The sequence below is a fragment of the Dermacentor variabilis genome, chromosome 2 (assembly GCF_050947875.1).
Source record: "Dermacentor variabilis isolate Ectoservices chromosome 2, ASM5094787v1, whole genome shotgun sequence".
Taxonomy (NCBI): Eukaryota; Metazoa; Arthropoda; class Arachnida; order Ixodida; family Ixodidae; genus Dermacentor; species Dermacentor variabilis.
Window position 1 is genome coordinate 202,309,236 of NC_134569.1, and position 72,089 is coordinate 202,381,324.

A 72,089-nucleotide genomic window follows, 5' to 3' on the forward strand; every position below is an offset into this window, starting at 1 on the left:
TCCCTCACCAGAGCAGGATTGGCCACCCTGGTGCAGTACTTGGCCACAACCTCCTATATGAACACGACAATCAAACCCCGGCCCTCAGTCCCCAGCAGCTGCGAAGCAACTGACCACGGCGGCGGTCAGACCTGCGACGCTGCAGAGGGTGCTAAGAATCCCTGGCTCCGGACAGGCCGCCATTGGAATATCAACCTGGCAACGTTTAACGCGAGAACGTTATCTAGTGAGGCGAGTCTAGCAGTGCTATTGGAGGAATTAGAGGGCAGTAAATGGGATATAATAGGGCTCAGTTAAGTTAGGAGGCCAAAAGAAGCATATACAGTGCTAAAAAGTGGGCACGTCCTGTGCTACCGGGGCTTAGCGGAGAGACGAGAACTAGGAGTCGGATTCCTGATTAATAAGAACATAGCTGGTAACATACAGGAATTCTATAGCATTAACGAGAGGGTGGCAGGTCTTGTGGTAAAACTTAATAAGAGGTACAAAATGAAGGTTGTACAGGTCTACGCCCCTACATCCACTCATGATGACCAGGAAGCCGAATAGCTTCTGTGAAGACGCGGAATCGGCGATGGGTAGAGTGAAAACTAAATACACTATACTAATGGGCGACTTTAATGCCAAGGTAGGCAAGAAGCAGGCTGGAGACAAGGCAGTGGGGGAATATGGCATAGGCACTAGGAATAGCAGGGGAGAGTTATTAGTAGAGTTTGCGGAACAGAATAATATGCGGATAATGAATACCTTCTTCCGCAAGCGAGATAGCCGAAAGTGGACGTGGAGGAGCCCGAACGACGAGACTAGAAATGAAATAGACTTCATACTCTGCGCTAACCCAGGCATCATACAAGATGTGGACGTGCTCGGCAAGGTGCGCTGCAGTGACCATAGGATGGTAAGAGCTCGAATTAGCCTAGACCTGAGGAGGGAACGGAAGAAACTGGTACATAAGAAGCCGATCAATGAGTTAGCGGTAAGAGGGAAAATAGAGGAATTCCAGATCAAGCTACAGAACAGGTATTCGGCTTTGACTCAGGAAGAGGACCTTAGTGTTGAAGCAATGAACGACAATCTTGTGGGCATCATTAAGGAGTGTGCCATAGAAGTCGGTGGTAACTCCGTTAGACAGGATACCAGTAAGCTATCACAGGAGACGAGAGATCTGATCAAGAAACGCCAGTGTATGAAAGCCTCTAACCCTACAGCTAGAATAGAACTGGCAGAACTTTCGAAGTTAATCAACAAGCGTAAGACAGCTGACATAAGGAAGTATAATATGGATAGAATTGAACATGCTCTCAGGAACGGAAGAAGCCTAAAAGCAGTGAAGAAGAAACTAGGAATTGGCAAGAATCAAATGTATGCGTTAAGCGACAAAGCGGGCAATATCATTACTAATATCGATGAGATAGTTCAAGTGGCTGAGGACTTCTATAGAGATTTATACAGTACCAGTGGCACCCACGACGATAATGAAAGAGAGAATAGTCTAGAGGAATTCGAAATCCCACAGGTAACACCTGAAGAAGTAAAGAAAGCCTTGGGAGCTATGCAAAGGGGGAAGGCAGCTGGGGAGGATCAGGTAACAGCAGATTTGTTGAAGGATGGTGGGCAGATAGTTCTAGAGAAACTGGCCACCCTGTATACGAAATGCCTCATGACTTCGAGCGTACCGGAATCTTGGAAAAACGCTAACATAATCCTAATCCATAAGAAAGGGGACGCCAAAGACCTGAAAAATTATAGATTGATCAGTTTACTGTCCATTGCCTACAAAGTATTTACTAAGGTAATTGCAAATAGAATCAGGAACACCTTAGACTTCCGTCAACCAAAGGACCAGGCAGGATTCCGTAAAGGCTACTCAACAATAGACCATATTCACACTATCAATCAAGTGATAGAAAAATGTGCGGAATATAACCAACCTTTATATATAGCTTTCATTGATTACGAGAAAGCGTTTGATTCAGTCGAAACCTCAGCATTCATGGAGGCATTGCGGAATCAGGGTGTAGACGAGCCATATGTAAAAAAATTGAAAGACATCTATAGCGGCTCCATAGCCACCGTAGTCCTCCATAAAGAAAGCAACAAAATCCCAATAAAGAAAGGCGTCAGGCAGGGAGATACGATATCTCCGATGCTATTCACAGCGTGTTTACAGGAGGTATTCAGAGACCTGGATTGGGAAGAATTGGGGATAAGAGTTAATGGAGAATACCTTAGTAACTTGCGATTCCCTGATGATATTGCCTTGCTCAGTAACTCAGGGGACCAACTGCAATGCATGCTCACTGACCTAGAGAGGCAAAGCCGAAGGGTGGGTCTAAAAATTAATCTGCAGAAAACTAAAGTAATGTTTAACAGTCTCGGAAGGGAACAGCAGTTTTCAATAGGTAGTGAGGCATTGGAAGTGGTAAGGGAATACATCTACTTAGGACAGGTAGTGACTGCGGATCCGGATCATGAGACTGAAATAATCAGAAGAATAAGAATGGGATGGGGTGCGTTTGGCAGGCATTCTCAGATCATGAACAGCAGGTTGCCATTATCCCTCAAGAGAAAAGTGTATGATAGCTGTGTCTTACCAGTACTCAGCTACGGGGCAGAAACCTGGAGGCTTACGAAAAGGGTTCTACTCAAATTGAGGACGACGCAACGAGCTATGGAAAGAAGAATGATAGGTGTTACGTTAAGGGATAAGAAAAGAGCAGATTGGGTGAGGGAACAAACGCGAGTTAATGATATCTTAGTTGAAATCAAGAAAAAGAAATGGACATGGGCAGGACACGTAATGAGGAGGGAAGATAGCCGATGGTCATTAAGAGTTACGGAATGGATTCCAAGGGAAGGAAAGCGTAGCAGAGGGCGGCAGAAAGTTAGGTGGGCGGATGAAATTAAGAAGTTTGCAGGGACAACATGGCCACAATTAGCACATGACCGGGGTAGTTGGAGAAGTATAGGAGAGGCCTTTGCCCTGCAGTGGGCATAACCAGGCTGATGATGATGATGATGATGATGATGATGATGATGATGATGATGATGAGTATAACGGTGGTACCATATTGCCGCCAGGTGTAACGAGCCAGCGCTGAAAAACAAAGAAGTTGGGACTGGAACACGGGCTCAGCAAGAGACGGGCGCTGAAGTAGAAGAGGTAGAAGCTGAGGACGCCGGCTTAAATTATTGCACGCCATCTTGTTCAACCGCCTCCCTCGCCGACGCCGGGTACATCGTCTATTGTCTTTTCGTGACAAAACTGGTGGAGGTGCGGGGTACGGTTTATCCGATGCCACAAACCCCTCCTGGTAGCAGGAGTACCAGCCCTATCCTAATGGACACCCCTGTTCACCGGGCAAGCAGGAGAATCCGAGGATTGCCTCCGGAGCTTGATCATCTCTCCGCAGCAACATCGACGCCACCATACACGGGTATGGAAGGAACGTCGACGTCCCTACCGACCATTAGGCAAGGTACGGCCACAACGGCAACGCAGTATCTGCTGCAGAATCTTCGAGTGCCGAATGTGTTCCACGGAGATATCTTCGAGGATGTAGAAGACTGGTTGGTCCAGTTTGAGCGCGTTGCCGAGATAAATGAATGGAGCGACGTGGCGAAGTTAAGGAACGTCTACTTCAGCTTGGAGGACGGTGCCCGCACTTGGTACGAGAACCGAGAAGGGCTCATCAAATCGTGGCTTGATTTCCGTCGTGCCTTGCTGGATACCTACACCAATGCTGATCGCCGCGAACGAGCCCAACGGGCGCTCCAATCCCGCATTCATCTGCCGAACGAGAGCGTGACGTCGTACGTCGAGGATATAACGCGCCTCTTCCGTCGGGTGGACCCAACCATGTCAGAGGAAAAGAAGCTGCGCCATCTAATGCGGGGAGTTAAGGAACAGCTATTTGCTGGCCTTGTTCGAAGCCCGCCGAAGACCGTGGCTGAATTCTTAACTGAAGCCACCACGATGGAAAAGATGTTACACCAGCGCTCAACTTTCTATGACAGGCAATTGAACACAACTTCACCTTCGGACCAGCGCTCAGTTCCGTATGACAGGCACGCGAACGCTGCTTCACTGACGGACGCGATTGCCTTTGGAAACGTGGACGTTCTCCGAGATCTTATCCGCTCTGTGGTGCGTGACGAGCTTCAACCTGCCCGCCTCAGCCCGCGCTAGGTTCCATTTCTGCCCTTGTGAGGAACGAAGTGCAGCAAGCGATCCAGTGTCCCGTTCCTAACAACAATGCGCCGCCTGTGACAGCACAGTTGCAGCGGCCGTCGTATGCGGAAGTTTGAGGCGAGTCCCTGTCCAAGCTCCTACCCATTTCGACCCCTCCACGTCTTACGCCGCGTCATACGTCCCGCCGCTCCCATCTGTGCAACCAGTCCAACGTATGGAGGATCGTCGCCCACCCGCAAGGAAATCTGACGTCTGGCGTACCGCGGACAGAAGGCCTCTGTGCTACCATTGTGGAGAAGCCGGTCACATATACCGCGAGTGCCCATACCGCCGTCTCGGACTGCAAGGTTTTGCCGCAGATTCACCAAGGCCCAGATATGGTGAAAGGCCTAGGGCGATTGAAGAATACTTGACCCAGCAGAGTATGCCACTGTTCCCGCGGCGGCAGTCGCGCTCGCCTTCCCCCAGGCGTTCTTCCCCCGCTCCTAGAAGCCCTCCAATGGCAGCGCAGGGACGATCGCCAAGCCCTCGCCGGGGAAACTAAGAACAGCGACCTTCGGGGGCGAGGCCGCTGATAATCGCCCTTCCGAAGACCTCCCATCGACGCCAGCACGGTCTATTCAGCACGATTCAACGACGACAGCAGCCGAACTCAGCGACAGACTCTCGCTCGACATACCTGTTGTGCTCGACGGCCGCCACGTTAGTGCTTTATTGGACACGGGGGCTGACTACTCAATCTTGTGCGGAAAACTAGCGACGGAACTTAGAAAAGTTATCACGCCTTGGTCTGGAGCGCAAATTCGTACTGCTGGCGGGCATGTCGTCACACCGTTGGGCATGTGCACGGTCAGAGTTCAAATTCGTGGGTCCACGTTTCCTGCCAGCTGCCTGATACTCCGCGATTGTTCTCGGGACCTTATCTTGGGCGTCGACTTTCTGCGAGAGTATGGTGCCATTATAGACCTCCGGGAGCGCACAGTGACTTTTTCGACAGAAAGAGCAGCGAACAACCGCGATAATTGCCGACGTAACGCGCTTCGAGTTTACGCCGACAGTGTAACTGTACCACCACGCGCAAGTGTCATGGTAATGGTCGTATGCGACGATCTGCGTGACGGCGAAGCTGTTGCAGAGGGCAATTCCTCCCTTATGCTGACACACGGTGTATGTGCAGCCCGCAGTCTGATTATGCTTCGAGGTGGACTTTCGGCGCTCCTCGTGACGAATTTCAGCCAGGAACATCGGCACCTATTTCGTCGTACTACTATTGCTTTCGCTGAGCCCATAGCAGACGTTGCTGAATGCTGTGCGTCTGTGACGAAGGGGAACCCAGCTCAGACACTCAGCAATATCGACATCAATTCAGACCTTTCGGAGGAAAAGCAGAAAGCGCTGCGTGAGTTGCTCCTTCGGTTCAAGGAGTGCTTCGCATCTTCTTCTAAGGTACGCCAGACGTCCATCACGAGACACCGAATAATCACGTATGACGATGCTCGTCCCATACGACAACTGCCTTATCGCGTATCGGCGAAAGAGCGCAACGTGATTAATGCACAAGTGAAAGAAATGCTTGACGATGACGTCATACAACCATCCCAAAGCCCTTGGTCGTCGCCGGTGGTCCTCGTCAAAAAGAAAGACGGAACGCTTGTTCTGAGTTGACTATAGAAAGTTGAACAACGTCACAAAAAAAGACGTTTATCCGCTTCCGCGGATCGATGATACGTTAGATCGACTCCGGCGAACCAGGTATTTTTCATCCATAGATCTGAAGAGCGGATATTGGCAAATCGAAGTTAACGAACGAGATCGCGAAAAAACTGCCTTTGTTACCCAGGTGGACTGTACGAATTTAAAGTACTTCCATTTGGCCTGTGTTCTGCGCCGGCCACATTCCAGCGAATGATGGACACTGTTCTGATGGGTCTGAAGTGGCACTGCTGTTTAGTATACTTAGATGACGTCGTCGTGTTTGCGGCGACCTTCGAAGAACATCTGAAGCGTTTAGAGGCGATACTTGAGGCGCTCCGCTCCGCTAATCTCACACTAAAGCCAGAAAAGTGTCACTTCGGTTACGAAGAGCTGAAGTTCCTCGGGCATGTCGTGAACGCCGACGGCGTCCAGCCTGACCCAGACAAAACATCTGCTGTTGCTGCTTTTCCGACTCCCCGTGACAAGAAAGCAGTACGCCGCTTTCTCGGTCTGTGTGCGTACTATCGTCGCTTCATCGCCAATTTCTCGCGCATCGCTGAACCACTCATACGCCTAACGCGAGAAGACACACCCTTTGTTTGGGCGGATGAGCAGGACGCAGCTTTCACCGAGTTACGGCAACGCCTGCAGGAATCACCTGTCCTCGCTCACTTTGACGAGGACGCTGACACCGAGGTGCATACCGATGCCAGCAACATCGGTCTAGGCGCTGTACTCGTTCAACACCAGGAAGGCGTCGAGCGAGTCATCGCTTACGCCAGTCGCACCCTTTCACGCGCCGAGACCAACTACTCCATCTCCGAGAAAGAGTGTCTAGCGGTTGTGTGGGCCATCATGAAATTTCGGCCTTATCTCTACGGTCGCCCTTTCAAGGTGGTGACAGACCACCATTCCCTGTGTTGGTTAGCCAACTTGCGAGACCCGTCCGGGCGACTTGCTCGATGGAGTCTCCGTCTGCAGGAGTTAGATGTTACCATCGTCTACAAATCGGGCCGAAAACACGAAGATGCCGACACGTTGTCGCGCGATCCCATCAAAACTTGCGATAAGGACATGGACGAAGACGGCGCATTCCTTGGGGCCCTCACCGCATCAGTCTTGATCATACGGCAGCGCGAGGACGCCGAAATACGCCCTCTCATCGATCACCTAGAAGGCAAGAATGCTACAATCCCACGACATATTTCTCGCAGTCTCTTGACCTTCTGCCTCCGACAGGGCGTCCTCTACAAGAAAAACTCGAGTGCCACCGACAAAGAGTATCTATTGGTAATACCTGCCGCCCTTCGTGATGACATTCTCCTAGCCTGCCATGATGAGCCCACGTCTGGACACTTGGGATTTTCACGCACTCTTTCACGAGTACGCCAGACGTACTACTGGCCCAGACTTTCTACCACGGTGAAGCGTTACGTGCAAAGCTGCTGGGAGTGTCAACGCAGGAAGTCGCCGTCTTTGAAGCCCGGGGGGTTACTCCAACCCATCGCACCACCTCGCGCGCCGTTTGATCAAATCGGCATGGATCTTCTGGGACCCTTTCCCTTGTCAGCCAGCGGAAACAAGTGGATTATAGTCGCCACGGACTATCTAACACGCTACGCCGAGACGAAAGCTGTACAACGTGCCACGGCCTACGAAGTTGCCCAGTTCTTTATCGAACACATAGTCCTCAGACATGGTGCCCCCTCACATGTCATCACCGACAGAGGCACTGCCTTTACAGCCCAACTTATAGAGGACATATTCGAGCTGAGCTGCACGCAGCATCGCAAGGCGACTGCCTATCATCCGCAGACCAACGGACTGACGGAACGGCTAAACAAAACCATAGCTGACATGCTGTCTATGTATGTGGACGTCCAGCATAAAACATGGGATCAAGTCCTGCCGTACGTTACATTCGCGTACAACACCGCCATTCAGGAAACCACACGCTTCACACCGTTCCGTCTTGTCTACGGGCGCGAGGTCCAGACCACGCTAGACGCTATGCTCCCGCACAACACCGACGCATCACTTACTGCCGACGCCGAGCAACTTACTCAACACGCAGAGGAAGCTCGCCAACTCGCGCGCATACACATCGCGAAGCAACAGAGTACAGACGCACGACGCTAAAACCTTCGACATCGGCACGTCGAGTACCAGCCAGGTGACCAAGTCTGGGTGTGGACTCCAGTTCGTCGCCAGGGGTTGTCTGAGAAGCTCCTTAGTAGATACTTTGGGCCCTACAAAGTGATACGCCGCGTTAGTGAAGTGAACTATGAAGTCATTCCCGACGGTGCCGCGTCGCCTCGGCGACGACAGCACCGCTCAGAGATAGTGCATGTTCTTCGCCTCAAGCCGTATTTCGCGCGTTAAGGCGACGCCAATCCGATATCATACGAATTCCACACTTCCTCCTTCTAGTTTAGTAAGCATCGGGTCGATGCCTTTCTTTTGGCGGGAGAGTAATGCCGCCAGGTGTCACGAGCCAGCGCTGAAAAACAAAGAAGTTGGGACTGGAACACGCGCTCAGCAAGAGACGGGCGCTGAAGTAGAAGAGGTAGAAGCTGAGGACGCCGGCTTAAATTATTGCACGCCATCTTGTTCAACCGCCTCCCTCGCCGACGCCGGGTACATCGTCTATTGTCTTTTCGTGACAATATCGTGCTTTGGAAAGTCTACACAGGAAGTAAGGCTTGGTTATACTTCTGCTGCAATCATATTTTTTGTTGTGAAAAATTGCCGGCAGACCTTACTTGGTCTAGCTGATAGTGAGGCTTTGGGGCTGGTCCAGCGTAAAATAGGCGCCGTAGACAACATTTTCAAAGACGGGCTTCTCAAGAATTTCAGGCATGTCTTCGAAGATCTAGGTTGTTTGCAGCAGGCCTACAGCATGGTCCTGAAACCTGAAGCGGTGCCAGTCGTGCAACCAGCTCGACAAGTTCCTTTGGCGCTGGAAGGGCTTCTGAAGAAGGAACTTGAAAGAATGGTACGGGCTGGCATAATTGTTAAAGTGAACGAGCCTACCGACTGTGGCAGTTCGTTAGTTCTGGCAAAAAAGGAAGATGTCACGCTACGGCTCTGCACGGACCCCAGAGCTGTTAACGAGTACATAAAGCGGCAGCATTTCCCGCTTCCTAGGCGCAAGAATTTGGAAACCAGTTTCACTAATGACGCATACTTCAGCTGTCTTGACGCGAACTCCGGCTATAATCAGATACCGCTTGACGAGCGGACATCTAAAATCTGCACTTTCTCTTCACCGTTTGGGAGATATTGTTTTCTGCGTCTGCCCTTCGGCATTTCATCCGCACCGGAAGTATTTTGAAAAATCATGAGTCAAGTATTCGATGGCCTACCTGGTGTGCTAGTATACATTGACATTTTAGTTTGAAGTTCCAGCAAGAAAGAACACGATGAATGGCTGACAGAAGTACTTAAAGCTGCTGAGAATGCAAGATTGACTTTCAACGCGCAGAAGTGCAAGTTCGGTGTGAAACCAGTCATATTCCTTGGTGACGTCATAAGCCGAACGGGCATATCGCCTGACCCAAAGCTAATCGAAAGCTTGGCAAAAATGCCGACATCAACGTCCAAGAGTGACATCCAGTGGATGCTGGGAGTGCTTAACTATTTCAGCAAATTCGTGCCATGGTTGTCCGAGCAAACGACGCTTTTACCAGAGCTTATCACGTCCCGCGCAGAGTTCCAATGGACAGCAAACAACGCGCAAGAGTAGAAAATCTTCACGCAAGTTTTGACAGCCACACCCCAGCTAGAAGTCTTTGACCATCAACGACAAACAAAGATAACGTGCAACGCATCAAAGGAAGGTGTCGGTGCAGCATTATTGCAAGGCTACAATGGTTAATGGCAACCGGTAGCATATGCATCTCGTGTATTAACCCGAGCCGAGCAAAGGTATGCACAAATTGAAAAGGAGGCACTCGGAATTTTTGACTGTGGAAGGTTTCACGAGTCTGCGTACGGAAGAAAAGTTCGTATCGAAACAGACCACAAGCCGCTTGTAGCGATCGAGAGAAAGGAGATCGCCGACATGCCACCGCGAGTGCAAAGATTCTTTTTCCGGCTACTAAAATACAACTTTGTCTTGCAGTAAATTCTCGGAAAGCAACAGGTTATCGCTGACATGTTGTCACGCTCAACGGCTGACCAGGGCAAAGATCAAGTTGGCACCACTTTTGGTACCACGGACAATGTGGAGATCCATGCGGTGTAGTCCTTGGGCTACATGGTCACTTCCAAGACGCAGCGGTTACTGCAGCAAGGAACGTCTCGTGACGTATACCTACAGGCCGTGAGAAAGAGGTTAGCAAGCGGGCAGCCGGTGAAAGGGGAACTAAAGCCATTTGCGAAAGAACTGTCAGTCGTTAATGAAATTGTGCTGAAGGGCTCGAAAGTTGTAATACCGAAGAGTATGTGACAAAGCACCAAGAAAAGAATACATGCTGGCCATCTCGGGTTGCAAGAGAGGGCCTGAACTCTTGCATTTTGGCCCGACTTGAACGGCGAAATCACTGCTCTAGTAGATAGGTGCGCAACATGCAGAAAGTCCGCGTACAGGCGACCACATCAACCACTTCTAATGCGGCCAGTTCCAAAATGTGCTTGGTGTAGGGTCGGCGTAGATATCTTTTCTCATGCTGGAAATTCGTAGGTGGTTGCTTACGACGTCTTTTCAAGTTTCCCCGAGGTTGAGAAACTTGAAGACACAACTTCAGCAACTACCATCGCAGCCCTTAGCGCCATGTTCGCCCAGTACGGCGTACCTGTAGAAGCTTGCACGGATAACGGACCCCAGCTTACAAGCCATGAATTTGCCAGGTTTGCCAAAACATACGACTTCAACCATGTAACCTCCAGCCGCAGTCGAACGGCATGGCTTAGAAAGGTGTACAAATCGTAAAGCGCATCCTGAAAAAGACTCGAGAGCCGAGGAAGGATTTCTGGCTGGGTTTACTAGCCTATCGCTCAACACCACTGGAATATGGGCATTCTCCAGGTGAGCTTCTGCAAAGAAGGCTACTTCGTTCTAACCTTCCTGACTTCGGCAGGGTGTCCGGGACGCGTATTTTCATCTGCTAGCAGCTACAACGGGGCGTGGCACTATAGGCCAAAGCAGGTCACGTGACTTCCGTTGCTTTGAAAGAAGTCAGCTAAAAGCTAAGTGTACTGTGGCGTATGTATTGTTAAACAAGATTTCGTAAATCACAAAAATACTGTACGCGACGCCCATTGCTGAAATTAACGCCTGTTGGAAGCTACGACACTTACGGCACCGCAACCTCGCCCTGGCAAATGGCGACGCCCTAGGATGAGCACTGCTGATCGAGCTACCGAGCGTCGGTGGAGCGCCACAGCCTACAGAAAGCGAAATGTGAGTAAACTTTTACATCATTAGCTGTGCTGTCTCAATCGGTGCGCTTGACTGTGCTAATAGAAAGCGTGATGAGTGGGCTTGCTGGTATGTACTTATGTCGCGTTCGTAGCATTTGCTGTGTTGACGCCAGGTATGTACGCTTCAGCACGAGTTGGAATTGTTGGTCGCTGACGCGGTCGTGGTCGCTGCGAGCGCGTGAGGTCCAGGAAATGAAGATGCAGTGTTTATAATTACAAAAATAACTAGAGAGAGTCAATGTTTGCAGCTGCTTATTTAGATAGTCGCTCTCTCTTAACCGTGGGAAAGTGCAAGTAGAATGCTGGGCAAGTTTTGCACTTTTCTGTTCGTGCTTTTCGAGTGTGCAAAGAGGACAAAACGCGGGTAATGGGACACATGCATGCAACATTACGAACTATTTGAATGAACCTTAAACAAAACTTTTATGGTGACGCTTTCTGTTACCTCCTTTCTGCGTTATCCGCATCATGCTTATTGCAGCTTCGGCGGATAGTTTAAAAAGAAAACGAGAAACCCTCGGTTGCAGAGGCAAGAATCTTTATTTCCTGCATAAAGATACTCTGAATTAACGTCGATCATGCCATTCACAATAACAGTGACAAATTTAATTACTTCAGGTCACTTGTTACTCAGTCAGCTGCATTGGCTGTTTTAGAGTTCCAAGAAATATGAAATGATGTTAAAGACACAATTAAGCTTCTACGGAAAAGATTTGCTGACAGCCAGCTAAATGAGCAAGATAAGCTGTGAAGCCTGCTTGAATAGCAGGCTTTACTGCCAGTGTACCCTTTGGCTTATATGTATCGCCTGTGTGGGCACATCAAAAGGTTAAAAGCCATTGTTACAAGTCTCGCCACATACTGCTTGATGTTGTGCCGTGTTCAAATTCTGCAAACGAATGTAGTCCTTCGATTTCATGAAGCACATTATTCATCATGAGCAGGCAGCAAGGATTCTCAAAGGAATCAATGAGTCTGCCTCAACGAAATCTGGAATATCTTCTGATGTTCTTCAGCGCACAACTTTTGGTGCAGGTAGGCCCTCGGTGAGACCAAGGTGCATGTTGCTCAGAACAGTGCTAAGCCATTGACATTAAAAAAAGTGCCCCATTTCACAAAAAAACAGCTACCTTTAAAAGCTCAGTATAGGCAGATGCACCCTCTTCTTTTTGCGACTCTGCTGAACCTAGTACATCAAGCAAAACAATAAAAAGAAGACTGCTCAACAAAGCTGGGAGATGTTTGATCGCCTCAAGCAAGGGCCTCTGTCAAGAAAATAAAGAGACATGTGAAACGCAGTCTATGTTAAAACATTGATGGCATTAGTACTGCAGCAAATAAATGTTACAGCATGGTCAACCAAGGTTGATCTTGAAGGTGGTACAATGTCATACAGTTTCTATATAACGATAGCTGGTACAAGGAAAGTACAACGGAATTTGAGCCAATCCCAAAGACAGTGCCTCAAAGCACGAGCTCCCGAGAAACTACCGCATGACACACTCGCCACACATCTCAAAGGGCTAGTGGGCTTCGGCACATTAGGAGTCTCCGTCCAATCATAGCCTAGTGATTAGAGCATTTGGCTGCTGTGCTCAAAGGCAGAGGTTCGATTCCATTGTTGGTCAGGCATTTCTTCTTACTACAGAGGTCCAAGTTGAGTAGAGGCATTGCAACAAGGCTAGTGCATCTATGCAAACAGTAAAGTTAGCTAGATCTCCATGCACAATGTTTGAGGATGCAGATGCAAAATGCAAATCAATCACTGAATGCATTAATGTGGATGAGGTGCCCAAAGATGGAGCTTGCATTCCTGAGAAGAGTAGACACTGCAGCAACATTAGAGCATGATCTGTGCGAGAGCTCAACGAGGGTGTGCCAGTATAAGCACAGGCACTTCGTGTACAATATGACAAGGCAGCTGTCTACCGACACCATTCCCTATGTTTATGTCATGTGCCTCCAACAAACATCCTTGAAAGACAACCCGCGGATCTCGCACGCTCAGTTGATCGCAGCACATTCAATGATGCAAGGGTCAGACCTGTAGATGAGTGGAGCGGGAGAAACAGAAGAGCTCTGAAGCACAGACAGCATAGGTCTCATACAGCGAGCAACCCGAATAACAAACTATATAAGTGAAATGTAATCATGTAATCATTCAAGTAATACAGTTTTGTTATCATCTTAAACGAACCGACACTTGTTTTTCCAGCATGTAATCATTCAAGTAATGCAGTTTTGTCATCATTTTAAACGAACCAACACTTGTTTTCACTGTCAGCATGCGGCATCAAGAGAGTGCTCAATGAGCTGAAGCTGGATATAGGAGTTATACAACGAAGCACGTCCAGCAAGCAACTAAGGGGAGCAATTCACAAGCGCAGACAAGGGTGCTTGACAACTCTAAAGTTGAAAAAAAAAAGACAACTTGAAGTTAGTGTCACCGAGCAGTGTCATGTTGAACGGGGCCCAACTTATGGAGCAAGGGCCTTTGACTAATCACTACCCTCCTAAAAGTTGCATGTTCCGCTATTTTTAAATTTATTCTCCTTTGCAAAAAGCTGCTCTGCTTTCAAGGTCGTTTCTAGAGTGAAATTTTCAGAAACAGGACGAGGTACTTCTCACGTAAATTAAATTTCTGCTAACAGAATGAAAATATCAGGTATTGTACATATGGCGACAACACAAAAAATAAACTTGGTTTTGAAGTGATGGGATATTTACAGTTTTTACACTTCCTAAAAAAGAAGTGGCTGATCGCGCTGTCACCACAGCAGCTGGTGCGCGCAGCGGCTATTCTGGCAAACGACGCACCTTGGCTTTGCTATAAGAGCCCTGTCTGGATGGAGCCAGCATCACTTCAGAGCGATCCAGGCAGCAAGTAGCACCTGCCATGTACTAAACCCTGACCTTGCATCTTTGCAGGTACATAAGCGTTCAAATGTTCATCTCGAGTTCAAATTATAGCTGCTGGATCGCTCTGCATTGTTGCATTGTTGCTCTGTTGTAGGAAAATTGTAATGGGTGAAAATCCGCTGAAATCATTTGCACAGGTTCTTGCGGACAAACCGCCGGGTACCATTAAAGAACTAGCTAAAGTCTTGGTTGACATAACTTCAAAGCTGGAAAGTATCACAACAAGCATCAGAGTTGACATAAAAAGCTTAGTAGCAGACAACAAACAGTCCCAGAGGGACATGCAGGACATCAAGACATCCATGGATGTCACGAATAGGACATTTGAGCAACTAAGGACTGACGTGCACAACGTGCACCACGAACTATCAGAAGTGAAACACCAGCAGGCTAGCATTATTGGCGATGTGTGCCAGTTGCAGGGGGAAGTGAGAGAAATGCGACAGGAAATAATCGAGCTCAAGCAATACAGTCGTCGGAACAACTTGCAAATAAGAAATGTTCCATTGTCGGCAGACGAATCGCTGCCAGACATGATGCAAAACATAGCGACTTGCTTGAAGATGGAACTTCGTACCGAAGATATCGATGTACTGCATCGAGTTCCTACCAAAAACAAGGCTCAACAGAATATTTTGATAAGGTTTACCTCCATTGCAGTCCGAGACAAAATGATAAAGAATGCCAAGAAAGAGAGATTGTCTACATCGGCCCTTGGCTTCCAAAAGAATGAGCCCATATTCATTAATGAACACCTCTGCCAAGTGAGAAGAGAGAAAAATTGGAAGTATGTATGGGAATCGCAGGCCAAAATTCTAATGCGGAAAACTGAGAATTCTCGTGTATTGCACATCATTTCTGAAGACGACCTGAAAAAGGTAGTTTAGAGCCTCTAGAGCTAAGTCTTGTTTGCCACACCAATCATGGCGTTCTCTAGAGCCTCTAGAGCTAAGTCTTGTTTGCCACACATTCTCAATCCGTGATGGCATTCTCAATCCATGGCATTCTCAATCCGTGATGTTGAACGGGAATTCCACAAAACCCAGGGTATATCGATACTTCACTGTAACATTCGAAGTTTTCGAAGAAACAAAGATACATTGTGTTCCTTTTTGGCACAGCATAATTTTACCTTTGATGTAATTGGCTTAACGGAAACTTGGTTAAAAGAAGGTGAGCACATCTCCATTCCGTGATACAGTCTTGTAAGCAATCCCAGGAATGCTGTATCGCGCGGTGGTGGAGTGGCTCTACTAATCAAGCAGGCGGTACCCTTTAGGATTATCACCGATACTGAGATTAGTAACAGTACGGTTGAATCTCTCTTTGTTCTTTTAGATTCATGTTCAGTTGTTGGTGCAATATACCGGCCACCAAACTCGAGTCTGCCCGTTTTTTATCAATCGTTGGAATCTATCTTTTCCACCCTAAGCAGTAAGAGCTATGGTACCATCACTATTGTTTGCGACTTTAACATTGATGTCAGCAAAGACACGAATTGTGAATACACGCACCTACTTGAGTCATACAACTTTAAGAATACAATCTAAGAACCTACTAGATTGTCACCAAGTGCATCTACAACTATAAACCATGTATTGTGTAACATTGATAACATACATTCTGGCGTATACGATAAGTCTCACTGACCACTGCCCTATTTTGTGTTATTACACAGCGCAAATAACACCATTGCAAAAAAGACCATCTTGGCAAATCGCAGGATAAATTACAAAATACTGCGGCAAAAAATTAAGGAAAAGGAATTTCAAGATGAATTTAGCAGTGACGCTCATATCGAATGCGCTAACTTTACAATTGCATTAGCCCACATGATATCTCAGTGTACCACATATAAACAAAACAAATACGAGGAACCTTTGTGGCTGTGGATGAATAACGCCATACTTACAGCAATAAAAGAAAAGGACTGGTGGTACCAAAAATGGAAAAAACATAGAGATAACACCTATTATTTGCAAAATTATCGTATATCTCGTAACCACGTAGTAGCTGTTATCCGGAGGCGGAAAAAAGAATACAATGCATTCTTTATAAAACAAGCACAAGGCAATACCAAAAAAATGTGGGAAATTATAAAAGCAGTAATTGATAAACCAAATAAAAAAAACCGATCACTCTTGAACATGTTGATGCCAAGTGCGCCGGCACTTTTAATGCGTATTTTACTAGCATTGGCCCAAAGCTAGCGGAGCGTATTCCAGTTACTGAAAGCAATGTCGATTGCCCCATCATCCATGCATGTTTTTCCTTGGATCAAGTGGACGAGCATGCCATAACCTCAATAATATCAGGCATGCCTTGCTACAAAGCTACTGGCCACGATGGCATTACCGTAAAAGCATTGAAAGACAATATGGATATTCTTGTGCCAGTACTCACTAAAATAATTAATAACTGTATAAGCCGAGGCACATACCCTGACATATTAAAGATAGCAAGAGTTCCTCCTATACATAAAAATGGTGACGTCGATGACCCTGGAAGCTATCGGCCTATCTCTGTGCTTAGCATAATAAATACTGTATTTGAAAAGGTCATCGCAGCTCAGCTGAAGCACTACCTAAACGAAAACAAACTTCTAACTGATTCCCAACATGGATTTAGAGCCAATCGATCAATGTCATCAGCAGTGTTAGAACTAACCCAGAGTATATACACAGCTCTACACAAAAACGAGATTGGCGTAGGATTATTTTTAGATTTAAAGAAAGCATTTCACACAGTCTGTCATTCCCTACTTCTAGAAAAATTACGAACTTATGGTTTTAGCGAAATTACAATGGACCTCTTTTCAAGCTACCTAAATTGTCGAAAACAATATGTAAAATTTGGCTCCTTTGTTTCCCAGTATACTACTATAGTCACAGGAGTTCCGCAAGGATCAGTTTTGGGGCCCATACTGTTCTCGCTATATGTAAATGACCTCCCAACAATACTAAAGTCATCAAAATGTATCATGTACGCTGACGATACCACGCTATTATTTTCGTGTAAAATCTCCTGGCATATTGCGGAACACTATAAACAGCGAGTTATCCAACATATCAACTTGGTTTGCTTGTAATAAATTAACACTAAACAGAGATAAGACAAAATACATGGTATTCAACTCCCGTTATTCCAGGGGTGACACAATTGGCATGCAAATTCACCTTCTAGGTGGAACAGTAGAACAGCTCGATCACATAAAATATTTAGGGGTATTATTGGACTGCAACTTGAACTGGAGACCACATATATCTAGTATATGCGTGAAATTAGCTTCGCCTTGCTATTTATTAATAAAATGCAGGGAATATCTGGACCTTAGCGTACTTAAAGTTGTTTACTTTTCCATATTTCACTGTCACATCACATACTGTTCTGAATCATGGTGTAGCACATATAAAACATACATAGATCCCGTCTTTCGGTTACAGAAAAGGGCCTTGCGCATTATGACATACACAAGCCCACATGATAATACTGACATGCTGTTCTGTCGTCTCGGTATATTACCATTATCTCTGGCATGCGAAATGAAAGTCGCCATTTTGATTAACAATATTTTTCCTGGGAATCACTTATTATCACGAAGCCTGTTTATTACACCTAATCGCAATACAAGGGGTGCAAAAGATATAAATTTTAACCTACCAATCACTCGTAACACGTATGGCCAACGACTACTTGAGTTTCATGGTGCTAAAATTTGGAGTACAGTACCTCTTGAGGTAAAAATTGCCATCGATTTCGTGTCTGCTGTTAAAAAGCTATACCTATCAAAAAGTACGTGATTTTTCGTCAGTCTGGTTCTCCACTTGTTTCAGACTGTGCAAGATTATTCCTCGTGGATCTATTCAGAAAGCCTAAACACTTCAACACAGACCCTTGCAAATATGTCACTTCTACGTATAATATGCTATCTTGGTTTTTCATTGTGTATGTGCATGTATTCTCCTGACAGTTCTGTTTTATTACCATTGATTGATATGCACTGTTTTTCTTTTTTAATGGTTTTAATTATATGTATCCACCTAACTGTATTAGGTTGTATCATTAAAAACTAGATATGCACATGACATTGTAGCTGCTACTACATATATGACTATGGGCCTACACTAGCCTTTGGCTACAGGCCCAACAGTTCCTTTGTACAAATTATTATCAATGAAAAATAAACTGAATTGAATTGAAATTGAAATCCTGCAATACAGGGCACCTAGAAGGTATCAAAGAATAATGAATATGTGCATTATTTTTTAAATGGTGCTTTTGTAAGCCAATACACTTATGCTCAATACAATGATCATAACTTTCTGTTTGTACCAAATTGATGAAATTTATGCAAAGTTTCACTAAAATTGGTTAAATTGTTCAAAAGTTGACCTTTCAGTCTTGCATCCGTCCTTAAATACCAGGCATGTTTTTTAGCTGCGGCTCATATTTTTTTAAAAATCGCTTGTGGCGTATAGCACAGTTCTAACCCTTAAACTACATTACTCGGCGATTTGGCCATAACTGCTACGAAAAAGTGAGTTCATGACACACATTGAAATTTACAAGTTATAGCTGGTGAGTTCGCTAGGTGTGTCCACTTGGGAACAAATTCTCATGATGCGATTTTCGAGGTATTGATGTTCAAAGTCTATGACAAAATACATGGTGATTTTAGTTACTAGTTTGACAGCAAAACCCATAAACCGATACCATCCTCCGAATTTGTTCCGCAGTCGATGCGTTTTTCATACTGGCTAACTGCAAGTCGTAAATTGCAACATGTGCTGTAAATAATTAGTAAAGAACTAATTAGCAAAATTTGGTAGTAATTTCACATTTGCTTATTTGGGGGATTGTTCTCTGCCTCATCAATTAACTTAGTTCAAGTATTAAAATGTGCCACAGACAATTTTTAAAAATTTTCTGCAGCTAAAAAAAACTGACATATTAGCTGTCACCAGTTTTAGTGGCTCTTAGCTGCCGGCACATTCGCTTGAACTGAGTCACTTAATTTGTGCCCGCGTTTTGGTTTCCTTGTATTGCCAGCTTTGGCTGGCCGACCAGAAGGAATTCGGCCGAACTTTCTGGTGACTCCGCTTCGGCGCCTTGCCGAAGCTGTTGGCTGGACCCGCATTTTCTTACCATGGTGTCTATGCGCTCGAGCAGCAGCATTTAGCCTCAGGAGCATGCTGTATGCTCCACTGCTGCTGGAAACTTTTCCTATTGCAGCAGTAAAGCTCCTCAGCAACACTCCATAGCCGGGGTTCCCTTCTGCAAACTTGTGCATTCTCCTGAGTGCCCTTTCCAATGCAGTGTAGGTTTCTTCAGTGTCCTGCAAAATTATTTTACATCATATTGCACCATTCTGTTCACACAGGGAAACAGCACAAAAACTCAACCATCAAGCAGAGTCAGACATAATGTTAACTATTGTAAGCAGTTCCATCGTGAAGTCTGTAATCTTTAGTTACATCACATGCCTATAGGTTATTTGTATTATGGGCAAACTTTGTTCTGTCTTTGGGCAGACGAACCTGTATTCTTATTGATTTGGCGTTGTCACATTATGCAATGTTCTTGCACATGCTTTGGTTGTCTGTTTAAGTTGTGTGCTTTTAATACCGAACATTACTGCCAGCCATATGCTGTCTGCATATGGCTGGCAAGGTTGGCAAGTAGCAAAGGTTGAGAAATAGTCACCCTCAAATAAGCTTGGATGACATAAACACACTTTGTGGCCTTGAAGTACCCATGCGGTTTCAAATATGTGTGGAGCAATATGTAAAGAAGACTTTTGTGTTCGCAGCTCCCATTGTATACAATCAGCCACAATTATGTCAGCTGCAGTTGTACATTTTCGACTACTATTATTACTCTTCTAAGCATGGGACACAACTCAATCTTGGATATAAAGCACTGCACACTGTCATTCACACCTCGAAATGACTCCATATGGAAAGAGTCAGAATACCTCTGGTTGTGCACAGAAGTCGGGAGCAGTGCTTGGCCCTGGCTGAGGACAGAAGTCGGGAGCAGTGCTTGGTCCTGGCTGTTGACAGGAGTTGGGAGCAATTCTTTGCCATGGCTGTTGTTGCGATGGCGCGCCTGAGGCACTTTCCGCCATGTTGAGGGCTTCATCTTCTATTGGCTCACTGGGGGCATCGCCTTGTGCTGGCCTCATCGGTAAAAAGAAATCCAGCGGGGGGCATCGCTCACCTAATGCAAGCTGCCCAATCTGCTTACAGTCTGCTGGTGTGAACTTAGGGCTATTAGGGAAGCACCCTCCGAAGGCCCTCTGCACTGCAGCCTGGTGCTTACAGAAGGCACCTTGGCTGCCTACCCAACAGGTGCAAATGCCCACATCAGCTTGTACCTGATATGTTGCGTTGCTGGAGGAACTGGGCACATAGTATGTTTCGCCAGATTTGGTAACACTCACTGCGGGCAGCTCTGGAAGGTCTTGCAGCAGGTGTTCAAACGTGAGGCGATGTGATGCCTCTCGGTGGTGCGCATGCCGCAGAAGCCTTGTCTCGAAATACTTCTCCCAAGTCGAGACTATTATCTCGACCAAGGCAACTGCATTGTATGCCTTTGTACGGCAAAGGACAACATCTTTTAGAATTCTTATTGAGGCTTCTGAATAGTTATTTGTGTTGTGCCCCCTTGTTGCAAGATTTGTTCGGTACATCTGCACCCATTCTTTTTCGCAGCAAAGAAATGCCTCCACTCGGTGGACATAGCCTTCATGGCCAACAGTGCGGAGATGCTCTTTTGCTGCTTCCAGCTGGCTCTTGTCCTTTGCATAAAGTATCTGCAAATTACAAGGCAAGTAGGATCTTGCTCAGGACATTCATGGTTATACCGCACCCTGAGTGGGGATGAGGAAGAGAATAAGAAGGTGCACCTAGCAAGTGGAAGTTATTGCTTAAAAAAAGGGTGAGGGAGGATAAATAGAAAAGGGGATGGTGTTTAGCTGATATAGAAAAACGACAGGTATGGGTCCTGCTGTTATTTGCAAGCTGGGCTGAAGAAAACAGAAACAGATTCAAACATGCTAGCAGGGGCTGATCATACAGTGGGCTTACCTTCCTGCAAAATAGGAAATAAAGGGAATTAAAATTAAAATAAAAATGGTAGATGAAATTTCCCAAAGGCTTGTTCAGTTGGGAGTAGAAGTACTAATACAAATCTTTTTCAGTAGTGAGGGAGAGAAAAATCTGATTGACCAAATATTAAATAAAACAATCACTTTATGCTTGGTAAGATGGCATTTTAGTAAAACATGCCTTGTCCGGTAAGAAAGTCAAGAAATCTAACAACTTAGTAAATTAGAAAAGAAGATATGATCAGTTGCGGTCTAACAAGCTGTCAGACCTAATGGCATAAATGTTTCAAAGGTAGCCAATGAGTTCATTTGTTACACTAATGGACAAATATAACCAGCAGCCCTTCATTTTTTGCAGTCTGCAGATGGGCTTAGAAGCATTGAATCATTGAAAACAAGAAAAAAGCTGATTTTATAGAAATATATAAGCGACTTTTCTTTTGCTTCTAGAAACAAGCAATACTGCTCACAAATAGTAGGTCCCCTTTTCCTTCTTGTATTTGATTTCTTACTCTCCCATTAGAGCTGGGATATTTGCAATGGCACTGCTGATTGTAGTCATTAGTATGAGCAGATGGACATGTTCTACCAAGTTTCCATGGTGAGTGCTGTTGATGCAGGCTTATTTTAGTTTATTTTTCCCTCTTTTTAGGCTCGGCAATAATAGTTGCATTATGCACTTTTTCATGTTTGACATACAATCAAGGTTACTGAAATGCAAGAAAGCCTGTGGCAGCTACCATTGCAAATATACACATGCCCCAAAGATGCAAGGTGTTTTTTTTTCTAACGAAAACACATGCAGTCTCACTGTCAACACAGGATAGCTTTTAAGTCTTGAGGCCTGTATGCCTGAATACCTCAAGGGCAGCCACTGCTTTATTTTTATTGGTAGTGGACTGTATGTCACAAGTAGAAGTAATTTCTGCTGCCTTGATGAGTGTCATGATGTATGCCACATAAATTTTTTTACTAGGATGTCATAAAAAAATGTTCATTTCCATTGCACTTTACCTCATTTCAACACCTCTTGGTATGTACGACAGTCACTTCATCATGCAATTTTTAAGTGTTCATTTCTGTACCTTTTGGAAGGCAGCCATCAGTTGACGTCGGTCTTCCTTGGGGACTTTGTTACCCGCTGCAGTCAGCCAGCGCCATTCTGCTTGCAGCACATGAAACTGGCACAGGAGCTGTTCTGCTGCGGGCCATGCCTTTTTCAGAGCATCCTTCTCGGGACGTGAATTGTCCGACATCAGTACTAAGGGAGCCTGCAATAAGGATTGCATAGATTGCAAATATATTCTAACATCTGGATGTAGATATCTAAGTAGGCTTTCTGCTGCCTATTCATTGCTAATTTTCCTCCATAACTCTATTTCATTAAACTAAAATACTGAATGAATGGTATAAGAATGATGTCGAATCTATGTGTTGTGCCTGTTCTTTTACAGAATTTATAACATTTTGAAAATTTGCTTTTTCAATGCATTTATAACACCTCAAGTTTGCTGTCTGGGCTCTAATGTTTGTTAAATACAACACCATTACAAGAACACTCACTGCCATACATTGAATGAATTAGCCACCCAAATGACAATAACCAATTGCAGTTAGAGTAGCAACAAGTTTGAGCTCCACCTGCTAGGCTATTATCTTCACTGCTATGAATCCATTTGTTCATACCAAATGCTATAATGCAGCTGGCACCGAACTTAGTGGACATGTGTCAGTAAAACTATGGTCGAAACATTATTGTAGTGGCTATTTCTGATGCTAACTGCCGATTCAAATTGTGAATAAATCAAATTATTGGAAAAGAAACTGCACCAATCTTTTTAAACTGTATATGCAGTAGCAACTGCTGACAACACTAAGGTGAAAGTTGGAACAATGTTGTTAACACTTGCTTCATGCCTTGCCTATCGTTTTTTATGCCACACAATTGGAACCTAAAACCAAAAAGCTTGCTCTAATTCCCAGAGAGTTTTATTTTTCCTATCATTTATAGAACTTGACAAATTTAAACCATTATAAAAATGAAGAATGCAAAATGAAAAGTGGGGGACACCATAATTTTGTAACCAGGTGCCCTCGGAATCTAGTTTAATACGATGGAGTGGAGATGAATTTCTCAAGCAACTTCCAGTTGCAGTAATCACTGAAGAGCTTTATTGGACTGCAGTGCATTGTTTGCTTTATGGAAAGCGCCGCGCTCCACTTTGAAATCGAGGGGCAGCTTCAATGTCCTCATTTTTTCCACTGTCAGTATTTCATTTGTTCTTTACCTGCCTTAACATGTCACCGTACTAACCAGCTCACATGAAGAACCTAGTTCAGTGGGGCAGCTTCAAGTCAAGGCTCGTTAGAGAATGTGGCAGTTAGTGTGCACTTTCATGCATGCACTTATCCTCATTTACTTAAATCGCACCACCACAAGTCGCTCGTTCACAGTGCCGTTGGTGCTTGTGCGATATCAGGTTTAGGTGCCTGTACATAATACTACACAACAGTAATGCATACAATGGTGATCCTAATCAGTATTATTTTTAGGAAAGTAGCTCCTCTATGAGAATTAAGCAGAACCGAAAAATCGGCTATCACAACATCGCTTTCTTCTAGAGTCCGGCCAAGGTAACTATGTTCATTTGCAGTTTATTTGTTAGATTGTCTGGCAGTCCCTGAAGTTCGCAACTCTGCGGCAGCACCAGAGCTAAAAAAAAAGTTTATTTCAAAATTCTGCAAGGTCCATGACTTGGCCACACATTGCCACAGTGAATACTTGAGCACTAACAACTGTATTTTTGTTATTGAACTAACATTTGTATCTGTCGTAATTATTCAAGGTCAACCCATTGCTTTCTTCAGTGAAATAAATTCTGGTGGTATGCGTGGCAAAACCACTAAATTATTATTATTATTATGAGATCCTTTGCAGGGGACGCTGGATTAATTTTGACCATGTGGGATTCTTTAACGCACGCCTAAATCTAAGTATATGGGCTTGTTTGTGGCTGCCGTGGTAGGGATCGAACTCGCAGCCTTGCATTCAGAAGCGCAATGCCATAGCCACTAAGCTACCTATTCAGCCTTGCTTACTTTCCTGGTAGTGTTATTCTTTGTATTTTTTTCTAGAGCTGCCATATTTATATATTATGGATACTAGGAACACAGTGTTCTACAGAGCCTATTATTTTCTGTCCAAGTGTGCAGAACGCGTTGAGAATAAGCGTTATGAACAAAAAGAAAAATATTTCACAGAAGCTTTTTCAGAAACGGGGGAGGAACACGAGGCAGAAAACTGGAAGTGGGTTTCATCCCAATGCACTTATATGCACAGACAGCGCTTGTGATATGTGAACCATGGATGAACCATTTGCTTTACGCCACATGCGTGACAACACTGCAGCCAGAGATCTTGCGTCAGTCTGTCTCCTCTGACCGTGCTTTCAAAAGACAGCGAGTCGCTTGCCAAAATTCCTCCTTGTCCAGCGGTCCAGCTCTAAACAAACAAACGACGATTGCTGCCTGTCATTTAGTGTTGATGAAATACATTTAGCCAGAAGCTTTCTGCACAACACCGAAACTGAGCAAGAAATTTTTTTCCAAATATTTCGCCTGTAGACAACACTTGTCCATAGTTTTAATCTATGCAGTGAAAAGGGGCATGTATGAGCCTATCTTCTAATTGTCTCTAGTGGTTGCCGTGCTAGCCTAAAACACTACTTGCCCACTGAATAGTCCTTTTACAATGCAAGAAACAGTCTTCTGTTTGAAACACGACTGTTGCTCAGAAGGAGCACTGAGATCATGATTTTTGCCATGGCCAACACTGACCTATAACAAATCTTATTCCGAATGCCTCAAAAAATTATACGTATAGCTACTGATATTTAAGAACCCAACCAACACTGACACCAAGGATGACATAGGGGAAATTAGTTGTGCTTAATAAATGAAATAAAGAAGCGATAAATTCACGTAAATGAAAGGGGATAAAAAAACAACTTGCCTTAGGTGGGGAACGATCCCCCACGCATTTCACGTGTGATGCTCTGCCAATTATGCTACAGTGGCACTGTTTCCCCATCCACTTTCTTGGGTATTTATGTTTCCTAGTAGCTAGTGTAACTTAATGTGGATAGCTACAAGATTGAATTTTTCATTAACAGGAACCTGTACCTGTCTGTTGCCGAAGCATGATGGGCAGCTATCCTTGAGCAGTTGGAAGGCAAGGCTGTAGCCCTCCGTGGTTTGAGAGCTGTGCAGCAACACAGCAATAGGCACGGCACCTGCTTTTGTGGCGGTAAGCATTATTGTCGCTGTGCTTCTTGTCACATCACACGAGGAGGTTGAATCAACAAATATTATCTCCTGAGCGGCATCCAGAGACTGAGCTCGCTGCATGATAGGAGTGACCACAAGCACCGCCCAGCAGTCTGGTGTGCCAGCTGTGTAGATGTACGTCCCTGCATAATGCGAGCATACGGTCATCAAGTGAATTTCACAATGTCAAGCAAGAGAATCAGTGAATTGGAAAGCTTCTATGACATGTTACATAAATTTAATACATTGTTACGCGAAGAGCTTTTCAATTGCTATTATTGCACTGTTTACTCAAATTTCTTTAACAGCTGTTATTGTTACTGTACATTATTCAGAGCAGCTTCTACGTCATATTGGGAAACTTGACTAAATGCACAAGTGAATACATAAGAAATTCAACTGTTTCCAACAGATATATATAAATGTAAAAAGAGGGTAAAAGTAATTTCATTCATTCTTTACACTTTGCAGCAACAAAATGTAGGCAATGGTGAAGTGGTGCACAAGGTGCTAAAATAGCGTACTACCAATGCATATTGAATGGCTGAATACTAGTGCTAATCTCAATTTTTATGAAGTGTTGCCTTGTGCTCTGAATGGACTAATTTTGGGATAGAAACGTGCCCTTTAGTGTTTTCATCGAGTGTCTTAATAGTGGGATTTAAATTGGTAATTACTGGCCTCCAACAGATCCTAATGTTCACCTCTGCAAACCATAGGTTCATAATTGGGGACCCAAATGCTTTTGGCGCGCAAGAAAATAGTGGCCCCACAACTGTGCACATGGAGATCCAAGGGCAGCTTTCTAGTTTTTTTAATTCCAAGAAAGAAAAAATACAGGCATGGCTGTTTGTATTGTTCTCAACAGGAATGCAAAATTGCACGAAATCCAACATAGACAAAATTAGCCAATATTACGCCATTTTTTGCAGTGTTTTTTTTTCTCCATGGTACATTCTCGGTGCACCATGAACTTTATGCACTGCGGTCACATATCTCGCTACACAGTAGTTGGTCACTAATGTAAAATCATTGTGTTGGGCCTAATTAAATGATAAAGTAAACATAAAGGTAGCACCACCCATTTTAGTGCTGAGCGAGACACGCTGTTAATAGGTGAGAAAAACAGTGTGGACTATTTATGCAAAAATAAAGACATGCTTCACTTCTTATGCATCTCAATGTTTATAATGAAATAAGAAAGCATACAGCACAATTACACAGGTAAAGCCTAAGGCACTCACTAAGAAATTCACACACACCCACATACACGCACAATAAATTGTCGTCTTATGTCTCACATACTCAGAAAGTATGCATTGTTTGCTGACATTGTGCGAGTGCACTCATGTACCACTTTGTAAACAGACGCAATGCTGCTTCACTTCTACTTGCCAAGTGATGCAATCTTACTTCCCAGCTACGACTAAGCAAGCCTGGCTTTGAGGAAGAACATTCATTTGTGTCAATGCTTTGTCCGCATCACTGTGGCTTTAAGAGGAAGCTTTAGCTCGGGTGCTCCTATCTAAATACATGTAAAAAGAGAATTCGTTTTTCTCGGCAACCACTGCACCAATTTTGACGAGGTTTGTTGCATTTAAAAGAAAAACTTAAAGTCTAGTGACTGTTGGTTTCGAATTTTTGAGTTAGGGCGTCAATCTTTTATTAAAAACTGGCGAAAATCCGAAATTTCCAAAAAACAAAACTGCCAAGTTTACAACTCCGTAACGTCTAAAGGAAAAACGATAATACAATTCTGTGAAATGCATCTAATAGTACATCCAAAGCGGACAAAATTGATATATTACACATGAATCTCTAAAAATTTATTAACATGGAAATACAGCTTTTGCAGAACCCTTGTAAACAACGTAACAAATTCACGTAAGATGTAAAATGACATATCGAATTTGTCCGCTTTCAATCATCTAATGGATGCCGTTCACAGAACCGCGATATCTGTTTTTGATACAGAGCTATCAATTTTTAAAAATTGTGCTTCTATTTTTTTCAAACGGTCAAATATTTGAAAATCGTTTCAAGAAAATTCAAGCCCTAAATAGAAATTCCGCTTCCAACAGTCACTAGAATTCAACTTTCTCTTTCAAATGCAAGAAATTTCATTAAAATCGGTCCAGGGGTTATTTCATAAAAACGTTTTTGCGTTTTATATGTATTTGAATATGCCGCGTCGGAGTTGGGCCCGAGCTAAAGCTTCCTCTTAAGAGGGGATCACCGAGTAAACTGCCAAGAAGCTTTTTAGGTGTTAGCAGCAAGAAAATTAAAAGAAGCCTGAGAAACGAGACAGCACAAAGCCAAGTGCTGATGACCACTGTAAACCATTTAAAAAACAGTACACTAATATTTAAAAAGACAGTTTGAACTTGCATGTCATAACAGTTGTGTTGGTTGATGCATTTTTTGTATAGAACAATGCCACTTTTTATGTGAAACGTATTTAGTTCGACACATTTGTTACATCTTGCACCAAATTTTTATAGTGTGCCGGCTGTTGTAGTGTATTGCTAGCACATGACTTTTTTAAAAGTGAACTTGCCCTCCCTGAACAGTGAAGTCATTGTCACTTTGTTAATCTTTGCCTGTTTTCTACATATGCCAGTCAATTTAAATAGTCATATTTTTATGCCTCATGAGAAAAGTACACTGAAATGCAAAACTCTGAAATCTGGTACAAAATTACAGAATCTCTTAGAGATACCGCAACAAAAAAGTTATTAAAAGTTAAAGTAAAGGGCTTATACATTCAGCACACAAAATCACGGACTAGGGTATGATCAGGAAAGGACTTGGGGGGGGTCCGAACTATTATTTTTTTCATTGAAAATTTTGTATGAGGTGGGGGGCAAATATCTCTCTAGAAAAGACTCAACCTTTGTTTTGCTAAATATAGCATAAATTTCCTTGAAAAACATTCTGATTCACTAAAGGTGGAAAAGAGCATTTATTCAATACACATATTACAAGTTTGAAGACTTGTCGCTCCAAAAGTAAAACATTGTACACCACCAAACATTTTTGGTAATCTTATGATGTTAAAACTACTGGCCCAAGAAAAGTTGGATCTATATCGCCTAGAGCATTTTTTTTTAAATTGCCAAACTCTGCTTTTTGAGCAAGCGCATCAGTGACCCCAAGATAGGTGGCTTTTTGGGACCATTGTAGCTAACGTGATGAAGCAGAAAGATTTTAGGACAAATCTTCAAATAGTTTCTTGCAAATTAATGCAAGAAATGTGCAACTGCATTATGTATTTATTTCGTGACAAAATTTTTAAAAATGCTGAAATTTCAAAAGCAGTGAAAATTGGCCAATTTTAAAGGCACTAAAAAAATTGCCGATATTGTGTGGTTTGCATGGATTGTGCAAGGAAAGCTGTTTTGTTTCGCGTAATGCGTTTCTTTACCCATGTTACTGAAAATACTTCACCCATTTAGTTCCAAACCAGTAGCCGTTACTTTTTTTTGCTCAAGTTTTGTTAGGTTTTGTTCTTGATTTAGATGCTCTTCAAAATTATTGGTTTGGTACTGTTCTCAATTCATGTTCAGTTCGACAGCTGGTATGACATCTTACCTTGTGCTGCATAGTCTGCCAACTTTTCTTGGAGTTTTGGAAGAGGATTTCCTATGGAACCATACTTTGCTTGCCTCCATTGTTGGTGCCAGTGATAAACACTCCTTTGTTGTGGGTTCACCATACCGTTGGCAAGCAGAATGTGGCTGTTGTCTTGCATTGCCAGTGCCTCCTCGTGGTGCCGAATGGCAGCTGCAGGCGTGAAACCAGCCTCGAAATATGCATCGAATGCAGCCCTTGTTTCTGGGCTGGCACGCAGTAACTTCAGTGAGTCAGCACATTCTGTGCTGTGATTATGTGTTGCGGCCAATTTGATCACAGCTGGGAGGGGAGTGCTTCTACGCAAATACTTATCATTTCTCTGGGTGTCAGGGTTCACTTTCTTAATTTTTATATCGAGTTTTGCTGGGCAGTCAGTGTTGCGCCGTGCAGTAATTTTGTTTCGTTTGTGGTGTTAACACCGCCACACCTTGCGGAAGACCATTCTGTAACAAAGTAATGTGAATACAGATAAAGAATTTGTTTCACTTTTGTAAATCATATTCGATTGGCTTCTATACATAACAGCTCTGCCACACATCAAAAGCGTGGTAGCCATAGAAGAGTGGTAATGGTCGCATTTGGTACGCCCAGAAAAGTCCATCAAAGCAAGAAAAAAACCGCCCTTCCCGCCCTTCCATTCGAGAAAAAAATGGAAGGGCGGGTAAGATGGAGTTGCACATCGCCCTAGACATTTTCGCAGAAGTTCATCAACGGTATAGAGAAGGCCCGCACGTATTGTCCTCAAGCTTCACTACGCAGCGCGCTGTGTAATCGCACGTGCGTTAGATTTCCGTATTTGCGTTAAACATTTAGTTACTGTGCGTTTCTTTCGTTTTCGGCTCTGGCAGCTTGACGCCGCGCTATTAGTGCGCCCAACCGCGCATTTGCTGGGCTGCTTAATTTATCGCTTGCTCGTGACGTGCTTGAAACCGGAGTGCCTGTAAATAGCTAAGTACACAATATTTTCGGACGCCTGCAGCACAAAGGCAATGCTGAACACGAGTCAGAGAGAACATGCACAGCGCCCTATCTTGCGAAAATCTGATACTTGCAGCGGAGAACGGCAGAAAACAGGCCACGGAACAAGTTAATTGCGACTGCCAACTCGCAGATCATGCTTGTCCTTCGTTTTCACGGGACGTGCATGTGCGATCTGACTCGCACGATTTCAGTTCCAACGCAAACGGAGCAATCACAGTTTATCAAGATTTATCCGCTCCGACGAACACTGTTACCGCGGAGCTTCGATTTGCAGCAAAGATTTTTTCACATGAGACGTCTTTTCTTGCGAACGCAACGAATCTGTAGGATTACAATGCAATGCAAAGTTGTTTTGGAGGCTTCGGTAGGAAATTCGAGAGGGTATAAGCAATTGTTTATGGACGTCAGACTCTGGAGTTTTGCAAGACGCGTAGCGTTACCTGCCGGTGCGAAGAGGCAGTAATTGAGTAGTGTGAAGCCCGACTCCCTTGCTAAGTTGCCTATGCAGCTAGCGACTGCGAAACAACGATTTAACTATATTTTGGTCCATAGTGCGAGTGTTTTGCGCATTTAACACCCAGACAGAGAGCTATGAATGTCTACGCTAGCCGGACGCGCTGTCGAACTTAAAGCGTTTCCTGGCTCACTCGTCAGACTGATGGTATAGAAACGACGGTAACCGCGATAGCACCGCGCGCTACGAACGCCGCAATCGACGCTACTGTTGTGTTGTAAATTGCCATGAACGTAAAGGACGGAATAACAACGTTCAGTTTTGCCCATTTCAATCGCGATCGTATGAAGGGGAAAGGCGAGAGCGCTGGATACGGGCAGTTCATCATCATCATCATCATCATCATCATCATCATCATCGTCATCGTCATCATCATCATCAGCCTGGTTACGCCCACTGCAGGGCAAAGGCCTCTCCCATACTTCTCCAACAACCCCGGTCATGTACTAATTGTGGCCATGCCGTCCCTGCAAACTTCTTAATCTCATCCGCCCACCTAACTTTCTGCCGCCCCCTGCTACGCTTCCCTTCCCTTGGGATCCAGTCCGTAACCCTTAATGACCATCGGTTATCTTCCCTCCTCATTACATGTCCTGCCCATGCCCATTTCTTTTTCTTGATTTCAACTAAGATGTCATTAGTTGAAATCCGGGCCGTTCAACCTGTTGGGTAATCGGATTACTTGCATTCCCCACAACACTGCCGCTCGCATGAGAAAGTGCGACAATTTTGTTCTTCTGTAATTGTGTTCCGTAGCCCTGACGGAGGACCGTGGTGACCAAGCGAAAACTCGAGAATCTGCAGCCGCCACTTCGTTGGTAACAGAAAAAACAACGTTGCGAACCATCCTGTTTATGTGCTTGAACGAAAAAACCAGTCAAAAACACAAAGGCCAAGAGGAGAGGTTCACACCACAACGACTGGACTATCAACTGAGGTTTATTAGAATCGGTGTAGTCCCAGCAAGGCCAGCAGAGCATGCGCAACTATGTATTATGTACCAACTGGCCCAAATTTCAACCCTTCTGTTTATGTGCCATCGATATCTCCACTTCTTAACACCGCCTCCGCTTGACTCAACAAGTGGAACGGAGAGATTTGACATGTCAGCTTAAACAAACATTTTGGTTCGTTTATCAATTCAAAATCCTGTTATAGTGCATCGTTGTATCGCGAGCTCATTTCTACTTTCGGCAGGCACGTACCCAAGGGGGGGCCCGGGGGGGCCCGGCCCCCCCCCCCCGAAATTAGGACGCATACCCCCCCCCCTTCCCGCCCACGCGACCACTTCTCACACACATTCTATAGCGCCGTCAAATCAATGTTGAAACTTGACAGCTATTCCGCGGTCAACATTTTGTTGCCTTTTTCACTCCTTTTGGATGGCGGTAGTTATCGGCATCTTTTGGGGTGTGAAGGCCAGTTTCGTCATCGATTCGGTGCCCACGCGATTAACTCGAGATGCATTCAGTTGTCACCATCTTTTTGACGGTTACACGCTTCGCTGTTGCTTCGTTAGTGCAGCCTTCGTCGTTTAGACTGATCCAGGGACCAAGAAAGGGATTCGGTTCGTGGTCAGCTGGTCTGTATGCACGTGGAATGAGTTGCGGCCAGAGAAAACGCCAATTGCGTTTAATTTTTTTCTTTTGCTTCATTATTTCCTCGAGTAACGGCTTGCCGCGACGCTGACAGGTTCTCGGAACCATATAACCGCGATATGGGTTAGATAAGGTGAAAAATAAAATAATTCGAAACTGCGTTCATCATGAAACCCTGCAATAACCGTTAAATCAATAAGCAACATGAATGTCATCCGTTACCTCGTCTGGTTTTTGCCTAATTTTAGAACACTTTTCGTGCAAGATTGCCAACTGCAAACGAGAGTCGCAAGGCGTTGAGAAATTAAGCGATCTACTAAGGAGTCCATTTTCGGCAACCGAAGCGCAACAACCAAACAGGAAGAAAAAGCGAAAGTTAACAAATTTAACCGTTGTTTCTGAAAATATGTGCTACAGACATGGACAAAGTGTATGGAGTCTGAGCATTTCACTCTTTAAAAGTCTGCGGTGCCGTTCATTTCACTGCTGAACCCGTTTTACTCATGAAACTTCACTGCCAACTAAAGCGAAACTTGACAATAAATAGTGGCAGCAAAGCAAGCATGTTATTTCAGTTCAAACGGTTCTTATAATGTCCCTTGATAATTTGAAAGTAACGGCACTCTTTAAACTCTGCCGCCGCCGCGCGACCTCCTCGCCTCCTCCTCGCCCCTTGCGTGTTCCCCCCGCGGTAACCAGCTTTGCCCACGTTTTTCTGCACGAGGATTGGTCACCCTGCCGTTGCCCTTGGAGACGCGCGGATCTTGAGTTTTGCTTGTGTTTTTCTTTTTCGTTCGCGCCATTTTCCTCCTGAGCACGGCTGGCTCGGTGCTTCAGCTCGGTGTAGCGAACGTTGTACGCCGTGTTTCCTGCTCCATGTGCTAGCGTTATGCCGGGCTGTTGCGTATATAACTGCAGCAAGAAGCCTGAACATGGTTATGCCGTTTTTATGATACCACAAGGAAAGCGTGACGGCTTGCGCAGGAAGCAGTGGCTGCATGACATTGGCCGAAAGAACCGTGTTCCGACAAAGAACAGCGTTGTTTGCGAGCTGAGGCGTCTTTCTCATAGCTCGTAGCAAAGCATCCCGTAATGCTGCATTTTTTTTTTCATTCTTCCGGCCTGCTCACCAGCGCTTTCGCGGTTGTCCTCAGCATGCTTAATATTCCCCTCGCACGTCGCTAACTGTTGTTATTCAGTCGGAAGTGCAGCATTATAGATTCTGCTTTGCGCCTTGAAAAAATTTGTGGCAAGTATACCCGTGGTATTGCAGGTGATGAGCGTTAGCTAGTCAACATTGAGTTTCTTTATAAGTTTTAAGCCGAAAGCCTTTAGATCTGTTTCAAGGTCGCGTTGTAAACTGGAAGTATCACGTGACCCAAGCAAGGCCAGAGGTGACCCAAATCATGTCCACCCCTGTATAAGAGAATGATGACCCAAGTTAATCAATGAATCATTAGTGATTGACATAAGGTGGATTTGGGAGGATTAATGTTGATTAAAGTGTATTAAAGAAGATTAAGGTGGATTAGAGTGCCTTAAGAAGGATTAAGATCCATGAATAAAGATTAAGGTGGGTGGAGGAGGATTAAGGTGAAGGGTTCATGAAAGAGTATTAAGACCGATTAGGGTGCATGAACTAGGATTAGGGAGGATTAAGGTGGATAAAGTCAGATTAAGGTCGATTAATGTGGATTAAGTTGAATTAGGCTTGCTAGAGGAGGATTAAGACTGATTAAGATGGATTAGGGTGGATTAAGGTGTATTAGGGACCATGGAGCTGGATTAGGAATGATAGAGGTGAATTATGGTGTATTAAGGTAGATTGGGACTATTAAGCAGGATTAAGTTGGATTAAGATGCATGAATAAGGATTAAGGTGGTTGATGGAGGATTAAGGCGGATTATGATGGATTAGGATTGATAAAGGAGGATTAAGACCGTATATGGTAGGCTAAGGTGCATTAGGGGCGATGTAGGTTGATTAGGTTGTATTAAGGTGGATTGGGAGTATTAAGCTGTATTAAGGTGGATGAAGGAGCATTAAGGTGGAATAGGGTGGGCTAAGGTGAATTAGGGCTCATTGAGTATTATGACCGATTAGTCTACCATAATCCTCCTCATGCACATTAATCCACATTCATCGACCTTAATTCTTCTTCATACACTTTAATCCACCATAATCCACGAGAGTCCTCCTTAATGCGCCCTAATCCACCTTCATCAACCTTAATCTACTGTAATCCTCCTTAATGCACTTTAATCCTCCTTACTCAACCCTACTGCTACCTCATTCACTTTAATCCACCCTAATCCACTATAATCGTCCTTAATTCACCTTAATCCACATTCATCTACCTTAGTCCACCCTAATACTCCTTAATCCACCCTTATCCTTCTTCATTCACTTTAGCCCATAATAACCCTCAATGCACCTTAATCCTTCTTAATCCACTGTCATCCTTCATGTACTTTAATCCACCCCTAATCCACTATAATCGTCTTTAATGCACTTCAACACACTTTCATCCACCCTAAGCCACCTTCATTGACCTTAATCCAACCTTGTCCTCCTTTATGCACCTTAATCCACAACTTTAATCCACCTTAACCCTCCTACATACACCCGAATTCATCTTAATCCAATCACTAATCAATCATTACTTTGCTAATCATTAATCATCTCCTATGCGCGGCTGCACATGCTTTGGTTCGCTTCCCGCCTTCCTTCGGCCACGTGATATTTTCTGTAGCTCACAACGGGATCTCGAAACAGAGGTCTAAGGCTTTCGCTTAATAAGCCACACACAAAGGGATGTGTCACAAGCAATACTAGATCAGACGCACGAAGTAAAGCATCTGATCATGTGGCCGAAAAATTGTCTGGAGTATAGAACTCGCCCCAAAGCTCCTTCCACATCGGTATTCCCCGTTCATACGGCTTTAAGAAAAAACCAACCTCCTCATAAGCGTTGCCTCCAGCATTATCGATGCTGTTATTAGCATTTCTCAAAATTTCCAACCCCACTGGGGCGTGCAACTGGCCCAAAATAACACGCCTCCATAGAATCCTGGGGCCCGTCCACGGAAGCCCAGGAGGAAAAGCGCGCCGTGCGCAGCCGGCGGGCGAGGAGAATCGAGGTGGAAAGCGCCGTGACGAGGAGAGTGTCGCGACTTTCAAATTATCAAGGGGCTTTAGGTTCTTAAAAGCACCTTCTGTCCTGAACTGAGCAGTACCAAGCTCGGTCGTCTGCTTCGGAAAGCACGTTTACAATATAGACCCGCCACTTTCGATTGTGTTGTACCACGGCTTCCAGCGAATATCGGGCGCCGAAGATTTTTTTCAGGGGTCGCACGCTGCGTAAAGGAAAGAAATTATGCAACGCCGAATACGTGTCCGCCGTTCAAGAAATAGGCGGCGAAGTTTCAGCGCGGTGTCAATCGCAAGTGAAGAGAGTCGCGTACGAAGTTGAACTTCAGTTAAGGTTTGCACGCTGCTAGGTTCAGGCTCACAAACGTGAGGAAATGCTTGCTATAAATGCATTCACAGCAGCTATGAGCAGACATCGTGTGCACGGAACTGCTCGAGCGCACGACGGTACGCGCCGCGACGGCAGCGGTCTTTTGACATGCCACGGAACGGTGGGCCTCCTGCAATCTTTGTTGACTGCATGCCGCTAGACAAGTAGTTATGCCTGCGCTGTAGTAGCGGTCATCTGTTCCTTTAGCAACTGATAAATAACTGATGCAATACATATGAGATCGCAGTAACGTACGTCCCAATCGCGCTGCAGCGCGAGCTCATGAGCTGCGCGGTTCTGGTGTTCGGCGCTGGTTCCCACAGTTTGCCATCGGGACTGTAGATGAAAAAGACCGAATTTTAGCAACGCATATAATCAAGGAAGCTTCAAGACAGGCGAAGCAGTCAGCATGGCCCGAAGTTTCGCTTACCCAGTGCCACGAACTGCAGTTATCCAGCGTGCTCGACGCTTGGCTTCGTGAGGCCTTGAAGGAAAACGGTAGAATCTGATGCTGGGATTCAGGCCTTGTTCATGGAAGCCCACGACGCAGCAGTAACGACGGTGACGCTTTTTCGAGGCTGAGCTAGGTCTCTCCGTATCGGCGTCGCCGATTCCTTCTGCTTTCAGCATTACGTCCCACGGCGCAGGGAGAGTCCGTTTTCATTAAACTATAGGCTGCGGCCAGCTCTCATCGTGGTCGGTGTGGTTTGTAAGAAGTGACCAGTCTTTCCGCACTCGCAATAGAGCAGAAAAAAGTGCGAATTGACGCAAAACTTGGGCTAGAAACGTGTGATCACCACAGCCAGGGATCAATACTACCCAAGCTTGTACTACCCAGATAATGTTTCTCGCCACCACTAGGCGCCGCTACTATTGGCGGCGAGAATTAGGAGCGGCGCCCTCTCGCGAGTGACGTCACGGCCAGGACGCCGATCGCTCGCCTCGCTCGGCTGCCGCGTGCGCTCGTTCCCTTCGTTTATGCTTGGGGTATGAGTGGGTCGAGGCGTGCTTATTGAACGATATGTCGGCTTCTTTCTGCTGCCATGACTGAACCGCAGTTCCTTCTCCTAAAGCGCTTGATTCAATAAAATTTGCGGCCTGGATATCGCAAGCTATACGTAGCGTTGAAGGAGTCTACTGGCATTGCAATGGATATATGAGCCGTGCCTTCCCATAAACTTTGCGTAAAAGGAATGTCTGCAAATTCAACACGCGAAGTTGTGTATGATGCCTCGCTAAACACTTAACATTCCCTTAGTATTTAGCTATGAGAGACATTGCATTTTACATAGAAGAAAAATCTTCGTAATTGGCGTCAGCATGTTATCTGTGCTAGAAAGACACTGCCCAGCAAAGCTGTCATCATGATTCCTATTACTTTGGCGTGTTGTTCTATTGAAATATGGCCATTCATTAATGCGTAAAAGATAGTTAGGCGCGCATTTCTTATGAGAAAGCTTGCTGCTACATTCATCCCCCTCTGAAACAGGCCTCCAAAAAACGAATTGCTCATGGCTGCTAACACAACGGCACATCATGTAGACTATTTACATAGTTAATTCACAAGCACCATAGTAGCAATCACCTGAGAGAAAAGTTTCGTTGTTAAGATCGAGGGCCAATCAATTGCAAGTGATGAAATGTTTGATAGTGGCCCTCAGTAGCATTTATCGACAATATGGCACATCCCTGATCACGTAGCGGTAGCAACCGACTGTCGGTATGGCGAGGCACGCTATGTTCGCGAAACCCATCAGTTCACTACAACTTCAAATTCAAACCATAAAGCATTTTTTTTACAGCGCCAACTGGAATGGCTATAGTATTCTCGAGCTACTACAGCGCAGTTTAGATTGCCTAGAAAAGAAAAATTCAAGCACCTTCTGTCTCACCATGTCTCGATCCAGTGTTTAATTATACAAACGGATAACTATTCACCTCGTCGGTACATAAAAGAGAACCTTGCCCAACTGCAGGCTAAATCGTTTTCTCCAATGCAATAGCAAACATTCATAGAGAAAGCACTACAAGCCTTGCATATACTTTCACTTGATTTCTGACCCACCACCGGGCAATTTTGCTATCTTCAATATGTCCCATACTGCTAATGATTGACGCTTCGACTTCTTTCTAGCTGCAGCCATGCGGTCCAACAGGCATATTTCACTAAAAAATTTGGACCGAACAGCCTGTGTCAGTTCGCCAAAAAGATTCCTCATGTATATTCCTCAAGCAACAAGCACCAGTAAATTTCTCAAGTGAGTTGAGGGAATATATATTGGTACATTCCTATTTGCAGTCTGTAAATAGCTATAAGCCTTCATTAACTTTAGTTCAAGTTTCCGCCGCTTAAAATAAACACGCGAAGAACGACCTAATGTTCACAAGCAGTTAAAGAAGCAAGCGGTGCTTGTAGAATCTAAACTGCAGTATTAGTTAAGTCCCCGTGTTACTGCCGAGCGTTTCTGTGAAGAAATGCAAAAATTCCATATTATATTATGAACTACTCGTCGTGAGCAAACCTGTTTTAGCGGATTAAAATCAACGTAACTGTTGTAGAAGTCATATATAGCCAGCATTTGCGACATACTTGTTGTACCGCGGCAGGTATGGTATCATAACTGGATTCTTATATGCTATGTTTTTGCGATTGTCCATCCACGAATAAAAAACCCGCAATGGGCTGGTCTGCGCTCCTTCGGCTGGCACTGTAGCATTGCCTTTGAGAGCTGCATTGTTGTCTAAGGAATTAGCTCTTTGAATAAATGTTCGCAAAGTGAGACGTCGTAAAAATATATTTGAGACGACCACCATAAGTATACAAGCAGAGAGAACGAGGGCAAACGAAAATACCGCAGAAAGCGCCCGGACAACGCCCGAACTGTAGCAGATGACAGGAGCGAGTCCTTGCCCTGACGTCACGCGAGTGGCGCTCGCAGCACCCCTGTAGTTCGTTCTCGGGGCTAATACCTCAAACTCCAGTGCAAGACGCCCATATAGATGGCCGCAGACACCAAACAGGTGAGATCGCCTTCGTATTTCGTACCAGCGCTATTGGCGGCTGGGCTAGAGGAGGAGTTGCTCCGGAAACGAAACTAAGCATGACTGATGGGTAGGGGTGAACCGACCGCGGCACGTGCACAGGCTCATCTCGACACGTTTCAGGATGCCTTCAAGGTCGGCTGTGTGCAGAAGAGTTCTTTGAATGGCAGGTATGACTGCATCGGCTGGTTGATAGCAAGTGGCCGAGGCGCTATCGCAGTCATTCCCACGCAGAAGCGTGAACATCAGTCACCCGCGCCGCTCGTTGTCGTGTTTACACGTCTCAGACACCGCTCTCTGCCCGACAGCGCCGCATTGAGGAATACCCAGGATCTTAAAAAAACGCTGCATACTTCTTTCGCGACAGTAATGTGTGTCTCAATACAAATGAAATCAAAATAAAGTGGCAAGTATACTGAGTACTAACTTTGCACGATCAAAATTTCTTCAACAGTGCTATATGCACTCAAAATCTGCATGCTTCTGTTCCAAATTATGTATTAGTAAGACATATAAATCTTGTGGACAACTTTCTGTGGCAATAAACTAGAACAATAAAGGCAGAAGTTCTGCACATGTCTTACTGTGCTATGCAGCTCAGAATTAATTCATAACCCATTTGGTTTCATGAGCAGATAATAAATTAACTTAGCTTCCACTGAAAATAAAGAATAGCCATGTCCAGCACACAAATTGTTGTAATTTCTATTAATCTTCGCATCCATGGAGTCGGTCTCGCTTATTTACATGAGGCTTTCACATATGCGAAATTTGAAAGGGAACAGTGATTTTCCAGTATTAAATTGCACGTCCTGCTTTTATCTAGTTTTGTACTGCAATTTAATAATATGCCAGTGTAATGTTGTATGAATCTCGCCAACAATAATGCTTTGTGGGTGATGTAGATATGTATAATAAAAAAATAGTATATACCTCTCGTCTGTGATAAGATGCACCCACTTTAACTCAATTTGTGTGATCGTGAAATACCATACTTTCCTATTTCAGTGCGTTGCAGTTCCATAAACAAATTTTTACGACCTGCAAATGGTAGCGGGAAAAAAAAAAGAACAAAAAAACGTGAATCCCAAGCATTGCAAGAATCAGCATATGGTGCTAAGGCATAACTGCACATCTTGGTAATGACTGAGCAGTGGATTTTGGCGATGAATGCATTTCGTATCTTCGGAAACAATGGCGGACCTTGCAGAAACAAAGCACATCACCTTCACCGACCATCAACCTGAAAGCTTCACTAAACAAATGAATTTGAGTTGGTTTTAGACCTTGTTGATGCGATCATTTTTCGTCCAGTGCCAGGTGACTCAAGCCAGGTGATGCAGAAACCACCCAGCTCCACTGCCAGCTTGCACTGCCCTTTCGTGTGTTTTTGGAATGGGTCAAGATGCCATCACGTATACTAGCACTTTTTGTGCTTCTATTTTCCGGCTTCCACAAGGTGACGCCACCGAGGCAATTGTTCTTGTCAGGGTTGAAAGTGAGGCAGTGCAGGAGGACATGGATTGGGCCTATTTTGGAGTCAGAAGCGCAGAGCAAAATTAGTTTTGAGGACTCAGGAACATGGATCAAAATGAATTGGCGGCTAATGTGCATAAGTACCTGTACCTGAAAAGCGTGGACACAGAATAGAGGAAGAGGTTAAGAAAGCAACCAAGTACACGGTGATTGAAATTGTAAATAGACAACCAGAACTCCTCAGAAAGAAAGTGAGAGAAACAGAGACAGCGAATGGGATGCAGAGAATGGAAACAAAAAAGAAAATAGGCCATGGAGATTTACAAAAATGGGAAGAAAAAAATTGGAAGGGAAAATGAGTGCGATAACACAAAGGGCAGTGCCTTGCTATTTGAGGATCGAGCTGATTGCCCAAGTACAAATACAGGGTCCTGAATACATGTCTGCGTGTGTTCAAAAAAAGATTTTGCTCTCATCGGTGCACTGTTCTTGTTCAAATTTTGCGAAAGGATTGCATTTTGGAGTCGACTTTGTTTAGTATAATATTGGGCACAGTTAATTGCCTGGTTTCCAAGAAAAAAAGTGCAAATTTGTCTCTGCTTATGGGCATATGAACTGCTGCCAGTACGATTCAAGCATAAAGCATAAACAGTGGCCTGCTCCAGGAGCGGGCAACACGCGGCAGCCCTCCCTGAACCGCTGCTTTCTGCAGATGACGACAGGTGGCGACACTGCCAGGGCTGCTTTTCAGACAATTTTTCCCATAGACGACAAAAGTTTCTAATTTTTGTCTTAAAAAACAGGCGACTAATCCTGCCAAGTGTTATACTAAATGAAGTCGATGCCAAAATGCAATCGTTCTGCAAAATTTGAGCAAGAACAATGCAGTGGTACCAGAGTGCAAAATCTATTTTTTTTTATTCACCACACAGTCAAATATTCAGGACCATGTACATACCGAAACACGTATTCTCAGCAGAATGAGGCATGTGTGCGCTGCAGGAAAAATCCGGAGACAGCTTTGCACATCCTGATGGAATGTGGAGGGATTCACCCAGTGGGACCCATAGGTAATGTACATAGTCCAGAAACGCTTGAATTTAGCAAGAGATAAGCAAGACATTTAAAGTATTGGTGGAAAAAAAGCAGGGAAGAAATTGATAGAACCGGATGTGTTACAGGCATAGGTAGCCACACAAGGTAGATAGAGCAGTTTTGAGGAAGAGAAGAAAGCTTCAGGAGATGTACGCAAAAATGCTAGAAAGAAAAACATGTACAGCGTACCTAATTAAATCAAAGCAGGCTAGGTGGCTATTTCTCACCGCTCCATTTCGAAGGGGATGCCAAAAATCATCATCATCAGTAAGCTAATAATTGTATTGCTAGGTGATGCCACCCTTCCATACACATAGAGTTATTGCTCTACAGGTGAGCCTGCCACTACGTGTAATGTGCGCTTTTTGCACTTACAGCTGTAACCAAATGGGTAGAAGATCAGGCTATCACTTGTTTGAAATTAATAGCCAGATGCATTTCTTTTTAAGTGATGCTTCCCTTGCCTGCTTTCCTGGGTCTGGTGTGCCTGCCTAGCTGTTGGGTTGTTTGTTACTTCGTCGGATATATTTGTGAATTTAAGTACGACGGTTATCGGGAGTACCTGCAAAGTGGCTTATATAGCCTTTGAATGCTCACCAAGCATGCCCACATTTGTTTCCATACCCAAAAATAACTTCCTGCGTAAAGCTTCAACATGCAATGTCAGCTCACGGGCATCTCTAAAGAACCTCGATCCCTTAATGGAATGGTCAAGTATGTTTAACGGATTTTTTAATTTAGCCGATTTTCTTTACATAGCTTATGCACAGTCATATGGGCACTTTCAAAGTCCTTCGAACCAAAGATCCTTTACTTCAAGGGAGAATGCGCACTGTCACACAGGCACAGCAGAGGAGCCCTACTGGAAGGCAGCTTTTAGTCAAGGGAGTGCGCATTTGTCCTTGGAAAGCTCAAGGGAATACTTTCGAGCCTAGAGGGCGTCCAACAGCAGAAAAAAATATCTAAAATATGAAAGTTCACTTTTTACGTCTTCAGAACAAGCTTATAAGTACTGAATACTATTGCTGAAGTACTAAACACTTTCGGGACACCCGCAATCATTATGAACGCGACGGTGCAGCAGCGCCGGCCCGGCCTGTCGTCAGCAGCAACATCGACGCAACACGTGTGCCATGCCTAGAGTTAATAGTGCCATGTGCGATTTGGTTCTTCGGTTAGCGGTTGCTAGGCATCCCAGTCTCCTTGGCTTTTTTCTGCGCATCTTCTTCCCTCGTCACTTTTGTTTTGTAGTTCTTTATTTTACCGTGTTTACGTGTACCTACCGCTGCCTAGCCACAGGGAATGAAACAAAGCGGCTGAAGCAAGGGCAACACTGAATAATCGACGCCAACATGCGGTGTACGAAGCGGTACACATGGTGGCCATCATTGCAATAAATACATCTGTATTTGGTAAAGTAATGCCTCTAGTACGCGTGGATCTTGTTTTGATGTTTCTGTGTATTAGGAAAAATAAATATTGCTGAAAAAGAATATTACAAATTTATTATAAGACGCATTTGGGCCATATTTTTTTATTACTATCGAGGTGATGGCAGCGCAGTTCCTGTTAAAAGCTTCAACGGAGACCATCTGGAGACCATGTAGCACCAAGACATATCCCTTGAACTAATGTGCCTTTGAAAGCTCAATGCTCCTTAACTTCAAAGGAGCTTTGGCATGCTCATGTGACTGGGGCTAGCTCTCATCAAACCAAACCAGTCCTTATACAACATCAGATAGGTATCACCAAAGCTTCACAGCATGTGTCTTGGATGTGCTTAACTTTTTTAGGAAGTGTCTACTCAGGGAGAACCCAGCCAGCAACTGATCAACCCACCCCAGAACACAGGATGGTGGACAAGAAAACTTTAAAAATATTCAACAAACGCTCCTCTTGGGTACAGGAAGGCAACATTATTGCAAACTGTGACGAGGTGTGCTTTTAGGACAGGGACAGAGTAAGGCACAGATCAACAAACAAGAGCAGACAACGTTTAGCTATGTGCCTTACTCTGTCCCTGAGTTAAAAACGTACCTCACCACAGGATTCAATTTCAACTTGCCCAAGAAGCAGCACTCTTAACTTTATTGCACTTCATTCAATGTTCTTCTCCTGTGATGCAATGTCAAACATTTCAACTGCCACTGTCCCAGTCATTGGCCTCTGGATTGCGGCTGGGTTCCACTTCATTGTTGCACTCAGGTGGACATGCAATTAGGCCAGCTTCCCTGAAGCCTGTAGTTATGGTATACATAGGCACTGTGACCCAGGCTTCGTGGACCGATTTGGCCACTTTGTCAAATGAAGTGGGCTTCATGCACCAAGAGAATCTGATGCTGTGCTCAGCATCTGTCATTTGTAAATCCCACTGGCGCTGCAAAGCAGACATAGAGCTGTGTGGTAGCAGCAGTATCAAGTGGCTACAGCATTTTTGCCTTTCCACTGATAATAACCATGGATGATCAATTTGTTGCCTTATTTGATTTCGGAGTTGCAGCTGGTGATGCGCCCTTATACTGTACCTCAATAGAAGGCATTTTCTAAAACTGACAGAGAGAGAGAATAAGCTTTAGTGAACCAACTTTCTACCAGGGGAGGGGCCCTTATTCAAAGGTTCTTTTGGCCGCTAAGCAGGCACGGGCCACCAGCTCACGCTGGTCTTTCAGGCTGGAGCTGAGCAGCACAGCCTCCCCTTGGGATTGGTGAGGGATAGGAGGTATTGTGGGGTTCCGTTGGCATAATTGGCACAGAATGGGCATTATTTGCTGTGTTTTTCAGGGTATGAGTGGTGAAGTAGGCTTAGGTGTCTTGAGCGCCAGTAGCCAATTGCCTTTTCAGTATCATTTTTTAAATATAGTGGCAGCTTCATTCTGTCCACATCAGAGACAGTGATCGTAGTGAAGTGGTGTCCTGTAAAGGGACTTTGTCCTTCTTGATGATGTGACTAGGGCAAACATTAAGATTGTCAATTCGTTCTTAAATTATTCCTTGAAGTTCTGCAGCTGCTGCTCAGTTACCTGGCAGCTTTTGGCACATGATTATGCAGCTCGAATCGCCAAGTCGTGCCTCGTGAATGTTGAAGACATGAACCATGCTGGTCTACTGACAAAACTATCAGCATTCATATATTTCACCAATGTCCCTGTGTGTCCCTGTGTGTAGAAGCACGGCCGACTCGGAGTGTTGGTCGCGGTGCAGTGCCAAGGACAAGATGACCACCTTCAACGAAATAGTGAAGTGGTACAGACTTAATAGACAGACTATGCCGCCACCTCACCCGGGGCTTACCCGGAAGGAGGCAGTGTTATACAGGCAATTTTACATGGGGTCCCTGCTCACCCCGGTGCTAGCCAAGCACGTGTGTCCGAGCGTGTACGCGAGTGACGTGTGTAGACTGTGCGCTAAGGAGAGAGCCACCGCGGCTCACATCCTTTGGGACTGTAGTATAAATCCACGAGAAGCCAGCGAGAAGACGACGATCCCGCCGCAGCTAGAGGCTGCAACGAGGAGCTATGACCAAGATACACAACTCAAGGCCGTCCAGCAGGTCTCGGCAGCGACCACGCGAAACCGAGGAGAAGGGGGGCAGCACCCCCAGGAAGGGAGCGGCGGCCGTCTCAGATCCCCGGAAGTAGCGAGGAACCAAGACCTCGAGGAGCACAATGCACGAGACTGACGCAGTGGCCGCGTCGCGGTAAAAGCTTGTCCTCCCTGCGTGGAGGGAGCCTAACCGACTCTGCAGGCATTTTCGCTAAAGTTGTTCTCTCTCTCTCTCTCCCTGTGTTCAGATGCAACTGCACTGTTGATTCTCCTGCCTTCAGCCCATTGCACTGCAACCTATGATCAATGATGAGCTCCCATTTCCGGCCATTCTGCCTTTTTACCCTTGTTCAGGACCTTTTTGCCCTTTGTGGAGCTTGTACTTTCTGAAGTTATCTGCCAGTCACAAATCGTTATTTTGCTGACAGTGAAGTGCTATCCTGGTGCATGGTTATCATTCTTGACTGCCAGGGCAATAGCAGACAATTTAAACTTGGTAGTATAATGTTTAAATTTTCTTATCATTCATTGTGTTCGGCAGCTGATAACAGCAACAGCGTAGTGTGCCAGTGGCCGAGCCATTGATGAAGAAAATGAAAAGTGAAATGTAGCTCCTGTAGAAACCTTTCATTTTTAAAAGCAGTTTCCTCCACTCTTACCAAATAAATTTTGATTTGAACACTTCTACTTCAGTTGTGTCGGTGGGCCTACACCGCCACCAATGCCAATGGATTAGCTCGAAATAAGAACAACATAAGAAACATGGACACACTCAGTGCTGACTTCCAACCTGTTTGTGCTTGTCTCTCATGCAGTTCTTTTTTTTAAACATGAACTGCCAACATGCCCAAGTATCTACCCTTCATAGCCAGGATTGGCTTCCTAGTGGAGCAGGAACATGCTCAAACTTCTCTTCTTTTCAGCTCTGTGAATGTTTCATCTTCAACTTTTAGAACATTCAAATGATGTTACCTTTCGTAACTGCATATACTCCACTCCATACATAGCAGTCAACGTTGTGGAGGCTAAAGAGACTTCTTGCAGTGGCTTCATTTGCACTTCGAGCTAGTTTGATGCTTTCTGACCACAATTGTGCACAACTGTTTTATATATAGGCTCAGTATTGAATTAAACAAATTTTAATCCTTACAAACAAACGTACTGTGGTATACGGTGGCTAATCGTTGTTTTAGATCATTTTTGTTTTTTGTTCTTCTCGAATTTTTTTATTTTCAACCCGTCGAGCAGCCTCGCGTACATGCTCGTGTGAGCGAAGGATAGATGGAACACACGGAGTGATAACTTTTCTTGACCGAACTTCTTGCGTAGCTTCCACAGTGTTGACTGCTATGTATGGAATGGAGTATAGTGAACATATGTGCCATTTGTGCCATCAATTTAGTGGCAAGTGCATAAAAACCATAAAAATAAGTGGTAGGGCATCAGAGGTTGCACAATGCGGTGTGATGTTTCGCTACTGCTCCAAATCTGTCGCAGGCAGTTCTTCTACATTATGTTGTAGAAAGAGCACATTTTGCAAAGGTGTACTTATTTCTATAACTCAAACTTTAAATCTGTTCTTGAAATAGCTCGCTGCACCATTGCTGATACTTTCTTAGCATGCTTAGGATCCCTATTCTTTTACCAGTCATGCATAACATGCATGGGCCGAGTTGTGGAATGTGTTGGCACAATAGCAAAGCCGTGGGTTTCTTTGTGTGGTAGCAATGCAGATGAATATGGATTGCTTTTTTTTTGCAGGCGCATGCCATGGTGGTGCTGCTGCGTCAAGTTTTGCCAGTAAATGACCTTCTGCAAGTGTCGCTGACAGAATGTTCTTCCTGTTTTTTTATCTATATTGCAATAAATAGCTTTTGAGCAAGATCTTTATTTTAATTATGGTGCTATTTATTTTTCTTCAAGGACACACCTCATATGCTTTGTTGCAATGGAATTAAAATCACGACAGATACAGTTATTGTGCAGTGAAAATGTTCACTGCCATGTTGTGCTACGCTGAAATGACTTGGCATGTGTTGAGCTGCATTGGCTGAGTAGGAGATTCATGTCTAAGTAATAATTTAAAATCTCTACGAACTACAAAAACACTGATGTGTGCATTGTGGTCTGCCTCTACAAACCTTTGTCGTGATTGACAGAAAAATTGGTACTAATTGAAGCAATCCATAGAGTAAAATAATTCAGGGACTTCTTTTTTAATGGAACAACACAAAGATAGGACTGTGGACGACACAAAATTAAGTGCCAACTCCAAAAAAAATTTATCGAAATAAGGTGAGAATATGTTATCATTTGCCATGTGTTCTGAGATGGTTGACCAGGACAGATGCACAAGCTGGAATGGTTTGTATATATATTCGCACCTTGTTTCAATTTTTTTGGAAATCAGCCTTGTTCATCTTCATCCTCTGTTTGCCACATCAGTTCAGTATGGATTACTGACATGCCATTGCTTTAGTTACAGTGCATGTCATATTTAGGGCGTAGGGGGGCTCAGTGACATTGCGAAGAAAATGGCTTTTTGGCGTGCTCGCCACTATCGTGCTAGCAAAGGCGCCACTGCAGTGTTTTGATTAACTGATGTCTGATATATATCCATTCTAAAATGGTTAGCCAAAGTTGCTGGTACAATTGAAGTGGCAACTTATAAGTGTCTCGAGACTTTGGCACCCCACTTATATGCTTGCTTCATAAAGAAGAAATGCAAGCATATAAGTGAGCAGGCGATCGCTAACCTCAAACAGCGCTATACTTTGATGCCCTTTAGCGATGTCATCAATTCCAGTATTGCAACAACGTATTCCAAACACGCTTAAGTATTAAGCCATGGCTTGTACATTCCACCACAGCAACAGCATCTCAATGAATCCCGGCCGCGCTTGCTGCATTTCGATAAGGATGAAATTAAACAAAGCCCATATACCGTGCATTGGGAGCACATTAATAAACCCTAGATATTCCAAATTAATCTGGAGTCCCTCACTATGATGTGCCTCATAATAAAATCATGGTTTTGGCACAAGAAATGCCAGAATGAAAATTTTGATACAAGTGGTGCAAATTAACCGTATTCTCTCCACCGCATGTGTTCCCATGTAAAATTCTTGACTGCTCTTGGAAAGGATTCCATAGCATTTAAGTTAATGGCGCACTTCGTAAAGCGACAGTAAAAAGAATGATGCCATAAAAGAAACACACTCGGAAGCAAAAATTAGCACTGTTATTTAGAAGAATGTATACAGCCGAGACGTTCAGCCTATTTAGAGTCCTGTTTAGTAACTAGACTTGGGTCAGTAGGCCAATCCTCAAGTGTGTGGAATATTTTAGGTAGTTCACCGTACTTCTCTAGGAGCCACACAAACCTTAAAGGATGACTTCAAAAGTCCCACCCGTACCCTGTCCACTCTTTCTCCTGGTGCCTTTTACCAGCATAGGACAGGAATTCATGGGGGCTGCTGATACTATTTTCCTCTGAATTTCACTTTAATTTGCAAGACAGTGTTTACGTGAGTGCATTTCAATACGCTACATTTCCTGTGTAGTTCCTGCCCAGACAGAAAGCAATACAATATTGAACAGTATGCTGAGATCATCCCTAAGCATAGCACTGCGCGAGGTTTTTGTGTATCTGAGGGTAGAATTAAGCTCGGCAGCAAAGACTTATTGCTGTGGTAACAAAAAATGTCTGCCATTCCTTTTTTGTTTTCAGGGCCTTTTTTCACTAGCACTTCATCTTACCCAATTTGGGAGGAATTTGTCTGCGGTACAAAGGTTTCTTAACGAGTCACTTGTATGCCAGAGCGGCGAGCTCTATAAAAACGAATTCTGAAGTGAAAGTTGAGTGTTGAAATGTTACCTGTGGCAAGGATGATATATAGCATGCTAAAAAAATTATTTTGAGAACTCCATCAGCATATAATAAGGAAACTTTATGCCTTTGAACTTCATATTTATGCTGAAATAAATTTCCTTTAGATTTCTGTGGCATTCTATATTCCTGTAGTTGCCATTATGTGGCAAGTTTTAATCGCATTTCACGTTTTTTTATGTTGCACATGCTACGTACACCTGCTTCAAACTGTGTTTCATGCTATGAAGGGTGCGAATAGGGTTTATTTTCTGAATTCCCTGCAATCACATGCTTCTTTTCTTGGGCAATAGAGGACTTGAGAAATGTATTTTCCAAATCTTTTATTACAGTTATTGTAATGAGTGAATGTGTAACACAAAAATGAAGCTTGCACCAAGTGGTCATATGGACGGATTGACTCCATTAAAATTGCTGGCTTTACTCCAATATTCTGAAGAAGACCTCCGAAGTCAATGTGCATTCTTGAACAGCATCTGTAACGATTTCAGAATTAGTCCAGCTTAAGACCAGAGAGAACAAGGCACTCATGTAATGGAACATTTGTCACATTTCACAAAATGGAGGGGAGGGAAATAACTTTCACCACCGTGATTAGTCAATTCTAATCAAAATAGAATGTAAACAGCATATATTCTCTTGGGAACTGAAGAAAGCACAGAGCCTTTAAGCAGGTTGTTACTACTACCGCCTGATAGGCTTTGTGTATCTGCCAACTGTTACGATTTTATGGCAAGATGTCCGATTCATAGACCATGTAAAATTATTGCCGTCCATTCAACAATCATAAACAACTTTTCATTTGCTTCCTATTTATGGCTGAACTGATTTCAGCAGAATGCAAATATATAGTCATCAAGATGTTTTTTCAGAGAGTTACTATTTGTACCCACTACACTATTCTGGATGGATGGAAGGTAGGGGCATCCCCTTTGAAACGGTGTGATGGCAGTCGCCACCATGCTCAGGTTTTTATTTTGCCTTCTATTTTTGTTTACCTGTGTTCTGTGTTATTAAATTCGTGATTTTCTTTAAATACGTCTTCCTTATTAAATTCGTGATTTTCCTTAAATACGTCTTCCTACCCTTTTAACCTTACGTCACCTCTGCTTTTGAGCCACCAATCCTCCAATCGCCTTTTGCTAATTTCCACCGCATATTTATTTACATGACTATCGTTATCTCTGAACCCTAGGCCTCAGGAAGCGTGACTGTGGCCGCATCGACGTCGGGCTTGATACCATCACATTTTAGTATGAGGTGTTCCATTGTTTCTACATATTTACCACACACAGTACATGTGTCTTCTTCTTCGTTAAATTTCTTTTTATAGCTCCACGTTCTAAGACATCCTGACCTAGCTTTAAAGAATAGGGCACTGTCTCTTGAGTTATCATAAAATGCTTCCTTCCTGATCTGCTGCTTCCAGTATCGATATAGTTCCACACTATGCTTCTTTTCCATTGAATTTATCCAATTTTTACCTTCCGCGTTTCTAACCTGTCGTTTAATGCTCTGTCTTTCTTCATCCTCGTGTCTGGCATACTTACTGGTTAGCTTCCTAGTTCTTTTCCGCCATTGTGAGTCAACGCTCTTTCTGTATAGGTATTTAAATACCTTAGCTGCCCACCTGTTATCGTCCAATTTCCTCAGACGTTTTTCGTATAGGTTTTACCCTGAGCTTCCCGTGCTTCGAACGATGCCCAGCCCATATCCCCTTTTACTGCTTCGTTTGTGGTTTTCCCGTGGGCACCTAGTGCTAATCTTCCCACAGCTCTCCGATTTACTTCTTTTCTTGACTGAACCTCTGCCCTTAAACACGGGAACGCATTCCCAAAAGTAAGCCCCGGCATCATTACTACCTTCCAAATACTTCTCAGTACCTCATACCTGTTGTACCCCCACAATGCCCTATGTTTCATTATCCCGGCATCTCTTCGCCCTTTTGCTAGGAGAGACTGTTCATGCTTTTCCGTGTACATCTGTCCTTTGTTTATCCATACCCCAAGATATTTCTATTTGGCCACTCGGGGGTATTTCATGGCCTTGTAAGCTCCTGATCAGTTGTATCGTTGAAAAACGTGTATCATTGATTCTGACCTACCAGCGGCAGCGCCACCACTAAGATGGCAGGTGAAATTTTGGCTATCATTATATGAATATTCCATGAATAAGCAATACGAACATTTCTGTTTTTCAGTGATGCAAATAATGTTTTGATGCCAATTTCTGATGCTGATTTTTGGTGCATTTTTTTTAAGTGTCCCTACAGGTAATTCTTCAAGAATAATTTCTGTATGTCTTCGCCAATGAAAGAACTAGTATTTTTCGAACAATTTTAGTGTTTCTTGGCTTTAGCAGTAGTAGTAGTATGTTTTACATTCTAAAGTTGGCTGATCGGGCTTTTCATTAGAGACTTAAGATAACGAACTCAGTTGCGCTGAATGAATCTCCGCGGAGATAGCGCATAGCGTTTTCTACTCTACTAAATAATGCAGTCAGGCATGGTCTGTCTTCCTGGCTTTCAAGTTGTTCACCAATTCAGCATCAAGCAGCAGAAAGTCTGCACCTTTGTGGCACATCTCTCTTTACACATGTGGTTTTGAACAAATTAGACAAATTGTCAGTTATGCAGGTTCATTAATATTGGACTGACCAACACCTTTTGCATAATACTGCTATAGCAAGTAGACTTGTTTCTGCAAAATTGCTGGAAGTTGCAAATGGTGCATATTGTCAAACAGTTACAAGAATGTGAATATTTGAGACAATGTTGGGGTCTTTCTAAAAATAATGTGGCAACTTAAGTTTGAAACATACTTGCTGCTGGTGTGTATTCACTGCCTTTTCCAGTCAATCTCGTAACGAAGTTTGAACATCTCACGAATCCAAATATAAGAACTAAATGTCTGTAAGAAAAATTATATATATATATATATAAATATATATACACGATTTGCCTTATGGCAGCTTTGAAAGAAAAAAAAATATGTACCGCAATAATGCTTCGTGCAGCGATGCAGCTCGCGTGGTCATGAATAGAGCAAAGGACAATTATTCCTGGCGCTAGTACAGGGGCAGGTCGAATGTAAAGATGCGCTGTTTTGGTGCTCCTTTATGCCATAGAAGTATCCAGCGAAAATTATTTTGCACACGCTCCTTTGCACCAGCTTGCACCAGGCGGGCTGCTGCGCAGTGTGAGGCGCACCCCAATGTGTTAAACTTCGCGGGAAGCGTGTAGTTATTTCGTGGTGCGAAGAGCCCCGCGCTCAGGAGGAGCTGGGTGTATCGTTGCAGAGCCAAGCATAAGTCCCACGTTGCCAACATGCTTGCTAAGATAGCACACGTATAATGCAGAATTGTACTTACATTTCGTCCAGTGTAGTCCGACGCATGGTAATGTGGCCAACGGGCGTGCGCGGCTGTTCAGTCAGTTCGCATGAGCGCCGCCATTTGCACTCGGCAAGGTCGCAGCGTCTCCACCATTGCCATGACAACAGGCGTTAATTTCAGCAATGGGCGTCGCGTACAGTATTTTTATGATTTACGAAATCTTGTTTAACAATACATAAGCCACAGTACACTTAGCTTTTAGCTGGCTTCTTTCAAAGCAGCGGAAGTCACGTGACCTGCTTTGGCCTATAGTGCCACGCCCCGTTGTAGCTGCTAGCGGATGAAAATACGCGTCCGGGACCCCTGTGAGGAAGCACCACCAAGCCAGGGCTGGGAAACCTTTGCAAATACTGCGCACAAGAATGAAGATGAGGCTTCAGGATGCGACTGGGTGGGCCCCAAAAGCGATTGTCGTTGGTGAAACTGCTCCACGTTCCTCTTTGGCAAGGACCCAAGACCACCGTGTCCTGCGGCGCAACCGCCGACATCTCCTTAGGACGGGTGGACAGTATAGCGGTGAAAATGATGAAGACTGCGTGGAGAGTCCACCAGGTAAAACTCCCGTGCGCCGGCGCCTGCAGCACCTGCTGAACCAGCAGCGCAAGCCTCCGAGGCGTCATCTCTAGGAACAGCCGTATGACCAATGCTACCAGCAAGTGACAGCGATCCTTCACCTGGAATCCAACCGACGCATTCTACTTGAAGTGCGACTCATGTAGACCGGCCTCCCCAGACGCTGCATTACATTTTCAGCAAGTGTCATAAGTTTTCGCAAATGTGTATATGTTTCTAAGTCACTCTTTTGTTTGTTACCCGAGGGAGGATGTATAGGACACGTGTACTGATGATAATAGCGTGGACGCGCATTGGTGATGCGCCGTATGTACAGCGCGCTGCATCATATCCTTTGTAAGCCACGCTCTCAATAAACCATCGTTCACTTTCCTGCCCTAGATATGCTCCTGTAAGCGTCGTCTCTCTTGGCACGTTACAATCATCATCATGAGCTTGGTAACGCCCACTGCAGGAAAAAAGCCTCTCCCATAGTTCTCCAAGTACCCCGGTCATGTACTAATTGCGGTCTTGTTGTCCCTGCAAACTTCTTAATCTTATCCGCCCACCTAAATTTATGCCGTCCCCTGCTACGCTTCCCTTCCCTTGGAATCCAGTTCGTAACCCTTAATGCCCATCGGTTATCTTCCTGCCTCATTACCTGTCCTGACCCCCATTTCTTTTCCTTGATTTCAACTAAGATGTCATTAACTCGCGTTCGTTCCCTCACCCAATCTGATCTTTTCTTATCCCTTAAAGTTACACCCATCCGTCTTCTTTCCATAGCTCATTTTGTCGTCCTCAATTTAAGTAGAACCATTTTCGTAAGTCTCCAGGTTTCTGCCCCGTACGTGAGCACTGGTAAGACACAGCCGTTATACACTTTTCTCTTGAGGGATAATGGCAACCTGCTGTTCATGATCTGAGAATGCCTGCCAAATGCACCCAGTCCCTTCTTATTCTTCTAATTATTTTTGTCTCAAGATCCGGATCCGCGGTCATTACCTGCCCTAAGTAGATGTATTCCCTCACAACTTCCAGTCCCTCGTTACTTATCGTAAACTGCTGTTTTCTTCCGAGACTGTTAAACATTCCTTGAGTTTTCTGGAGAATAATTTTTAGACCCACCCTTCTGCTTTGCCTCTCCAGGACAGTGAGCATGCATTGCAATTGGTCCCCTGAGTTACTAAGCAAGGAAATATCATCAGCGAATAGCAAGTTACTAAGGTATTCTCCATTTACTCTTATCCCCAATTCTTCCCAATCCAGGTCTCTTTATACCTCCTGTAAACACGCCTTGAATAGCATTGGGGAGATCGTATCTCCCTGTCTGACACCTTTCTTTATTGGGATTTTGTTGCTTTCTTTATGGAGGAATACGGTGGCTGTAGAGCCGCTATTGATATCTTTCAGTATATTTATATACGGCTAGTCTACACATTCATTCCGTAATGCCTCCATGACTGCTGAGGTTTCAAATGAGTCAAACGCTTTCTCGTAATCAATTAAGGTTATATATAAGGGTTGGTTATATTCTCCACATTTCTCTGTCACCTGATTGATAGTGTGAATATGGTCTATATGGTCTATAGCCTTTACGGAATCCTGCCTGGTCCTTTGGTTGACAGAAGTCTAAGGTGTTCCTGATTCTGTTTGCGATTATCTTAGAAAATACTTTGTAGGCAACAGACAGTCAGCTGATCGGTCTATAATTTTTCAAGTCTTTGGCGTCCCCTTTCTTATGGATTAGGATTATGTTAGCGTTCTTCCAAGATTCCGGTACGCTAGACGTCGTAAGGCATTCCGTCTACAGGGTGGCCAGTTTCTCTAGAACAATCTGCCCACCATCCTTCAACAAATCTGCTGTTACCTGATCCTCCTCAGCTGCCTTCCCCTTTTGCATAGCTCTCAAAGGTTCCTTTACTTCTTCCGGCGTTACTTGTGGGATTTCAATTTCGTCTAGGGTTTTTTCTCGTCCATTTTCGTCGTGGGTGCTACTGGTGCTGCATAAATCTCTATAGAACTCCTCAGCCACTTGAACTATCTCATCCATACTAGTAATGATATAGCCGGCTTTGTCTCCGAACGCATACATATAATTCTTGCCTATTCCTAGTTTCTTCTTGACTGCTTTCAGGCTTCCTTTCTTCCTGAGAGCATGTTCAATTCTATACATACTATACATACTATACTTTCTTACGTTAGCTGTGTTACGCTTGTTGATTAACTTGGAAATTTCTGCCAGTTCTATTCTAGCTGTAGGGTTAGAGGCTTTCATACATAAGCGTTTCTTGATCAGATCTTTCGTCTCCTGCAATAGCTTACTGGTATCCTGTCTAACGGAATTACCACCGACTTCTACTGCACACTCCTTAATGATACCCATAAGATTGTATTTCATTGCTTCAACGCTAAGGTCCTCTTCCTGAGTTAAAGCCGAATCCCGGTTCTGTAGCTTTATCCGGAATTCCTCTATTTCTCCTCTTACTACTAACTCATTGATCGGCTTCTCATGTACCAGTTTTTTCGTTCACTCCTCAAGTCTAAGCTAATTCGAGTTCTTACCATCGTATGGTCACTGCAGCGCACCTTGCCGAGCACGTCCACATCTTGTATGACGCCAGGGTTAGCGCAGAGTATGAAGTCTATTTCATTTCTAGTCTCACCATTCAGGCTCCTCCACGTCCACTTCCGGCAATTTCGCTTACGGAAGGAGGTATTCATTATCCGCATATTATTCCGTTCTGCAAACTCTACTAATAACTCTCCTCTGCTATTCCTAGAGCCAATGCCATATTCCCCACTGACTTGGATCCAGCCTGCTTCGTGCCTACCCTGGCATTGAAGTCGCCCATTAGTGTAGTGCATATTGTTTTGACTTCGCCAATCGCCGATTCTACGTCTTCATAGAAGCTTTCGACTTCCCGGCCGTCCTGACTGGACGTAGGGGCGTAGACCTATACGACCTTCAATTTGCACTTCTTATTAAGTTTCATAACAAGACCTGCCAACCTCTCGTTAATGCTATAGAATTCCTGTATGTTACCAGCTATATCCTAATTAATCAGGAATCCGACTCCTAGATCTCATCTCTCCGCTAAGCACAGGACGTGCCCGCTTTTTAGCACTGTATATGCATCTTTTGTCCTGCTAACTTCACTGAGCCCTATTATATCCCATTTATTGCCCTCTAATTTCTCCAATAGCACTGCTAGACTCCCTTCACTAGATAACGTTCTAGCGTTATACGTTGCCAGGTTCTGATTCCAATGTGGCCTGTTCGTATCGAGGTATTCTTAGCACCCTCGGCTGCGTCACAGCTCCGACCGCCTTCGTGGTCAGTTGCTTCGCAGCCGCTGGGGAATGAGGGCCGGGGTTTGATTGTTGTATTCATATAGGAGGCTGTGGCCAAGTACTTCACCAGGGTGGCCAATCCTGCTCTGGTGAGGGAGTGCGTTACCGGTCCTGGCCACCGGGATCAGACCGCACTCCAAGCCCGCTTATAGAATTTTATCAACACGCGGATTTTTTTCTTTTTTTAATTCGGTGGAAAATTGCGCGGCACCGGCATTTGAACCACGGGCCTCTAGCATGCGAGGCGGATACTCTACCTCTACGCCACCGGTGCAATCCTTTTGTAAAAATTACAGTAAAATAATGTCAAACTGTTCATCTAGTAAAATGTCGATAAGTTGGCAGACATCCATGTAACTGAATGCAGAGTAGCCTCCTTTGAGCAATACAAATCCACTCTAACTGTTATATGGCAATCGTCCTGCCCCTTTCTTTTACATGACTGAAGAATGCGGCGCGTCATCTTTATGCGCAAGCTATTGTAGCGTGGAAGCCATTGTTGGAAAATCTAGCACGTCCAGCACATTGACTTGCAGCACCGTCATTGTCCAAGAGATTTTAAGCGAAGCTATTTTGTAACCATCCCATGATTTGGCCAGATGTGGCCTGTTGGTTGGTCGCTGGTCGGGTTCTCGCTGAGTAGATTTAATATCAATTTAAGAAACGCGCGCCCAGCTATGGGATTCGAATCCAAGCCCGCCACCGTAGCAGCCCGATAGGCTGCTGTGGTGGCGAATTCCCATAAATATGTTAGAATCCCTATAAATATGTTTCCGTAGGTTGGTGCAAAATGCGTTCCCATGCTTGTGCCATGGGAACGAATGTAGGTAGTAACTCTCCTTGAATTCTAAGTAGTTATGTGTTGGGACTAATTCAAGCGGAGCCAAGCAGACTTCAGTAGACTGTTGTGCGTTGTGTTTCGACAGCCTTTGTTTGATCCAAGATAAACCATCGGGGATTGGTATGTTGGTGTATAGGGCCATGATGTCTAGTGTTGCGAGAATTATGTAGTGGAGTAATGTGAGCTTAGTATTAATGTCCTCCATAGTTCCCATTTCGTACAAATGACGGAAGTGCTTTTGGCAAGTCAACAAGGAAGTAGTTAAGAAATGTGGAGATGCTGTCTGTCGTGGTGTTGTTGTTTGATACTATCGGCCGACCTGGGATAGAGCGGTGTATAGTTCTGTAGATGGAATTTAATGAATTTTTGGAAAGAGGTAGAAGCGCCCGGTACGTTTGTTGCTTGGTTGAAGAAATTTGCATTCTGACGGTGTTATCAATTCATCAGCCAAAAGTGGTTTCATCCTCTTTGTAATTGCCATTGTGTAGAATAATGTCCGATCGTTATCTAGCTTACGGTAATGTTCTGGGTTGTTGGCTTTATGCCCCGTGCTTGTATTTTTCTACTGGCCAAATAACTGCACTTCCACCCTTATCTGCTTCCTTAATAACAATGTCATCCCGGCAACTAAGATTTGATATGATACGACTCTCCGACGCAGTTATGTTTTTAGGTCGCTTAGGTGTGGATAGTCTTATAATTTCTTTACTGACAGCTTTAAGCTATATGTCAAGTTCTATGGTGTGTTCTGGTTCGGGAGTCCAAGTGGATTGAGCTCTAAGTGGTGTCATCCCGGTGTCTGGTGCGTTGTTTTCTGCGAAAAAGTGTCTGATACGCATTCGTCGGGAAAATTCTGAGAGGTCCTTGTGAAGCTCAAACTCATTTATGGTGTTGTTCGTGGGACAAAAGTTTAGGACCGTGCATAACACGCCTATTTCTTTTCTACTTAATGTTTTCAAATGTCTATAACATTGGACTGCTTTAATTTTGCGGAAGTTTCAGTCACGTCTGGTATTTCTAGACTCGAGGTCCCTCTTGTCGGCGTGAGGTGGCTGTTTGCCTGGAAGGTTGTTTTCTGATTAAAGTTTGCTTTTTTCCTTTCTTTCTGAACCAATTTTCTAGACTGTTTTTCGTCGTAATGCTCTAAATTATTCTTCTCATCGGTGTCGCAGCTATGTTCACAACTCTTTGGCTAAAACTTTCGATTTATTCTTTGCAGTGTTCCTTGACGATATTCAGAAGTGAGAGTGAGGCATTGTGCAATGTTTCTTGCCAGTTTGCACGATGGTGTGGTGGGAATGTTCCTAGAGCTGGTACAGCATTCAGTGTTAGACCTTTAGGGATTATATTTTTCTCTGTGCCGATTGTGTAGGTTGTCAGAAGGGAGGTGTAGCTCACATGTTTCTTGGCAAGTTTTCTAGCCTGTACGCCTAGCCTACGCGAGCATATTTATGGTATTTCTAGAGGCAGATTTCCTATCGCGCTGCACTGACGAGTCCCCTACATATCTGCAATACATAGACGACATATTCATAATATTGGTACATGGTCAAGACAATCTATATAGATATGTAGCTTTTCTAAAGTTTTCACCCAACAATAAAATTCACATCAGAATCTTCAACGGTGCGCATAAAATTTCTAGACACAATATACATTGACAATGGGGCTCTAAAGACAACGCTGTATAGGAAACCTTTCAAAAAACAACAGTACCTTCAATATACGAGCCACCCTCCCAGACATTGCAAACAAGGCATCTTTAAAGGCCAAGCCGCACGACTATGTCGCCGTTGCATTGAAAACCAAGACAACACAGATTGACTCGATCACCTTGAAAAAACCCTGTAAAATAGGAACCACCCAAATAGTGACCTTCAAAAAGCCTACGCCGCTGCAACCCAACTTGGTCGAGCCGAGGTCGTCATGCCCCGCCCGAGGATCACAAGAACAACAACACCTCTTCTTACTACTAAATTATCAAACGCACTCCCAAACGTGAACAACATCCTCACTAAATAGTACATAATTCTCACCAGCAAGCAGAAACTTAATAAGACTTTTCCCTACCCGCCCACAGTGGCCTACAGGCGCAACGCTAACGTTAAAGATATCATTGTGCATGCCAAACTAAGGGCAAGGACGAAGTTGTGAACCGGTCCCTGTACCCACCGCAGGTGCTCTACATGCAAACACAATCAATCTGCTACTATAGTAAAAAGCACAGCGTTGAATTACTCACAGAAAGTAACTTCGGATTTTACCTGCACGTCAAGCAACGCAGTCTACTGTCTAAAATGTGCCGCGTGTAGCATACAATACATAGGTGAGCTGGACAACAAATTCACACAAGGCTCAACGGCCACCGTGCGGATACAAAACACAATTTACCTAAAGCAGTAGCCAGCCTCTTTAATGAACATGGTCATATATTCGAAAAAGCAAGGCTCTATATATTACAAACAAATTTCTAACCTCGCGAAAGGAAATGTGCGGAATCATACCTGACACACAAGTTTAATTTCCTACACCCGACGGGAATTAATTTGGCCCGTGGCAACTTAGAATCTTCAATAGCGGTAACTTAAATCTGATATTCTCATATCATCAACCAAGGCACAAAACACATTATGCCACGAGCTAACCTTAATTCTTAACCTTAGCTACTCCTCTATTTAAAATTTTTCCCTGCCTGTCACTCAATTTAATATTCTCTCGTGTTTTTACGTCCATATTAACTGCATGACCGCCTTTTCACATATACGCGCCCCCGCCCGCTTCTGCGCACGTCACCCTCATATCTGTGATTCCGATTTGAGTTCTACCGCCCCTTTTTGTGTGTTTTTGTTCTTTATATTTTTTGAACACCTTCACCAACACATTCCAAAGTCCCAGATGCCATTATAGCTTTTTCGGCGCCTCAGCCACACAGGGTATCGCCATTTCTGTATACCGCCGTACCGACGCCTACGTTGAGCTACTGGGGCTAACGTCCCTTGAAAGACCATGCCGCTGCCTTCCGGTTACCCCATACATTTCACCACAGACACCTTGCCGCCATCTTAACTCCTTCAAAAGTGCTCGATGCATTGCTGCTACGCTACTAAAGTCACTCTTTCTACTGTTGTCCTTTTGGGTCTTTTTGTTACTCACGCATTGACGGCCTGACCGGCTCTTCTAAAGCCACAAAAACATCCCGCCAACGACACCACTGAATGGTCCCTAACTTCACGCTTCACCAACGCCCCCTCCCCATACCCCTCTTTTCCTTTTCGTTTTATTTCTTTTTTTTTCTTTTCGGCCCCCATTTTTTGTTTCTCTCCTTTTCCTTCTTTTCTTTGCTCCCCGCTTTCCCACTCTCCCGCTCTTGTCCCCTCGTTTTGGGAACCTCGCTCACAGACGTCATGCGACATCGCTCATTCTCTTTGAAGTATCTCCCTTTACATCCAGCCGCTACCGACAACAACCGCACGTGACGTCACTGCACTAACCCTTTAAAACTAACATGCCGAGGATGACGAGGCCGCATTTGACGAAGATAGGTCCGCCTGTCGAAACGCCAGCCAGCCTTTCTGAGGCACCCACCTTATCTCTGTTTATAACCTTTATACTGCAGTGTGCTATTAAATCTGTCAGCGCCTTTCCTGATTTTGGATATTTATATTTATCACTGTTTTGTATTACACATGTCTTATTCAGGTCCAAAATTGTCCTTATTTCAGCGTACCCACCTAAGCAGCATCTAGGAAAGGGTGTGTGTGACCTACCCGGCATCGTGGCCCAGTTTCTAGCGAAGCTATTTTTGATCAAGCAGTTGTAATATGAACTTCATTTGCCTGTAATTAAATTACACAATTTTCAACGCTCCTCATCTATGACTCGCCTCCTTGCGACGTTGCCCAAACGTCACGGTTTTGAGCATTTGCTTAGTGAATTTTTAGGCCAAATCATTTTTATCTTTGTATGTACATCAACCATAATGTTTCCCTCGTTAACTGAATTGATCTCGGTGGCTATTACACTTCCTACAGGATGGTGGGATAAATACATTGCCGTAATTTAGTCACGCACTTCTAACTATGTAGGATACAACCCATTACATCCCGTCTTTTTCCAGAAAATATAAACAAGGTGACTTGCTTAGTTCACCATTGTAGCTGAGAAAAGAAGTATACAATTATTGTACTCAACCAGTGCTAACCTTTATAGAAGAGCTCAGCAAAAGAAGATTGAGAAGCTCAGGACTCATCAACGAGCAATCGAACAAAATTTTGCACGCGTAACGTTAGAACGCTGATAGCATGCGTTGAATGTTAGGGAGAAGTCGTTTTTTTTTCTGTTTGATATTAGGCGTATGATATGTGTTACGCATGTCAAATAAGCGTGGCGCAAATAAGCGGTAATCTACCAGAGTGGCAGAATTCGCGCCCAAGAAAACAATGACGCAATAATTTGCAGGCATACAATGGAGACAGATGGCACACAACAGGGAAATATGGAGATCGCTGAGATGTCTATTTTATGCATCGAACATAAAGTGAGATGGTTGTGATGGTGACAAGTGAGTTTCTTCCATTATGGTTAACACTTGGCCCTACTGACAATGCCAATAAATAAAGCTTGCACTTATCTCTCTGTACTGACGACACCTGCTTTTGCCGGTTCAGAATTGCGACTAAAAAGACAAAAAAAAAGAAAGAACATGCTATAGAATGGCGCAAGGCACGTTCTAAACGAATAAATGACGTCACACTAGTCAACAGATGCCAACAGAGGTATAAGCGTTGGTTTATTCACTCTAGGAAGGCTGATGGCGGCACTGTACATCATGCATCTTTGCGAGTACAGGGCCAATAGTTTGAAAGATGTGCGTCTGGTCAAGCTCGCAGCTGAATACAGTCAATTCACCGGCAACTCGTGCACCGCGCTTGCAGTCACATATTACTGGTCGTAATAGTTGGATGATGCCGTTACCTGCCGGCCAAGCTGTTGTTGCCGGAAGCACTGAAACAGACTGTCGATTTTGGCAAAACGGTTTGGGACATTTTTGTGACATGACTAACACTGTGATAGGCTTTACGAGGTCTTCCAAAAAGACTTAGTGCAACATGTTCAAATAGAAACAAAAATAAATAAAAAAGGAAAGGCACACTGAACTCGAGGTGGCGTCTACGTAAAGCAAAGCATCCTTGGTGTGATTGGTTGATAAACGTGTGTGTGTGTGTATGCCTGGTATGGTTTGCTCGCATGAATATTATTAAGGAAGATCACATTATACGAAGAAATGATTGTATTTGCACTCAGTGATATACAGGACGGATATTATACGCCTCTTCGAGAGCTTCTGGGTACCCTCACAAACTGCTTCAGTGTTTCTAAAGTTAACCGTAAGTGCCTGAAAATCCTAAATCCCAAATATTAGGTATTTCATGGCCATATATATATATATATATATATATATATATATATATGTATATATATATATATATATATATATATATATATATATATATATATATATACCATAAGAAGCCAACAAACACTGATACCAAGGACAACATAGGGGACATTGCTTGTGCTTAATACATGAAATAAAGAAACGATAAATTATTGGAAATTAAAGTGGATGAAAAAACAAATCGCCGCAGGTGGGAACCGAACCGGTTCGTGCATTCATTTATTAAGCACAGATAATTTCCCACATGTTGTCCTTGGTTGCAGTGTTTGTTGGCTTCTTATGATATGAGTAATAAAAATCAGGCGCCTTGGTTAACCCCCTTTCTTCTCATTTATATATATATATATATATATATATATATATATATATATATATATATATATATATATATATATATATATATATATATATCATCAGCCTGGTTACGCCCACTGCAGGGCAAAGGCCTCTCCCATACTTCTCCAACAACCCCGGTCATGTACTAATTGTGGCCATGCCATGCCTGCAAACTTCTTAATCACATCCGCCCACCTAACTTTCTGCCGCCCCCTGCTACGCTTCCCTTCGCTTGGGATCCCATCCGTAACCCTTAATGACCATCGGTTATCTTCCCTCCTCATTACATGTCCTGCCCATGCCCATTTCTTTGTCTTGATTTCAACTACGATGTCATTAACTCGCGTTTGTTCCCTCACCCAATCTGCTCTTTTCTTTTCCCTTAACGTTACACCTATCATTCTTCTTTCCATAGCTCGTTGTGTCGTCCTCAATTTGAGTAGAACCCTTTTCGTAAGCCTCCAGGTTTCTGCCCCGTAGGAGAGTACTGGTAAGACACAGCAATTATATACTTTTCTCTTGAGGGATAATGGCAACCTGCTGTTCATGATCTGAGAATGCCTGCCAAACGCACCCCAGCCCATTCTTATTCTTCTGATTATTTCCGTCTCATGATCCGGATCCGCCGTCACTTCATGCCCTAAGTATATGCATTCCGTTACGAATTCCAGTTCCTCGCTGCCTATTGTAAATTGCTGTTCTCTTCCGAGACTGTTAAGCATTACTTTAGTTTTCTGCAGATTAATTTTTAGACCCACTCTTCTGCTTTGCCTCTCCAGGTCAGTGAGCATGCATTGCAATTGGTCCCCTGAGTTACTAAGCAAGGCAATATCATCAGGGAATCGCAAGTTACTAAGGTATTCTCCCTTAACTTTTATCCCCAATTCTTCCCAATCCAGGTCTCTGAATACCTCCTGTAAACACGCTGTGAATAGCATTGGATATATCGTATCTCCCTGCCTGACGCCTTTCTTTATTGGGATTTTGTTGCTTGCTTAATGGAGGACTACGGTGGCTGTGGAGCCGCTATAGATATCTTTCAGTATTTTTACATACGGCTCGTCTACACCCTGATTCCGTAATGCTTCTATTCCTGCTGAGGTTCCGACAGAATCAAACGCTTTCTCGTAATCAATGAAAGCTATATATAAGGGTTGGTTATATTCCGCACATTTCTCTATCACCTGATTGATAGTGTGAATATGACCTATTGTAGAGTAGCCTTTACGGAATCCTGCCTGGTCCTTTGCTTGACAGAAGTCTAGGGTGTTAATGATTCTATTTACGATTACCTTAGTAAATAGTTTGTAGGCAACGGACAGTAAACTGATCGGTCTATAATTTTTCAAGTCTTTGGCGTCCCCTTTCTTATGGATTAGGATTATGTTAGCGTTCTTCCAAGATTCCGGTACGCTCGAGGTCATGAGGCATTGCGTATACAGGGTGGCCAGTTTCTCTAGAACAACCTGTTCACCATCCTTCAACAAATATGTTTTTACCTGATCCTCCCCAGCTGCCTTCCCCCTTTGCATATCTCCCAAGGCTTTCTTTACTTCTTCCGCCGTTACCTTTGGCATTTCGAATTCCTCTGGACTAATTTCTCTTCCATTATTGTCGAGGGTGCCACTGGTACTGTATAAATCTCTATACAAATCCTCAGCCACTTGAACTATCTCATCTATATTATTAATGATATTGCCGGCTTTGTCTCTTAACGCATACATCTGATTCTTGCCAATTCCTAGTTTCTTCTTCACTGTTTTTAGGCTTCCTCCGTTATTGAGAGCATGTTCAATTCTATCCATATTATACTTGCTTATGTCAGCTGTCTTACGCTTGTTGATTAACTTCGGAAGTTCTGCCAATTCTATTCTAGCTATAGGGTTAGATGCTTTCATGCATTGGCGTTTCTTGATGAGATCTTTCGTCTCCTGCGATAGTTTGCTGGTATCCTGACTAATATATGTATATGGTGTCTCACGGAACATTAGCCAGACACATAGAAAGACAGGCAAAGAAATTTATTTAGAACGCCCTGAAAAGCTTATATATATATATATATATATATATATATATATATATATATATATATATATATATATATATATGTAGAAAATTACCAGTCATAGCTCGCGTAGCATAGTCCTCTGGGCCGTTTCTGTTTTTTTTTCTAATGTAGTCCTATTAGGGTTATTATAAGTACACGAAACTATTTCGCCCTCGTCAGCAGCAGTCCTTGAGATAGTTACTCTGGCGGGTAGCTTTCCACGCTATGCGTGCCGCCCTCGCACCTGTTAAGCTTTTCCTAAACGCTAGAGTTATACTACGTACGCGCAACCTTGAGCGATCGGAAAGCGCGTTTTCTGCTCTTGGCCGGCGGAGAAGGGAGGCTTTGTTCCGGCCGCAAAGCCCTCCACGTCGCAGTAAGGTGCCTGGTGGTGGTCTCGTGCGGAAGCTGCCCTCTCGGTGAGCGCATATATCCCCTCATCTTTTACAAGGTTCAATACTTACAAGCATTTGTCTCGCAAACCATACTTATTTCAAGGGAATTTTCCACGTCTCAATAATTTCTCTCGTCGTATTCGAGTGCTGATTGCCGTGTTATCGTTTGTAAACGAAACTTTCCCTCAAGTCTAAGTATTTTAAGACAGTTTGTCGTGTGCGTATCATGGCCACGTACGCTTATATCGCCTTCCATTTCTGTACCACGGGTGCGCTTTAAAACCACGGCGCTGCAATTTTGCTTCAGAGTCTTTCCTTTCCTTCCTTCTTCTCCTCCCTTAAACTGGCTCTCTTAACTACTACACGCAGAGACAAAGCAACAGTGCGCGCATTCGATCCCATAGATGAGATGAATATATATATTGTCACCAGCATTGCGAGAAGAAAAAGACGACCGACATATCCCAACTGCGTAGCCGCTACACCGCGAGCGTCAAGCAAAGCACCGCAAGGCAACGCTCGGCCAGTGCTGACAGGCCGGTGGCTCATGCGCGAGAATCGCACCATTGGCACGCGACAGGAGGCGACAAAGAGGAGAACGACGTTCGAAGGAGCGAAGCTCGAGGGACGTTTTTTTTTTGTTGTTGTTGTTGTGGTTGAGTGTTCAGTCGGTTTTTGTTGACGGGCACAGGTTCGTCCAGCATAAATCAGTTTTCGTAGAAACGGCTGTTGTAACTGTTGCTTACATAATTGGTGGAGGTGCGGGGTATGATTCCAAGCCCCACGCATGCCAGGGAAGGTAGCCCGGATCCTTGAAGTTTGGAGACAACAGAATTAACGCCTGTCCACCAACGCACGAGTCGCCGCATACGAGGTGAGGCCCCCCAGTTTGGTCCTCTCGCCGATTCACCAAGGGCAGCGGCGGCAGCCAGCCGAGATACCTGTGCGATGGCTACTCAAATAACCCCTTCTCACGTCGTCTTTGACTCACCCCGGACGCCAGAATCCTTCCACGGAGACACATTTGAGGATGCCGAGGACTGGCTCGAAAACTTCGAGCGCGTCGCCAGGTGTAACGGTTGGGACGACACAAAGAAACTCCGGTATGTGTACTTCGCGCTGGAGGAATCTGCACGCACGTCGTTTCTAAACCACGAAGCGTCATTATTATCGTGGAACGACTTCCGACGAGAGCTGCTAGCTACGTACTCGAGCACGGACCGCAGAGAGAGCGCAGAAGACGCTCTTCAGGCGAGGAACCAGCGGAACAACGAAAGTGTGACCATGTACATTGAAGACATGACCCACCTCTTCCGCCGAGCCAACCCAAACATGGCTGAGGACACGAAATTGCGGCACCTAATGCGCGGTGTGAAACAGGAACTCTTTGCCGGCCTGGTTCGTAATCCACCCCGCTCTGTAGCCGAATTTCGATCAGAGGCGACGACGATGGAGAAGACACTGCAGCAGCGTGCACGGCAGTACAACAGAGATGTATGTGTCGCATCATTTGACGTTGGGTCAGGAGCCCTCCCCAACAACATGAAAATCCTACGCGAAATGGTGAGGTCCGTCGAAGGGGAAGAGCTGCAGAAACTGCAGCTGGCCCAAAGCCCTCCTACGGTGTCCTCACTTGCTGATGTCATACGTGAAGAAGTCCGGCAAGTAATTTGTGAGCCAGAGCCTCAGGTACGGCCCCACGCACAGCCAGAGCGTCAGCCGCGGATATCGTACGCCCAAGCTTTACGTTAGGACCTAGGACGCGCCCACTTTGGACGAACGGCCACAATACCCCAGGTACTTCCTCGCAATGTGCAGCCCATGTCAGAAGGAAGCCCACGTTAAAGCGATGTATGGCGCACTGCAGACCGGCGTCCCCTCTGCTACCACTGTGGAGAGGCTGGTCACCTATACCGGGAATGCCAGTATCGCCGAGTAGGACTGCGTGGCTTCTCTGTGAATGCGCCTTGCCCTCGAAACGGTGAGCGCCCCTATGAGATTGAGGCATTTTTCTCTACGCGCCAAACTGTTGGGAATCCCCAGCAACATGAACCTCGATCAGCAGCGCCTATGTGTTATAGGTCGCCCAGTCCGCGTCCCGCTTCCATTTCACCGAGGCGTCGCTCCAAAAGTCCGCGACGGGAAAACTAGAGCCAGCGACCTGTGGAGGCAAGGCCGCTGACGCCCGGAACACCGAAGGCCCTCCATCGCCAATCCGACAAGAAGACGGCAGTGACGAAACGACGGACAAGAGCAGTGATGCCACCGTTACTTCCGAGTTGCGCGTCATAATCGACGACTTCGAAGTGACTGCGTTGATAGACACTGGTGCGGACTATTCAGTTATTAGCAGTGTACTCGCCAGAAAATTGAAAAAGGTATTGACCCATTGGACCGGATCTCCAATACGTACAGCGGGGGGACACTTAGTCGACACCGTAGGAATGTGCACAGCAAGAATCGGATTCAGAGGCTTTACATACGTGAGCAGCTTTATTATTCTCCCTGAGTGTTCCCGTGATCTGATACGGGGCATGGACTTTTTGCGAACGAATGGCGCAATTATCGACTTGCAAGAATCACGCGTGTTGTTTTCCACAGAAAATGCTGTTACCATTTCTGATACAGAACAGCCACATATTTCCTCTCTCCGTATTGTGGATGAAGACGTGGCGGTGCCGGCACGGTGCAGTATGACTGTCGTTGTAAGGAGCGACATATTTCGTGACTATGAGGGACTTGCAGACGGAAATATCGGGCTGCCACTGGAAAAGCAAATATGCGCGGCAAGAGGCCTAGTTCATCTGCATAACGGATATACGGACGTCCTTTTGACTAACCTTGGCAATGAGGCACAACAAGTGGCGAAGGGAACAGCCATAGCGTCTCTTCATGACTATGCACAATTTTCGGATGTGTCAAACCTCGAAGCAGCATCACCAGCTTCTGCCACCTTAGACAGTGTCCTTACCTCTATCGACATTGACCGAAAGCTGTCATCACTACAAAGAGATGAGATTGTGAACTTGGTCAAAGAGTTTGCAGAATGCTTTTCGACTTCATCGAAAGTCCGTCGTACTCCCGTCGCAAAACACCGCATTGTGGTCGAAGAACCTGCAAGACCAGTTCGCCGACACCCGTACCGAGTAGCTCCAAAGGAAAGAGAAGCAATAAGAAGTCAAGTATAGTAAATGCTCAAGGACGATGTAATACAGCCATCCAATAGTACATGGGCATCTCCGGTAGTCCTAGTCAAAAAGAAGGATAACACCCTACGATTTTGTGTTGACTACAGGAAACTCAACCTCGTCACGAAGCGGGATGTTTATCCACTCCCCCGCATCGACGACACCTTGGACAAACTACGCAATGCTTTCTTCTCTTCTCTGGATCTCAAAAGCGGATACTCGCAGATTGAAGTGGACGAGCGAGATGGCGAAAAAACGGCATTTGTGACACCGGATGGTTTATACGAGTTTAAGGTGCTTCCATTTGGTCTGTGTTATGCGCCAGCCACATTCCAACGGATGACGGACACTGTTCTCTCCGGACTTAAATGGCAGTCGTGCCTCGTCTACCTTGATGATGTGGTGGTCTTCTCCACTACATTCGAGCAGCACGTGCAGCGACTGAGAGCAGTTCTGGATGCTATTCGCACGGCGGGATTGACCATAAAAACCAAAAAAATGCCACTTCGGCTTTCGTGAGCTCCACTTTCTCCGACACATTTTCAGTGCTGAAGGCGTCCGCCCCGATCCTGAGAAGATCACTGCAGTAGAAATGTTTCCGAAGCCAAGAGACAAAAAAGCTATTAGACGTTTCCTGGGACTATGTGCCTACTACAGGCGTTTCGTAGAAAATTTTTCTAAAATTGCCGAACCACTCACGCGACTGACAAAAGAAGATGTCCCTTTTGTGTGGGAGAAAGAACAAGAAGACGCCTTCTCTGAACTACGACGGCGTTTGCAGAGTCCTCCTATACTTGGCCATTTTGATGAAAATGCCGAAACAGACATCCACACAGACGCGGGTAACGTTGGTCTCGGTGCCATACTTATTCAGTGGCAGAATGGAGAAGAAAAAGTCATTGCGTACGCAAGCCGTAACTTATCGAAAGCCGAGACAAATTACTCAGCTACAGAAAAAGAATGCCTGGCGGTTATATAGGCCATCAGTAAGTTCCGGCCATACTTATATGGCAGACCGTTTCGAGCCATAAGCGACCATCACTTATTGTGCTGGCTGGCGAACCTCAAGGACCCTTCTGGAAGACTCGCTAGATGAAGTTGGCGTCTACAGGAGTATGACATCACGGTCGTTTACAAGTCCGGTCTCAAGCACAATGATGCTGACTGCTTATCACGCGCACCAATCGAAGCTATGTCACCTGAATACGAGCAAGATTTCCCATTTCTTGGGGCTGTGAACACGACAGAAATGGCTCATCATCAGCGTACTGATCCGGAATTACTCCTGCTCATCGAGTACCTGGAGAGTCGACAAGTGAAAGTGCCTCGAGTTTTCGTTCGCGGATTGTGTTCGTATGTCCTCCGGACAACGTCCTCTACAAACGAAACTTCGAGCACAGTGGTGAGACGTTTCTATTTCTCGTACCATCATCGCTGCGAGCGGAAATCTTAGAAGCTTGCCATGATGACCTTGCAGCTGGCCACTTAGGCGTTAGTAGGACTCTGGCGAGAATCCGCCAGAAATATTACTGGCCGAAGTTAATGAATTCAGTGCAGCACTATGTCAAATCGTGCCGAGATTGTCAAAGACGCAAAACACCGCCACTCAAACCAGCAGGTTTTCTGCAACCGATATAGCCACCAACAGCGCCATTTGAACAAATAGGAGTGGATTTACTTGGACCATTTCCCGTTTCAACCTCAGAAAAGCGGTGGACTGTGGTAGCAACCGATTATCTGACCCGGTATGCTGAGACCTCCTCTCTTACAAAAGGAACCGCCATTGAAGTGGCTCAGTTTTTTGTCACACACATAGTATTACGACATGGCGCACCTAAGGTACTCATAACAGACAAAGGAACACCTTTTGTGGCCCGTTTGATGCAGTCTGTTATGAAACTAACACATAGTGCTCATAGAAAAACCACAGCGTAACATCCACAAACAAACGGCCTGACTGAACGGCTCAATAGGACGCTCGCTGACATGATCTCAATGTACGTGGACGTCGAGCATCGGACATGGGACAGTATTCTACCATATGCCACCTTTGCGTATAATACTTCAATACAAGAAACGACACATTTCACGCCATTTGAACTTGTTTACGGTCGGACAGTAACAACAACACTAGACGCGATGTTACCTGTAGACAACAGCACCGAAGACGACCCTGACGTTAGCGAGTAAATAGAAAGGGCAGAAGAAGCACGGCAGTTGGCAAGGCAGCGTATCATACAACAGCAATACGTGGACGCAAACCGGTACAACCTACGGCGAAGAGAGGTACTGTACAACCCCTGAGACAAAGTGTGGGCATGGACGCCTATACGTACGCCCGGTGTTTCGGAGAAGTTACTGCGCCGTTACTTGGGCCCCTACAAAGTACTTCGCCGGTTAAGTCCCTTAAACTACGAGGTAACTCCTGAAGGCCAAGTCTGCTCCACACGACGCAGGACTCGCCCAGAGGTCGTACACGTAGTACGAATGAAGCCATACTATGAAAGAGATTGATTAACAGAAGTTGCACATACGATCAAGCCTAGCACCGGCCATCCTCTGACCACTGTCCTTCTAAAGCAGTTGGCCTCTTTAGGCCTTTCCTACGCATCAGGACGATGCTTCTTTCTTCGGATAGGGCTAATGCCGCCAGCATTGCGAGAAGAAAAAGACGACCGACATATCCCAACTGCGTAGCCGCCACACCGCGAGCGTCAAGCAAAGCACCGCAAGGCAACGCTCGGCCGGTGCTGACAGGCCGGTGGCTCATGCGCGATAATCGGCCGATTGGCACGCGACAGGAGGCGACAAAGAGCAGAACGGCGTTCGAAGCAGCGAAGCTCGAGGGACGTTTTCTTTGTTGTGGTTGAGTGCTCAGTCGGTTTTTGTTCCCGGGTACAGATTCGCGCAGCATAAATCAGTTTTCGTAGAAACGGCTGTTGTAACTGTTGGTTACAATATATATATATATATATATATATATATATATATATATATATATATATATATATATATATATATATATATATATATACATAGAAAATTACCAGTCATAGCTCTCGTAGCATAGCCCTCTGGGCCGTTTCTGTTTTTTTTCGAAAGTAGTCCTATTAGGGTTATTATAATTACACGAAGGCATTTCGCCCTCGTCAGCAGCAGTCCTTGAGATAGTTACTCTGGCAGCTAGTTTCCCACGCTATGCGTGCCGCCCTCGCACCTGTAAGCTTTTCCTAGACGCTAGTTACACTATGTACGCGCAACCTTGAGCGATCGGAAAGCACGTTTTCTGCTCTTGGCCGGCGGAGAAGGGAGGCTTTGTTCCGGCCGCAAAGCCCTCCACGTCTCAGTAAGGTGCCTGGTGGTGGTCTCGTGCGGACGCTGCCCTCTCGGTGAGCGCATATTTTCCCTCATCTTTTAAAAGGTTCACTACTTACAAGCATTTGTCTCGCAGACCATACTTATTTCAACGGAATTTTCCGCGTCTCAATAATTTCTCTCATCGTATTCGAGTGCTGATTGCCGTGTTATCGTTTGTTAACGAAGCTTTGTCTCAAGTCTAAATATTTTAA

At 44.6% G+C, this 72,089-nt stretch overlaps 1 long non-coding RNA gene across 3 annotated transcripts; it reads left to right on the forward strand.

Annotated features, from left to right (window-relative positions):
• Window positions 1-11,060: 11,060 nt before the first annotated feature.
• LOC142573042 (uncharacterized) lies at window positions 11,061-46,963 on the forward strand. 3 transcript variants are annotated; one of them, XR_012826201.1, is made up of 4 exons: window positions 11,061-11,291; window positions 20,944-21,058; window positions 25,511-25,644; window positions 38,046-38,986. It is a non-coding gene; the product is annotated as an uncharacterized LOC142573042 (long non-coding RNA). The 3 variants fall into 3 exon arrangements; XR_012826199.1 differs by lacking the exon at window positions 38,046-38,986 and adding an exon at window positions 46,829-46,963 and having other exon boundaries at window positions 11,062-11,291; XR_012826200.1 differs by lacking the exon at window positions 38,046-38,986 and adding an exon at window positions 29,231-29,679 and having other exon boundaries at window positions 11,062-11,291.
• The last annotated feature ends 25,126 nt before the right edge of the window (window positions 46,964-72,089 follow it).